Source organism: Lolium perenne, chromosome 3 (assembly GCF_019359855.2).
Source record: "Lolium perenne isolate Kyuss_39 chromosome 3, Kyuss_2.0, whole genome shotgun sequence".
Lineage (NCBI taxonomy): Eukaryota > Viridiplantae > Streptophyta > Magnoliopsida > Poales > Poaceae > Lolium > Lolium perenne.
The window spans coordinates 107,870,945-107,943,033 of NC_067246.2; the positions used below are offsets into that span (position 1 = coordinate 107,870,945).

Consider the following 72,089-nt stretch of genomic DNA (forward strand, 5'->3'; position numbering starts at 1 on the left):
ACATCGAATCGCCGTTATTTACTGTTTTGCTGCATGTTTACTTGCTGCCATATTTATTTTAGATTGTTATTACCACTCATATTCATCCATATCACTTGCATTTTACTATCTCTTCGCCGAACTAGTGCACCTATACATCTGACAAGTGTATTGGGTGTGTCGGGGACACAATAGACTTCTTGTATCTTAATTACAGGGTTGCTTGAGAGGGATATCTTTGACATCTACCTCCCTGAGTTCGATAAACCTTGGGTGATCCACTTAAGGGAAACTTGCTGCTGTTTTACAAACGTATGCACTTGGAGGCCCAACATTGTCTACAAAAATAGAAGCGTGCGTAGACATCAAGCTCTTTTCTGGTGCCGTTGCCGGGGAGGTAAGGTAAAAGGTACTCACATCCTATGGCTACTAAGTCTTTTAGTTCCTGCTGAGTGCTCGATGTTATTTCCATTAGATTCTGCAATTATATTTTTTTGTTTCTTGTTTTTATTTTCACTAGTTAGGCTTAATGGAAAACAACAACAAAATTAGAGAGCTTTATAGTATTTATCTTCAGTTGGGACATGAGGTGTTTGAAGAGAAAATTTAAAAACCTGTTAAACTTTACTTGCCTGCTGGTAGCAATGTTATTAGTATGAATTCTTTGAGCACCATTATTGCTAATGCTATGGAAAAGTCTAAGATTGGGGAAGCTAGTTTTTATGAAAATGATCTTTTTAGTCCCCCAAGCTGTAACGCCCCACTTTTGCAAACTTGTTTAATTGTCCTTATTGCAAAAATTAGGGGGAACAAAAACTTTTTCTAAAGACTAATTAGATGAATTGCCTTGATCTGTTTGTTATGATGAATTGCCTTGATCTGTTGGTAGATGAATTATCTTGATTTGCTTGTGAGTATTGTCTTGAGCTACCTCATAGAAAAACACCCCTGGTGGTTAAACAAGCAACTCACCAAATAAAACACATGTGTGGCTTAGGAAAATTGTTTTCCTTTTTACTACATCAAACCTCTCTCCTGATGACAACCTGAGTGTGCCACCTTGATTTTCCTCTTTGTGGTTCAAGATAGCTCAATCATCCTTAATTCAAAACTTGGGATCGTCTACCCCTCATCACATCCTTCTCTTATACCCACTCATCATGGTTGATTCTGAAGCCAAATCAACAATCTGTTTTGGTAGGCTTATTAGTTCCAGACTTTGGCAGTTGATATCTAAGCCACCACCGCTGTTATTGGTGATCTCAGTGCATGGATCCCATCTATGCAACACCCTCTTCAACCTCCACGTCTTGCATGTCTCAGTCAATCCTTGAAGCTCATATATTCAACTTGATCTTGTACCCTATTCAATGATTCAACACTAGATCACTTCCTTCAATTTTACCTCTTATTTTATTTCAAGTTTAATCTTCACAAAACCAAGAGTGGGAATGGTGGTACATTTTGTAGCCATCATCTACCCTTGAGAACACTTCTCCCTAAATTAGTTTTCTCTCTCAAAAATCCCATTGATTTTCCTTCTCTAGTTTTGATCACAAAACTACTTCTAGTTTTACTAAAGCTTTTCAAGATATTTCTTCAAGGAAAACAAGGAACGGAAATGGGTTTTGTTTTCTCATCCCATTTCTACCTAGTACTGATTTCTAAAAACATTATTTTCTATCTTGCCTTCTTTTTACTAAAAGGCTTGTTTATGGTACCTATACCATTTCTTGTTTTCCCTCTTGCTTAGTTTACATTTGAGAAAAACTCTACTTTACTTGAGAAGGTAAGTAGAATATTTTGAACTCCTATGTTCCAACTAGTTTCTCTCAACATTTTCAAATTCCATTTCACTTGAGTTCATTCCCAATTGTCTCTAGACAATTGAGGTGTGTCCCATACCTTTCAATTAAACTCTTTTTCAAATGGCAACTCTTGCATATCTTATGCACATCTCTGATCCACCACATTGTATCCCCTCAATCCTCCAATTTTTGATCAAATGGATGATCATTTGATACTTTCAAATCACTCCCAATTGACCTCTTATTTGAAGAGCAACTTATATTTCATCATACTCATCTCAATCCTTTATTCTTTCCATCATCACCTTGACCTCATGAATTGATGATTTGTGTCAATATATTCATCCTTGTGAGTATATGAATACTTCACTCACCATCTCTCTTAGCCTTACTCTGCCATTGTCTAAACCACCATCATCTCTTGGCCAAATTGACAATTTGATCAAATTATTTTATTCTTCAACATAGGCACCAATGTTTATCATCACCTCTCTCCCATATTTGAATACATCACCAAGCCACTTTTGGCTAATCATCCCCAACACTCAACTTGGCCGACATGCATGAAATGGCATTGCACTTTGCTTGTCCTCTTGTAATATCAAGAAGTAGCCGGCCATGCCAAGCTCTTGGCATGCATGAGCTGAAATTTATTCATCTCCATTTTCTTCTCTTACAAGCCTTGCCTCCCAACTAACCCAATCAATAAATGGGCAGCCACCCACCTTAGCCAATCACAAAGGAGGCAGCCAACTCATTCTCCCTCTATAAAAACTCCTTGGCCGGCCACCACCTCCACCTTTGGCTTCATTTTTCACTCCCCACTCACTCCTCCGCAATATCTACACCCTCATAACTCTCTCCTACCTCTCCCCCACGAAAATGCTGCTCCTCCTAAGCTCCATGGCTGGCCATGGCCATGGGAAGCCTCCAAGATGAAGCTCTCCCCCTCCCTCAAGCTCCTCCTCCCCATGAGAGCATTCCTCTCACTCTCTTCCCCCCCCCCCCCCCAACCCTAGCTGATTTCCTCTCCTCTTTTTCTTCCTCCATTGCTAAGATTGGATCTTGATGCAGGTGCATGTTGGTCCAAGCATGGAGAAGGTTGAGCTATCCTCAGATCTGAAGTTCTTGAGCAAAGTTCGTCCAAAACCTTGCAGTAATTTCTGTATCTTGCTGTTTCAGATTCTGGTACGAATTTGTAAAATCCGCCAAATCTTGTGTGCATATCCAAATCGAGTGATTCAAAGTTCCACAGATAGGTATTGAAAAGATCTACAAATTGGCGTTGGTCTCATCCTCAAATTCGTTACGGATTTTGCACGGTAAATAAAGTTCTGAAAACATGCAGAATCACTGTTTGTTAGATTTCTTCCATTTTACAAAACATTTTTGAGAAAACTCAACTGTGGGTGAAAGCCCTCTCCAGTACCTTCATTTTGGCGTTGGTTTCACTTCAATTGACCTACTGAAATTGAAATGGTTCACGGATTAAGATCTGGTCAGATCTGACTTTGTCGAATTAAACCAAGAGCTTGGAAACGAATTTTTGAATGAAACCAATTAGGTAAGAAACACCTATTCAATACCTTTCAGATGCAGCTGACCTCATATTTTTATGATTTATGTACGATTTGTGGTGAATTAAACTTGTTCTGTGTGTTCAGCAGACACGGCTGTTAGCTTTTAATTCATCAAAAATCCATTTTTGAACCTAATTGAGTGATTCCAATTCTGTAGGATTACTGAATGTTTTCTTAATCATATAAAACAAGTTGCAAACCTTTTTCTGTTCTGCAAGTCCATAGTTAAAGCAAATGGTGAAAACATGCAGCAAACTTGTAAATCCATTTGAGGGAGTTTCAAAAACAATTTGAACCCAAATCCAATTGTGTGTGAATCTCAGTTTAAATATCTTTCAAATGCCAGTGGCCTCGTATTTTTAGGATTTTTCTACGATTTATGGCTTACAGATCTTGTTTTCTATACAGTCAGATTGAAAGAAATTCCTAAAAATTGTAGGTTTAATATTTTTGGGTGATTCCAATTGGGTTAGTCTTGTATTAGTACTGGCTATCTAGGAAAAATATTATTAGTCTCTGTTCATACATATTTGTTGTTGTTAGTAATGTTTATGTGTGACATGCATTGTTGAAGCAAAACTTTTCGGTTTATTTAAAACCCTTGACCAACTCTTTTTAGTAGAGATGGGCAACCCTTGTTTTATGCTTGCAAAACAAAACCTCTGCAACCTAACATTAGCTCTTTTGTTTTGCTTAAGTTTTCAAATGATGTGGTATATGGTTTGCTTCCTATTTTTGTATGGTGTTAAGTGAGCAAATTAAACTAGGAAAACTGTTTTCCACTTTTCCAAAAATGTTTGAAAATGTTTTGTGAATGTATTTGATGTCAAACTAATGCTCTTGTCCTCTTTATGATGTTATCTACCAGGGGGTACTTAGCTTGTGCCATGGTGATACCGAGAGAGGCAATTGCTAAGTTGTGATATTCTCATACCTTTACTAGGTAAATAAAATGGGTTCTCTTTAAGTTGTTTGTGGTATCTATAAGACCTTAGTATGTTATACCTTGGTTGCATGGTTAGTTGTTGATTGTCGAATGTTGTCTTGTTGATGCAATGTGATTGATTGTGTTCCTTTTATATTTTTCCGGCGATAGTTGCGAACAATTCGGAGAAGAAGAAAAAGTGGTTCGGACGAGGATTTTTTTTTAATATTGTTGGAATTCTTATCTGATGAAGTTGAAGAAGTCCAGGGACAAATAAGACAAGGCAAGCCATCTTTTGATCTCTTGCTATTTATCCTTCTTGTTGTGCTCATTGCTCCATTATACACTTGGTTCCTTGTATCATATGTGATTTTTGGTCCTCTACTCTATGCATGCTTATTCCCAATGTATGTTGAACCCCTTGTTGATGCTTTGCATACTTGCTCCCAAGTATGTGAACCCCCTTGTTGATGTTATGCATGCTTACCCTAAGCATGTATGCCCCCTTGACCATATCCATGTTGTCATCTTCTTAGTGGTATGATGATTAACATCATGACCCCTGCTTGAATCATCTTAATTATGTTGTCCCTATACATGCTTATCCTAAGTATGTATGATCCCCTTAACACCTCAATTATCATCCTCTTAGTGGTATGATGGCTAGCATCATGTCATTGTGACTCTTAGTTCCTTCATAAAACTATAGGTTGGGAACCCCCTTGGAAAAATACCTTGTTGAAAATAATTTTTGAAAACCTTGGGTGAGTTGGACTTACCCAAGTGTGTGTTTATGAAAGGAAAGGATCTTGGCAAAGATGGTTGGAAAGAAAATCTTGTTTTCGAAAACTTTGGCGTCTAAGTATTCACCCGTGACAATTAACCCGCGCAACCACATTACCCTGGAGTGGGACGGGGCTTAGCTCGTAGTTTGTTCTTCTTAACATGGGACACCGCACAACTATATAAGGGTAAGGTTACCCCTGAATCCGGATTGTCGTTGGTGGAGACAATAGTATAACGGGAGGCCTTCGGGGCTGACCCGTCCGAAAGACACTATGGGTCTCCTGGCTTGGCGGTGGAGCCACACTCAAAGTGAGGTGAGCTGCCACGGTGCCGAGGAGGTACATACTCCATAGGGTAGGATCCCATGCTAAGACGAATAGGCGAAAGGCTATGTCCGAGTTTTTGTCATGGCATAGTTGATATGCAAGGATGATACCCACATGATAAACTCGCGGATCTTGTGGGGAAAGTGTGCAAACTCTGCAGAGTCAAATCTTTTTCGAATAGCCGCGTCCGCGGTCATGGACGGTTGGAATGGCTGTTGCTTAGCCTGATGAGTTTTTGGTTTACAAAAATTGTTTGGAAAATGAAAGAAAGGAACTTGTTTTCGGAGTACCGGAAGGGTACGGGAATGGTTTGGTTGACCATATGGAGATGGTAAAGGAAACAAAATTGGGTTACCCCCTGATGGCGTGTATTTCACACGTTCGTTGGGCAACCCCAAGAGGAAGGTATGATGCGCACAGCAGCAAGTTTTCCCTCAGAAAGAAACCAAGGTTTATCGAACCAGGAGGAGCCAAGAAGCACGTTGAAGGTTGATGGCGGCGGGATGTAGTGCAGCGCAACACCAGGGATTCCGGCGCCAACGTGGAACCTGCACAACACAACCAAAGTACTTTGCCCCAACGAAACAGTGAGGTTGTCAATCTCACCGGCTTGCTGTAACAAAGAGTTAACCGTATTGTGTGGAAGATGATTGTTTGCAGAAAACAGTAGAACAGTATTGCAGTAGATTGTATTTCAGTAAAGAGAATTGGACCGGGGTCCACAGTTCACTAGAGGTGTCTCTCCCATAAGACGAACAGCATGTTGGGTGAACAAATTACAGTTGGGCAATTGACAAATAAAGAGAGCATGACCATGCACATACATATCATGATGAGTATAGTGAGATTTAATTGGGCATTACGACAAAGTACATAGACCGTCATCCAACTGCATCTATGCCTAAAAAGTCCACCTTCAGGTTATCATCCGAACCCCCTCCAGTATTAAGTTGCAAACAACAGACAATTGCATTAAGTATGGTGCGTAATGTAACTAGTGACTACATCCTTGAACATAGCACTAATGTTTTATCCCTAGTGGCAACAGCACAACACAACCTTAGAACTTTCTGTCACTGTCCCAGGTGTCAATGCAGGCATGAACCCACTATCGAGCATAAGTACTCCCTCTTGGAGTTACAAGCATCTACTTGGCCAGAGCATCTACTAGTAACGGAGAGCATGCAAGATCATAAACAACACATAGCATAACTTTGATAATCAACATAACAAGTATTCTCTATTCATCGGATCCCAACAAACGCAACATATAGAATTACAGATAGATGATCTTGATCATGTTAGGCAGCTCACAAGATCCGACAATGATAGCACAATGGGGAGAAGACAACCATCTAGCTACTGCTATGGACCCATAGTCCAGGGGTAGACTACTCACACATCACACCGGAGGCGACCATGGCGGCGTAGAGTCCTCCGGGGAGATGATTCCCCTCTCCGCAGGTGCCGGAGGCGATCTCCTGGATCCCCCGAGATGGGATCGGCGGCGGCGGTGTCTCTGGAAGGTTTTCCGTATCGTGGTTCTCGGTACTGGGGGTTTCGTCACGGAGACTTTTTATAGGCGGAAGGGCAGGTCATGAGGCGGCACGGGGGCCCCACACTACAGGCCGGCGCGGCCAAGGGGGGGGGGGCGCCGCCCTATGGTGTGGCCCCTCCGTGGCCCCTCTTCGTCTCTCCTTCGGACTTCTGGAAGCTTCGTGAGAAAATAGGCCCCTGGGCTTTGATTTCATCCAATTCCGAGAATATTTCCTTACTAGGATTTCTGAAACCAAAAACAGCAGAAACAAAGAATCGGCACTTCGGCATCTTGTTAATAGGTTAGTTCCAGAAAATGCACGAATATGACATAAAGTGTGCATAAAACATGTAGATAACATCAATAATGTGGCATGGAACATAAGAAATTATCGATACGTCGGAGACGTATCAGCATCCCCAAGCTTAGTTCTGCTCGTCCCGAGCAGGTAAAACGATAACACAGATAATTTCTGGAGTGACATGCCATCATAATCTTGATCATACTATTTGTAAAGCATATGTAGTGAATGCAGCGATCGAAACAATGTATATGACATGAGTAAACAAGTGAATCATATAGCAAAGACTTTTCATGAATAGCACTTCAAGACAAGCATCAATAAGTCTTGCATAAGAGTTAACTCATAAAGCAATAATTCAAAGTAGAGATATTGAAGCAACACAAAAGAAGATTAAGTTTCAGCGGTTGCTTTCAACTTGTAACATGTATATCTCATGGATATTGTCAACATAGAGTAATATAATAAGTGCAATAAGCAAGTATGTAGGAATCAATGCACAGTTCACACAAGTGTTTGCTTCTTGAGGTGGAGAGAGATAGGTGAACTGACTCAACATTGAAAGTAAAAGAATGGTCCTCCATAGAGGAAAAGCATCGATTGCTATATTTGTGCTAGAGCTTTGATTTTGAAAACATGAAACAATTTTGTCAACGGTAGTAATAAAGCATATGCATCATGTAAATTATATCTTATAAGTTGCAAGCCTCATGCATAGTGTACTAATAGTGCCCGCACCTTGTCCTAATTAGCTTGGACTACCGGGTCATCACAATGCATTGTTTTTACCAAGTGTCACAAAGGGGTACCTCTATGCCACCTGTACAAAGGTCTAAGGAGAAAGCTCGCATTGGATTTCTCGCTATTGATTATTCTTCAACTTAGACATCCATACCGGGACAACATAGACAACAGATAATGGACTCCTCTTTTATGCATAAGCATATACCAACAATTAATAATTTTCTCATTTGAGATTTGAGGATTGTTGTCCAAAACTGAAACTTCCACCATGGAGCATGGCTTTAGTTAGCGGCCCAATGTTCTTCTCTAACATATGCATGCTTAACCATATGGTGGTAGATCTCTCTTACTTCAGACAAGACGGACATGCATAGCAACTCACATGAAATTCAACAATGAAAAGTTGATAGCGTCCCGGTGAACATGGTTATCGCACAACAAGCAACTTAATAAGAGATAAAGTGCAAAATTACATATTCAATACCACAATAGTTTTTAAGCTATTTGTCCCATGAGCTATATATTGCAAAGGTGAATGATGGAATTTTAAAGGTAGCACTCAAGCAATTTACTTTGGAATGGCGGAAAATACCATGTAGTATAGGTAGGTATGGTGGACACAAATGGCATAGTGGTTGGCTCAAGTATTTTGGATGCATGAGAAGTATTCCCTCTCGATACAAGGTTTAGGCTAGCAAGGCTTATTTGAAACAAACACAAGGATGAACCGGTGCAGCAAAACTCACATAAAAGACATATTGAAAACATTATAAGACTCTACACCGTCTTCCTTGTTGTTCAAACTCAATACTAGAAATTATCTAGACCTTAGAGAAACCAAATATGCAAACCAAATTTTAGCATGCTCTATGTATTTCTTCATTAATGGGTGCAAAGCATATGATGCAAGAGCTTAATCATGAGCACAACAATTGCCAAGTATCACATTACCCAAGACATTTATAGCAATTACTACATGTATCATTTTCCAATTCCAACCATATAACAATTTAACGAAGGAGAAACTTCGCCATGAATACTATGAGTAGAAACCAAGGACATACTTGTCCATATGCTACAGCGGAGCGTGTCTCTCTCCCATAAAGTGAATGCTAGGATCCATTTTATTCAAACAAAACAAAAAATAAAAACAAACCGACGCTCCAAGAAAAAGCACATAAGATGTGATGGAATAAAAATATAGTTTCAGGGGAGGAACCTGATAATGTTGTCGATGAAGAAGGGGATGCCTTGGGCATCCCCAAGCTTAGACGCTTGAGTCTTCTTGATATATGCAGGGGTGAACCACCGGGTGCATCCCCAAGCTTAGAGCTTTCACTCTCCTTGATCATGTTGCATCATACTCCTCTCTTGATCCTTGAAAACTTCCTCCACACCAAACTCGAAACAACTCATTAGAGGGTTAGTGCACAATATAAATTGACATATTCAGAGGTGACACAATCATTCTTAACACTTCTGGACATTGCATAATGCTACTGGACATTAGTGGATCAAAGAAATTCATCCAACATAGCGAAAGAGGCAATGCGAAATAAAAGGCAGAATCTGTCAAAACAGAACAGTTCGTATTGACGAATTTTAAAATGGCACCAGACTTGCTCAAATGAAAATGCTCAAATTGAATGAAAGTTGCGTACATATCTGAGGATCATGCACGTAAATTGGCTTAATTTTCTGAGCTACCTACAGGGAGGTGGACCCAGATTCGTGACAGCAAAGAAAAATCTGGAACTGCGCAGTAATCCAAATCTAGTACTTGCTTTTCTATCAACGGCTTAACTTGGCACAACAAAACACAAAACTAAGATAAGGAGAGGTTGCTACAGTAGTAAACAACTTCCAAGACACAAAATAAAAACAAAGTACTGTAGGTAAAAACATGGGTTGTCTCCCATAAGCGCTTTTCTTTAACGCCTTTCAGCTAGGCGCAGAAAGTGTGTATCAAGTATTATCAAGAGACGAAGTGTCAACATCATAATTTGTTCTCATAATAGAGTCAAAAGGTACCTTCATTCTCTTTCTAGGGAAGTGTTCCATACCTTTCTTGAGAGGAAATTGATATTTTATATTACCTTCCTTCATATCAATAACAGCACCAACAGTTCGAAGAAAAGGTCTTCCCAATATAATGGGACAAGATGCATTGCATTCAATATCCAAGACAACAAAATCAACGGGAACAAGGTTATTGTTAACGGTAATGCGAACATTATCAACTTTCCCCAAAGGTTTCTTTGTAGAATGATCAGCAAGATTAACATCCAAATAACAATTTTTCAGCGGTGGCAAGTCAAACATATTATAAATTTTCTTAGGCATAACAGAAATACTTGCACCAAGATCACATAAAGCATTACAATCAAAATCTTTAATCTTCATCTTAATGATGGGCTCCCAACCATCCTCTAACTTTTTAGGAATAGAGGCTTCACGCTCTAGTTTCTCTTCTCTAGCTTTTATAAGAGCATTTGTAATATGATGTGTAAAAGCCAAATTTATAGCACTAGCATTAGGACTTTTAGCAAGTTTTTGCAAGAACTTTATAACTTCAGAGATGTGGCAATCATCAAAATTCAAACCATTATAATCTAAAGCAATGGGATCATCATCCCCAATGTTGGAAAAAATTTCAGCAGCTTTATCACAGGCAGTTTCAGCAGTTTTAGCAGTTTTAGGCAGTTTTTCGCGCTTTGCATTAGAAGTGGAAACATTGCTAACACCAATTCTTTTATTAGTATTAGTGGGAGGTGCAGCAACATGTGTAGCATTAGCATTACTAGTGGTGGTAATAGTCCAAACTTTAGCTATATTCTTCTTTTTAGCTAGTTTTTCATTTTCTTCTCTATCCCACCTAGCACGCAGTTCAGCCATTAATCTTATATTCTCATTAATTCTAACTTGAATGGCATTTGCTGTAGTAGTAATTTTATCATCTAAATCCTCAGGTTTAGCAGCCATTTTATTAATTAAAGAAGATTGTGATGCAGACATATATGAGATTCGGGTTTCAGCACTAGCAAGTTTAGTTTGCAACCCCGAGATCTCCCTATTCAGATTTTCAAGTTGATTCCCTATATTCTTCAACAAGGTAGATTGCTCATTCATAGTTTTAGTAAACAATTTATTTTGCTCATATTGTGATTGCATAAAGCTCTTGGTGGATCTTTCAATTTCTAGCATCTTTTCTTCATTAGATGAAGCATATCTACCATAAAAATTACCATTAGCAGGGTATGGCCTAGAATCATTGTGATTGTTATTTTTAATGAAATTCACATCAACATATTCTTTTTGAGCAACTAATGACGCTAGCGGAACATTATTAGAATTAACATTAGGCCTACCATTCACAAGCATAGACATAATAGCATCAATCTTATCACTCAAGGAAGAGGTTTCTTCGACAGAATTTACCTTCTTACCTTGTGGAGCTCTTTCCGTGTGCCATTCAGAGTAGTTGATCATCATATTATCAAGAAGCTTTGTTGCTTCACCAAGAGTGATGGACATAAAGGTACCTCCAGTAGCTGAATCCAATAAATTCCGCGAAGAAAAATTTAGTCCTGCATAGAAGGTTTGGATGATCATCCAAGTAGTCAGTCCATGGGTTGGGCAATTTTTAACCAGAGATTTCATTCTTTCCCAAGCTTGAGCAACATGTTCAGTATCTAATTGTTTAAAATTCATTATGCTACTCCTCAAAGATATAATTTTAGCAGGGGGATAATATCTACCAATAAAAGCATCCTTGCATTTAGTCCATGAATCAATACTATTCTTAGGCAGAGATAGCAACCAATCTTTAGCTCTTCCTCTTAATGAGAAAGGGAACAATTTTAGTTTAATAATATCACCATCTACATCTTTATATTTTTGCATTTCACATAATTCAACAAAATTATTAAGATGGGCAGCAGCATCATCAGAACTAACACCGAGAAAATTGCTCTCGCATAACAAGATTCAAGAAAGCAGGTTTAATTTCAAAGAATTCTGCTGTAGTAGCAGGTGGAGCAATAGGTGTGCATAAGAAATCATTATTATTTGTGGTTGTGAAGTCACACAACTTAGTATTTTCAGCGTTGGCCATTTTAGCAACAAGAATAAAGCAAACTAGATAAAGTAAATGCAAGTAAACTAATTTTTTTGTGTTTTAGATATAGCAAACAAGATAGCAAGTAAAGTAAAACTAGCAACTAATTTTTTTTGTATTTTGATTTAGTGCAGCAAACAAAGTAGTAAATAAAACTAAGCAAGACAAAAACAAAGTAAAGAGATTGAGAAGTGGAGACTCCCCTTGCAGCGTGTCTTGATCTCCCGGCAACGGCGCTTTAAATTTAGCTTGATGGCGTGTATTTCACACGTTCGTTGGGCAACCCCAAGAGGAAGGTATGATGCGCACAGCAGCAAGTTTTCCCTCAGAAAGAAACCAAGGTTTATCGAACCAGGAGGAGCCAAGAAGCACGTTGAAGGTTGATGGCGGCGGGATGTAGTGCGGCGCAACACCAGGGATTCCGGCGCCAACGTGGAACCTGCACAACACAACCAAAGTACTTTGCCCCAACGAAACAGTGAGGTTGTCAATCTCACCGGCTTGCTGTAACAAAGAGTTAACCGTATTGTGTGGAAGATGATTGTTTGCAGAAAACAGTAGAACAGTATTGCAGGAGAGTGTATTTCAAGAAAGAGAATTGGACCGGGTCCACAGTTCACTAGAGGTGTCTCTCCCATAAGACGAAACAGCATGTTGGGTGAACAAATTACAGTTGGGCAATTGACAAATAAAGAGAGCATGACCATGCACATACATATCATGATGAGTATAGTGAGATTTAATTGGGCATTACGGCAAAGTACATAGACCGTCATCCAACTGCATCTATGCCTAAAAAGTCCACCTTCAGGTTATCATCCGAACCCCCTCCAGTATTAAGTTGCAAACAACAGACAATTGCATTAAGTATGGTGCGTAATGTAACTAGTGACTACATCCTTGAACATAGCACTAATGTTTTATCCCTAGTGGCAACAGCACAACACAACCTTAGAACTTTCATCCTTGTCCTGGTGTCAATGCGGGCATGAACCCACTATCGAGCATAAGTACTCCCTCTTGGAGTTACAAGCATCTACTTGGCCAGAGCATCTACTAGTAACGGAGAGCATGCAAGATCATAAACAACACATAGCATAACTTTGATAATCAACATAACAAGTATTCTCTATTCATCGGATCCCAACAAACGCAACATATAGAATTACAGATAGATGATCTTGATCATGTTAGGCAGCTCACAAGATCCGACAATGATAGCACAATGGGGAGAAGACAACCATCTAGCTACTGCTATGGACCCATAGTCCAGGGGTAGACTACTCACACATCACACCGGAGGCGACCATGGCGGCGTAGAGTCCTCCGGGAGATGATTCCCCTCTCCGGCAGGGTGCTGGAGGCGATCTCCTGGATCCCCCGAGATGGGATCGGCGGCGGCGGCGTCTCTGGAAGGTTTTCCGTATCGTGGTTCTCGGTACTGGGGGTTTCGTCACGGAGACTTTTTATAGGCGGAAGGGCAGGTCAAGAGGCGGCACGGGGGCCCCACACTACAGGCCGGCGCGGCCAAGGGGGGGCCGCGCCGCCCTATGGTGTGGCCCCTCCGTGGCCCCTCTTCGTCTCTCCTTCGGACTTCTGGAAGCTTCGTGAGAAAATAGGCCCCGGGGCTTTGATTTCGTCCAATTCCGAGAATATTTCCTTACTAGGATTTCTGAAACCAAAAACAGCAGAAAACAGCAACTGGCACTTCGGCATCTTGTTAATAGGTTAGTTCCAGAAAATGCACGAATATGACATAAAGTGTGCATAAAACATGTAGATAACATCAATAATGTGGCATGGAACATAAGAAATTATCGATACGTCGGAGACGTATCACCCCCTCCCTAGTGTTTTATGTTGTAGAACTCTTTTGAAGTATCTTCTTAAATAGAGATATAGAGATGTCTTAGATAAATTCTTGAAGTGTCCCCTTCAATCGAGAAGTTGGGATGCTATCTCCACCAAAAAACATCTCTTCTCTTCTACATGCTATATCAACAAGAGAAACTATTCTTCCTCTCTTGTCTTCTTTAGTTGGAATTGTTATCACCTTCTTGATGGTTTGCGAGTACAATTCAAATGTACTCACGGTTTTGTCCCTGGCTATTTACTTGGCCATACTTGAAGGAATTCGACAAATGAAGAAGGACTTGGACGACGTCTATGCGAGCTAGGAACGTCTTCCCAGTCAGTTGCCTGTAGGGTTTATGGTAGATGACTTGGGCTCCGCGCTGTTGAAGTGAAGATGCTACTCTGATGTTTAGTTAGGCCCCTCGAGGCTATTATGTAAGTAATGGTCATGAGACCTTATTGTAATTTTCTTATTCCGCTTTGTAATGGATGGTGTAATTTGATATCAGTTCGGTTGTGTGTTCACGGCGCACTGATCATGGGATCGTGGACTGTATACATAACAGGGTATTTCGGACAGTTAGTCCGGGTCCCCACAGAGCTGGTATCAGAGCTATCCTGACTGTAGGAGACCTTAGTTAGCATGGACGTTAGTTAGGAAACAATTACTTGGGTAAAAACTATTTACGAAACAAATTCTTTCTTTAGTCGGAAGTATAGCTTCTACTCCTCTTATTTATTCAAAGCTTCTAAATTCTTACCTCTCCGCTTTATAAAAAGGTTTGAAAATCCTTACTCTATTGTCTCATCCACTTCAAACCTACATATTGGACGATGTCCCCGACTCAGACCCGGAGACTCGAAGTCGAATATGGATCAACCTTTTATGAAGTCTCACGTATCTCCAACAACAGCTATTGAAGATTGGAGGCCGACTTAGTGTGCAGATAAAAGAATAATAAGAACATGTCTTTGGTTATCACCAAAGTCTGTCAAAGATCTGACCTTGTTCCTCCGTGGACTTGCACCTTTTTGCAGTCGTCAGGGATCAAGTCCTCAATTTCTTGACTAGTAATTTTTAGGCCAGCCACGAGAAGATCTCGATTTCAGGAGCACCTCAACAGCTACCTCTACGAAGACCTCATGTTTCCGGGATGTCGAGACAAGAAGTTCTACACAGTTTGCCCCTCTGCCTCAACATCAATGACTCAACACCCGGCCCCTTCACTACCAACTGCTACAAGGATCCAAGTCGAAGCTGATGCTGACGATATGAAGACGTTGCATATGTGACCAGCCCAAAACCAATAGGATGGATAGGACAAACTCAATCGCTTTGATTGAGGTAAACCCGCGCATTAGGAATTTCTGGGTACTTAGAGTACCATGTCTGGTTTGATGATTGCTTGTAGTTCCCTAGTGTGCTGCCTTGAGTGTTTGTATCTGTTTGCTGTGTGCATGTATGTCTTGCTATTTAGACGTTCCCGCCCTTTTTAATTGTTTGAAATTTGTAAAACAAAAATTAAAAATGGAAATCTGCCAGTGTACTGTTTTTCTAATAAAAATAGTTTGGTAGCTCCGATTGATGTGATTCCAATTGCACTAGAACCAGTATGAAATTATCTTTCAGATGCCACTGACCTTGTATTTTTAGGATTTTTGTGCGATTTTTAATAAATAAAACTCGATCACTGTTTCTGGTTAGTATTTTGAGTCTCAAAAATTGAAAAATAAATATTTTTGAATGATTCCAATTGTGTTGATCTTGTTTTGTTACTGTGCATCTAGGAAAAATACCAGTAGCCTCTGTTAGTGGTATTTTGTCTCTGGTTATGGTTGTATGGGTGTCTCATGCTATGATAGGATTAAAGTTTGCCTTGCTGATGTATTGCTAACTGCTAGTTAGTTGGGTAGATTAACGAAAGACTCTAACTCTAAACCCGTTAGCAGTTGTTTTTCAACCGTCAGGGAAACTAACTCAGACCCCTATCTACGCCGACTACTTTCAAGGTCATCTGAAGCATCTCTACTACACCAACAAAGCAAAAGCCAATACCTTCAAGATCAGCCGGAGCATCTCCACTACGCAAAGACAGAAGAATCCCTACCTTCAAGAGTGACTGCACCTCTGCAAGAAGACCTACTAACTTGGTCTAAACTTGGAGTATAATCGCGCTAACCTCGAGGATATCTTCTTGAAACCACCCCCTAACACACCGTCTAACCCGTTGAGTGAACAATAGCTTCAAAGCCAAGCTACATCACATGGTTCATCTGGTCCTTACCAAGTGAACCTCCAGAAGATACCTCAAGACTCAAGACTTTAGGCGTAGTTTACCCGCTAACTTCTTAGCTGGTAGAAGCAGCACCGACCCTCAAGCTGAAGATTGTCTTCGACGCCCTCTGTTGCGGCTTCATATGGATACCAACCAGGCATTTCTTCAACTTACTAACTCACTACGCGTCCTCTATGGTTTAGTTAACACCGTGAGTGCCTCTTGAAGTTGTGGTCTGCACGTCGCCCCCGAAGACTCTTCAACTGAACAAGGAAGATCGACGACTTCTTCAGAAGCCCCAGACAGGACCGCAAGGCAGAAGCTCTAAGTTTTTCCGAAAGCCCGATGAAAAATCTTAAGGGTGGAAGACTTCGTCTTCCACTAAAAGTTGGAGCTAACCCTCAAATTTTAAATCTTTCTAAAATAAAGTTGGAAACGTGGGATTGCACTAACCCCTCTTGAAGCCGTGGACTACACAACTTTCTCTGAAGATGTTCCACGCAAGACAAGAGATCAATGACTTCTCCAAAAAGCGCCCGACAAGACCCGTGGCCGAGGCTCTAAGTTTTCAGGAAACCCGCTGAACAATCCTAAGGGTGGAAGACTTCGTCTTCCACTAAATTTAAGCTAACTCTAAAAAGTTTTCAACCCTGCTCAAGCACCATTGGGTGCACTAACTCTCCTACAATCATGAACCCCGCTAGGTTCATTAAGAAGCTACAGGTCTAACATCTGCATGGAGTGGTCAACCCCTTCATGAAGCTCGCCATCGGCAGGAATCCATCATGTCTCCCAGAAGATCAAGCAACGACCTTCTCAACAATGGCACATCCACAGAAGAATGGAGTCTAACTTTCGTTAAGCTTTACAACCCCTCTAGTTCTGCGCTCAGTAATCTCGGGACGAGATTATTTTAAGGGTGGAAGAGTCTGTAACGCCCCACTTTTGCAAACTTGTTTAATTGTCCTTATTGCAAAAATTAGGGGGAACAAAAACTTTTTCTAAAGACTAATTAGATGAATTGCCTTGATCTGTTTGTTATGATGAATTGCCTTGATCTGTTGGTAGATGAATTATCTTGATTTGCTTGTGAGTATTGTCTTGAGCTACCTCATAGAACAACACCCCTGGTGGTTAAACAAGCAACTCACCAAATAAAACACATGTGTGGCTTAGGAAAAATTGTTTTCCTTTTTACTACATCAAACCTCTCTCCTGATGACAACCTGAGTGTGCCACCTTGATTTTCCTCTTTGTGGTACAAGATAGCTCAATCATCCTTAATTCAAAACTTAGGATCGTCTACCCCTCATCACATCCTTCTCTTATACCCACTCATCATGGTTGATTCTGAAGCCAAGTCAACAATCTGTTTTGGTAGGCTTATTCGTTCCAGACTTTGGCAGTTGATATCTAAGCCACCACCACTGTTATTGGTGATCTCAGTGCATGGATCCCATCTATGCAACACCCTCTTCAACCTCCACGTCTTGCATGTCTCAGTCAATCCTTGAAGCTCATATATTCAACTTGATCTTGTACCCTATTCAATGATTCAACACTAGATCACTTCCTTCAATTTTACCTCTTGTTTTATTTCAAGTTTAATCTTCACAAAACCAAGAGTGGGAATGGTGGTACATTTTGTAGCCATCATCTACCCATGAGAACACTTCTCCCTAAATTAGTTTTCTCTCTCAAAAATCCCATTGATTTTCCTTCTCTAGTTTTGATCACAAAACTACTTCTAGTTTTACTAAAGCTTTTCAAGATATTTCTTCAAGGAAAACAAGGAACGGAAATGGGTTTTGTTTTCTCATCCAATTTCTACCTAGTACTGATTTCTAAAAACATTATTTTCTATCTTGCCTTCTTTTTAACAAAAGGCTTGTTTATGGTACCTATACCATTTCTTGTTTTCCCTCTTGCTTAGTTTACATTTGAGAAAAACTCTACTTTACTTGAGAAGGTAAGTAGAATATTTTGAACTCCTATGTTCCAACTAGTTCCTCTCAACATTTTCAAATTCCATTTCACTTGAGTTCATTCCCAATTGTCTCTAGACAATTGAGGTGTGTCCCATACCTTTCAATTAAACTCTTTTTCAAATGGCAACTCTTGCACATCTTATGCACATCTCTGATCCACCACATTGCATCCCCTCAATCCTCCAATTTTTGATCAAATGGATGATCATTTGATACTTTCAAATCACTCCCAATTGACCTCTTATTTCAAGAGCAACTTATATTTCATCATACTCATCTCAATCCTTTATTCTTTCCATCATCACCTTGACCTCATGAATTGATGATTTGTGTCAATATATTCATCCTTGTGAGTATATGAATACTTCACTCACCATCTCTCTTAGCCTTACTCTGCCATTGTCTAAACCACCATCATCTCTTGGCCAAATTGACAATTTGATCAAATTATTTTATTCTTCAACATAGGCACCAATGTTTATTATCACCTCTCTCCCATATTTGAATACATCACCAAGCCACTTTTGGCTAATCATCCCCAACACTCAACTTGGCCGACATGCATGAAATGGCATTGCACTTTGCTTGTCCTCTTGTAATATCAAGAAGTAGCCGGCCATGCCAAGCTCTTGGCATGCATGAGCTGAAATTTATTCATCTTCATTTTCTTCTCTTACAAGCCTTGCCTCCCAACTAACCCAATAAATAAATGGGCAGCCACCCACCTTAGCCAATCACAAAGGAGGCAGCCAACTCACTCTCCCTCTATAAAAACTCCTTGGCCGGCCACCACCTCCACCTTTGGCTTCATTTTTCACTCCCCACTCACTCCTCCACAATATCTACACCCTCATAACTCTCTCCTACCTCTCCCCCACGAAAATGCTGCTCCTCCTAAGCTCCATGGCCGGCCATGGCCATGGGAAGCCTCCAAGATGAAGCTCTCCCCCTCCCTCAAGCTCCTCCTCCCCATGAGAGCATTCCTCTCACTCTCTTCCCCCCCAACCCTAGCTGGTTTCCTCTCCTCTTTTTCTTCCTCCATTGCTAAGATTGGATCTTGATGCAGGTGCATGTTGGTCAAAGCATGGAGAAGGTTGAGCTATCCTCAGATCTGAAGTTCTTGAGCAAAGTTCGTCCAAAACCTTGCAGTAATTTCTGTATCTTGCTGTTTCAGATTCTGGTACGAACTTGTAAAATCCGCCAAATCTTGTGTGCAGATTCAAATTGAGTGATTCAAAGTTCCACAGATAGGTATTGAAAAGATCTACAACTTGGCGTTGGTCTCATCCTCAAAGTAGTTAAGGATTTTGCACGGTAAATAAAGTTCTGAAAACATGAAGAATCACTGTTTGTTAGATTTCTTCCGTTTTACAAAACCTTTTTGAGCAAACTCAACTGTGGGTGAAAGCCCTCTCCAGTACCTTCATTTTGGCGTTGGTTTAACTTCAATTGACCTCCTGAAATTGAAATGGTTCACAGATTAAGATCTGATCAGATCTGACTTTGTCGAATTAAACCAGGAGCTTGGAAACGAATTTTTGAATGAAACAAATTGGGTAAGAAACACCTATTCAATACCTTTCAGATGCAGCTGACCTCATATTTTTATGATTAAAGTACGATTTGTGGTGAATTAAACTTGTTCTATGTGTTCAGCAGACACGGCTGTTAGCTTTTAATTCATCAAAAATCCATTTTTGAACCTAATTGAGTGATTCCAATTCTGTAGGATTACTGAATGTTTTCTTAATCATATAAAACAAGTTTCAAACCTTTTTCTGTTTTGCAACTCCATAGTTAAAGCAAATGGTGAAAACATGCAGCAAACTTGTAAATCCATTTGAGGGAGTTTCAAAAACAATTTGAACCCAAATCCATATGTGTGTGAATCTCAGTTTAAATATCTTTCAAATGCCAGTGGCCTCATATTTTTAGGATTTTTCTACGATTTATGGCTTACAGATCTTGTTTTCTGTACAGTCAGATTGAAAGAAATTCCTAAAAATTGTAGGTTTAATATTTTTGGGTGATTCCAATTGGGTTAGTCTTGTATTAGTACTGGCTATCTAGGAAAAATATTATTAGTCTCTGTTCATACATATTTGTTGCTGTTAGTAATGTTTATGTGTGACATGCATTGTTGAAGCAAAACTTTTCGGTTTATTTAAAACTCTTGACCAACTCTTTTTAGTAGAGATGGGCAACCCTTGTTTTATGCTTGCAAAACAAAACCTCTGCAACCTAACATTAGCTCTTTTGTTTTGCTTAAGTTTTCAAATGATGTGGTATATGGTTTGCTTCCTATTTTTGTATGGTGTTAAGTGAGCAAATTAAACTAGGAAAACTGTTTTCCACTTTTCCAAAAATGTTTGAAAATGTTTTGTGAATGTATTTGATGTCAAACTAATGCTCTTGTCCTCTTTATGATGTTATCTACCAGGGGGTACTTAGCTTGTGCCATGGTGATACCGAGAGAGGCAATTGCTAAGTTGTGATATTCTCATACCTTTACTAGGTAAATAAAATGGGTTCTCTTTAAGTTGTTTGTGGTATCTATAAGACCTTAGTATGTTATACCTTGGCTGCATGGTTAGTTGTTGATTGTCGAATGTTGTCTTGTTGATGCAATGTGATTGATTGTGTTCCTTTTATATTTTTCCGGCGATAGTTGCGAACAATTCGAAGAAGAAGAAAAAGTGGTTCGGACGAGGATTTTTTTTAATATTGTTGGAATTCTTATCTGATGAAGTTGAAGAAGTCCAGGGACAAATAAGCCAAGGCAAGCCATCTTTTGATCTCTTGCTATTTATCCTTCTTATTGTGCTCATTGCTCCATTATACACTTGGTTCCTTGTATCATATGTGATTTTTGGTCCTCTACTCTATGCATGCTTATTCCCAAAGTATGTTGAACCCCTTGTTGATGCTTTGCATACTTGCTCCCAAGTATGTGAACCCCCTTGTTGATGTTATGCATGCTTACCCTAAGCATGTATGCCCCCTTGACCATATCCATGTTGTCATCTTCTTAGTGGTATGATGATTAACATCATGACCCCTGCTTGAATCATCTTAATTATGTTGTCCCTATACATGCTTATCCTAAGTATGTATGATCCCCTTAACACCTCAATTATCATCCCCTTAGTGGTATGATGGCTAGCATCATGTCATTGTGACTCTTAGTTCCTTCATAAAACTATAGGTTGGGAACCCCCTTGGAAAAATACCTTGTTGAAAATAATTTTTGAAAACCTTGGGTGAGTTGGACTTACCCAAGTGTGTGTTTATGAAAGGAAAGGATCTTGGCAAAGATGGTTGGAAAGAAAATCTTGTTTTTGAAAACTTTGGCGTCTAAGTATTCACCCGTGACAATTAACCCGCGCAACCACATTACCCTGGAGTGGGACGGGGCTTAGCTCGTAGTTTGTTCTTCTTAACATGGGACACCGCACAACTATATAAGGGTAAGGTTACCCCTGAATCCGGATTGTCGTTGGTGGAGACAATAGTATAACGGGAGGCCTTCGGGGCTGACCCGTCCGGAAGACACTATGGGTCTCCTGGCTTAGCGGTGGAGCCACGCTCAAAGTGAGGTGAGCTGCCACGGTGCCGGTGAGGTACATACTCCATAGGGTAGGATCCCGTGCTAAGACGAATAGGCGAAAGGCTATGTCCGAGTTTTTGTCATGGCATAGTTGGTATGCAGGGATGATACCCACATGATAAACTCGCGGATCTTGTGGGGAAAGTGTGCAAACTCTGCAGAGTCAAATCTATTCGAATAGCCGCGTCCGCGGTCATGGACGGTTGGAATGGCTGTTGCTTAGCCTGATGAGTTTTTGGTTTACAAAAATTGTTTGGAAAATGAAAGAAAGGAACTTGTTTTCGGAGTACCGGAAGGGTACGGGAATGGTTTGGTTGATCATATGGAGATGGTCGGAAAGGAAAAAAAATTGGGTTACCCCCTCCCTAGTGTTTTATGTTGTAGAACTCTTTTGAAGTATCTTCTTAAATAGAGATATAGAGATGTCTTAGATAAATTCTTGAAGTGTCTCCTTCAATCGAGAAGTTGGGATGCTATCTCCACCAAAAACATCTCTTCTCTTCTACATGCTATATCAACAAGAGAAACTATTCTTCCTCTCTTGTCTTCTTTAGTTAGAATTGTTATCACCTTCTTGATGGTTTGCGAGTACAATTCAAATGTACTCACGGCTTTGTCCCTGGCTATTTACTTGGCCAGACTTGAAGGAATTCGACAACTGAAGAAGGACTTGGACGACGTCTATGCGAGCTAGGAACGTCTTCCCAGTCAGTTGCCTGTAGGGTTTATGGCAGATGACTTGGGCTCCTAGCTGTTGAAGTGAAGATGCTACTCTGATGTTTAGTTAGGCCCCTCGAGGCTATTATGTAAGTAATGGTCATGAGACCTTATTGTAATTTTCTTATTCCGCTTTGTAATGGATGGTGTAATTTGATATCAGTTCGGTTATGTGTTCACGGCGCACTGATCATGGGATCGTGGACTGTATACATAACAGGGTATTTCGGACAGTTAGTCCGGGTCCCCACACAAGCACTAAAGAGGAAATTTACTTTGATGATACTATGCCTCCAATATATGATGATTACAATGATAATTATGTTATTTTCAGTCCACCTACTATTGAGGAGAAAAGTAATTATGATTACAATATGCCTCCTATATTTGATGATTATGGTGATGAGAATAATAATGATAGTTATTTTGTTGAATTTGCTCCCACTACAGTTAATAAGAATGACTATGCTTATGTGGGGTGTAATAATTTTATGCACATGGCTCATGATAACAATGTTTTATGTGATACTTATATTGTTAAGTTTATTCATGACGCTACTGAAAGTTATTACGAGAGAGGAAAATATGGTTATAGAAGTTTTCATGTTACTAAAATACCTCTCTATATGCTGAAATTTTTGAAGTTGCACTTGTTTTGCTTTCCTATGCTTGTTACTATCTACCTCTTTGATTTATTTTATTACAAGATTCCTATGCATAGGAAGTGGGCTAGACTTAAATTTGTTTTATATTTTATTCTTGATGCTCTCTTTTACTTCAATTCATATTTGTTATGTGAACATCTTCTCAAACTACTGCGCCTAGCTGAAAGGCATTAAAGAAAGCGCTTATGAGAGACAACCCATTGTTTTATTTCTGTAGTTTTTTGTTGAGTATTGGAAGTTATTACCTCTGTAATAACCTCTCATTATCATTTTTATTTCGTTTATGTGCCAAGAATAGCCTTTAATAGAAAGAAAGTAAGGTTTAGGGAAGTTGTTGTCTAGAAACAGATTATGTGTTGTCACCATAAAACTTCGTATAAATAGCCAGAGCAAAATTTTGAGCTGCCATTTTTTACGCATATGCTCCGGGTTATTATACAACTTTCGTTAGTTGACCACTTTTCGAGATGAGCAGCATAAGATTTTAAAAAAATCGATCTTTACCTGCTGTTCTGTTTTGACAGATTTCTACACAATTTACATTTGCTTCTTAAATCTCTTTCTTTATGGGTTTTTTTGATCAAAGAGTTTTTTGAAGAGTTGCTATAGTAGCTAATGTTTTAATATATGTTTGATATATGTTATAACTGAACCCAAGTGGATTTGTTATTTTAATTGTACTAATGTTGCTAATAGAGAATTGTGTTCAGTTTTGTATGAAGGAAGTATTCAAGTGTAGGGAGAATAGAATGATGTGATGAGATGAAGGATGGACAAAAGCTCAAGATTGGGGATGCCCCTGCCATCCCAAGAAATATCCAAGAGGTACAAGCGTCAAAACTTGGGGATGCCCTCTTCATCAACAAAGCATCAGGTCATCTTTCTATACGCTATATTTTTATTGCTTCATATACTATGTGTTGTCCTTGGAGCTTCTTTATTTTTTGTTTTTAGTTTTCTTTTGTTTTGCTTGCTTTAGCATATGGTTGGATTCTAGCATTCTTGTGTGGGAGAGAGACCATTTTCATTGCAAAAAACATTCCAGCTTTTCGCTCTATTTGTTCTGCGAGTGTTCTAGTTTTATAATACTGCGTTTAGCTCTTGTTCTTTCACTTAAGTTTTGTTCAGAGCTCGTTAGTATTCTTTATTTATGTATGATTAGCTCTCTGGTCCATATTGTATTTCATGTTTCATGCTTATAGTGGTGCAAAAGAAAGCTTATCTAGACCGTGGCATAGACTTTAGCGTGTTATGTTGGATGTTATTCTTATTACATGCTTAGTATTTATTGTTATAACATGACTTGTCTCAAATAGCTGAGAGTACGTAACGTGTCATTGAAAGAATTATGCGTTGTTTCCATCATAAAAACATAATATTGTGATATTCTCCTTTGATGCTTTATTGGATTGACTTGGCGCATGCTATACCATGTTATGACTATGACCAGTAAACTAAAGAATCTATGATCATTTAGTTTTTAACTTGTAATATCACTTTATACTTTAATTGATAATGTTTTGTCGCAATGCATGTAACCGGGCCTATACTGGGCCAAACAATTTAACCTCGTACAAGTCCGTCGAAAGATGACGTGACATGTCCGACCGGACGGGCTGCGCCGCAGAGCCCAACCCGGGACCAAACCCAACAGTAACACCACACGTATCCCATCCAAGCCCTTCTCGAAGCTTCTACGCCTCCCTAATTTCCTATCAACATCCTCCGACCCGAGGCAAAGCCGCCTTTCCCGTCACAAGCACCAAACTGAAACTGAACCGGAGACCGAGGCCACCACCCACGGGCTGGTGACAAGAGCGAGCGAGCCGACCTTTTCCGGCGAGGAACCGAGAAGGCCGGCAAGATTCGAGGGGGCGGGGGAGCCAAGCGGAGACCGCCGGAGTCGTCGTCCACGCGGCCCAGCCGCCGCCGCAAGGACTCGCCCGCCGAGGCGCCCAAGGAGATGGGGGTCGACTACTACAAGGTCCTCGGCGTCGACCGCGGCGCCAGCGACGACGACCTCAAGAAGGCATACCGGAAGCTCGCCATGCGCTGGCACCCGGACAAGAACCCCACCAACAAGAAGGACGCGGAGGCAAAGTTCAAGCAGATCTCCGAGGCATACGAGGTTGCCCCTTCTTTCTCGATCTCATCCCGCTACCCAAGATTACTTCTTTTTTTCTTCTTCCGCTTGGATCGCCTGCCGATTAGCGAAATCATCCAGATTGTCTATTCTATCCGTACACAAAACGTGAATCGAAGATAACAACCCTACATAACAAATCATCCAGATGTATCGGCGTTGCCATTATGTTGTGTCCTGATAGGAAGCGATTCCGTTTAAGGACCAGTTTTTTACATGATACTTGTATATGCCCTTTTGTTGAACTTGTGCGTTTTACTGCATCAAGGCAAATGACTTGCCATGTTTAGAAAAATCGAAGCTTTAAACTGGAAAATGTGTAGAACTGCATCGCAAATCCTTTGGTTATATCGTTGGATGTTACTGTGTTGTTTAGGGGCATAACTGATGTGTATGGGGGTGATTTGCATCCTTGTTTGGAGTTCGCAATTTAGAAGTAATGTTAAGCAGGAAGCAGAAACAACTGCCGGAAGCTGGAAACAATTTCTCTGTTTGATGCAAACTCTAATCCACTTCTTTGTAACGATTTTAGTTGCAAGGATTCACACACTTGAAAATCTTAATCTATAGTTGGTATTATCTGGTAGAGAAAATTTGAAACGTTGTTTTTAGTCCAGACCTTGCAGTTGAGCAAGATCAACTTCCTGTGTTTGTTAAATACTCTTTATCCAGTAATTTATTATAAATGTACACTGATGCTAATGCGTTACCTCATGAACTTTCAGGTCCTTAGCGATTCCCAGAAACGCACAGTATATGACCAGCTTGGTGAAGAAGGGTTGAAGGGACAGCCTCCCCCAGGCGCGGGAGGTCCTAGTGCATCTCCGTTCTACCCTGGCGGTGGCCATTCCACCTCATTCCACTTCAATCCGAGGAGTGCAGATGATATATTTGCCGAGTTCTTCGGATTCTCTGGGCCATTTTCAAGCATGGGTGGTATGGGTGGCATGGGGGGCATGTCGGGTGGCACTGGCGGCATGAGAGGGGACCCTAGATCCTATGGGTCAATGTTTGGCAATGAGTTCCTCTCCTCGCAATTTGGTGCGCAGAGTTCTGCAAGTAATATGCCGCGCCCATCACACAAGCCTGCATCCATTGAGAATCGGCTTCCAGTTACCCTTGCTGATTTGTACAAGGGTGTAGCCAAAAAGATGAAAATATCAAGAGAGGTCATAGATGCCACCGGGTAAGCTTCCTCTATATTCCAGTAACTTTTCAGCTTGGCACGTTAGCTATGAGAAATTGCAGCTATGGGGATTTAAATGAATTCTCCTTTTGTGAATTAGCTGCATTACAATCTTTTATTTGGAGCAAAAATTGTTTTTTCTTTTATGGCCTGTGCGTGCCCATTATTGCTGCAAGGACATAACTTGTTTTCGACAGAACTATTAGAAATAGCTATGCTAATTCATAGTCGTCAACTAACTAGGCAAGATGTCCTTATTTTAGGTATATATAGTGATGCATTTTAATTGCTTAGCACTTGGCTTCATACTTCCGTGACAGGGTTGGGAACTTGAGATTGTCCAGAGCCAGAGATTATATGGTATTTTTTTAGTTTTTTGTAACGCAGAGATGGTACCTGGCTATTATTAACCACGGGAAGTCCAGTGTGTTAATCATCTTGTTTCCTTGCCAAGCATCTCTTTATATTGTAAATAATGTAACAAGAGCTACACACGTGCTCTTGTTATAATCTGACTTGGATTCGATTATCTGATTGTCAGAATCCGACTCGGATTCGAGTATCTGATTGTCAGAATACGACTCGGATTCGAGTATCCGTTTGTCAGAATCCGACTCGGATTCTAGTATCTGATTGTCAGAATTCACCTCGGATTCGAGTATCTGATTCGGAGAGAATTTTGGACACACCAAATAACACCCGGTTTATGGCACGTTGCCATCTCATATTTCCTTTCTTAGGGTATCTTTTCATCTTTCCCTAATGATTACCTTCCAATTTTGTCCAGTTGTTCTGCTTTGCTAACATGGGAATGTAGGAAACATTCTAAAAATAGATATACTATTTTTAGACGGAGGAAGTACAACCTCTAGATCATATCTGCATATATGTCCCGTTCTGCTTTGGTAAAAATGTGAATGTAGAAACAGTAAAAAAAAGGGCTATACAACCTCTAAACTCATGTTTGCATATCTATTTCAGTCTGACTTAAAGAACAAGTTGGTGTTGGTGCAGGATTGGTCATCTTGTTAACCGTTTTAGAGGCTAGCTTCCAATCTCACCTAGGCAATCCCTAGCATCAGCTGGCGGCCTAGCTTTGAGGCTGCTTTTAGAAGTCAATTCACAAAATTATTTTGTGCATGGTGCTGATATTTCCTTCTGTTTTAGGGACGGTGTATGTATATGTTTGCATTTTATGACATAGTCCCTCCATGCTTTGATTCATCTGCATTTGCTGTGGTACCTGATATTATGCTGTGACAAAAATAGATTGTCATTTATTCTGAGCCTTTTTTCTTTCGAAGACCATGCTCTCTTTGCAAACTTCTTATACTGGATGCCTGCTTTCTAATTTTACTTATCTTTTCAGGAGAGTCTCACAAGTAGAAGAAATTCTGACTATAGATGTAAAGCCCGGTTGGAAGAAGGGGACAAAGATCACCTTTCCTGAGAAGGGAAATGAAGCTCCAAACATGATACCTGCTGATATTGTTTTCATCATTGAAGAGAAGCCCCATGATGTTTTCACTAGGGAAGGAAATGATCTCGTCGTGACAGAGAAGATATCTTTGGTTGAAGCACTGACTGGATATACTGTGCGTGTTGCTACTCTTGATGGGCGTATTCTGTCTGTACCCGTTAGCTCAGTGATCCATCCTAGCTATGAAGAGGTGATCCCTGGAGAGGGCATGCCAATACCTAAGGAGCCGAATAAGAAGGGAAACCTGCGGGTTAAGTTCAGTATCAAGTTCCCTTCCAGGCTAACGTCTGATCAAAAGGCTGGGATCAAAAGGCTTTTGGGTTCTTAGACTTAAATGGCATTCTATAGACTAGCAAAAGTGGTTGTGAATATTGCCACCGTGTGGCTAGGTAGATTCTGTTTGCCTGAAGAGGCAAATGAGTGGAATTGGTTAAATGAGGGTATCCCATAACATGCCTGTAAAAATTATATTGATATGTTGTTGTTTTTATCTCCATAATTTGCTTGAGTCTTTTTACATATGCAGCCAGGATGGTTGCTGGTAACAAGCCCCATGTAGGTTTGAGGTTAAAGAGATTTTACACCGTCTCTGTGCATGAGAGTTTTTGCTTTTGTTCAAAATCAGTTATATTGGAACTATTATCCTGTACGAATAGCACAGGAACTAGATCAATTTTGTGCTAGAATGTTAGGGAATAGGCAATGTCTACATCGTCAGTGACTCAGTGTCATGGTTGTTAGTATTGGAGCCCTTGTTACGATGGCACAGACAAAAGTTTCCAGAAGCTTAGAGTAACATTGCCCTATCTTCAGCTAATCATTAACTTGTTAGGATGGTTCGGACGGATGTTTCCAGAATTAGAGTAGCTTTGGCTATTCATTTTCCGCCCTATTAGACTTCATCGTTGCCACATTATGTGCACAAATGCCCTACCGACCAAGGGTTCACAGCACAAAGGAGACTGGTTGATTTTTTTCCTGAGTCCAACGTGCACAACAGAAGAACCAAAAGGAAGAATATAGATGCTCGTTATCACATACATAACAAAAGGCCTTTACAAGTACGAGCGTTTATTCCTGCACATTTGAGCTCTCTCGGTGACAATATGAAGGATACCATCTGCAATGTTGCTGCTCAACCTCAGACCGGGAACAGTTGCGCAGATAAAAACAAAAACAAAATAACGAAGAGGAGACTCGACGGTTCTCCTCCATGTCTCCAATGCACAGTGCAAGTCGAGCACCAGAACCATCCGGCCATATTCACAGCAACCACATCAAGCGCTCTTCGCCTGCAAGATTGAAGCAAGATAATGAGATGACGCCACAACACTGGCCGTGAATAATAGAAAATGTAAGATTAGAAATCCAAGTTTATTTCCTCTATAATTATGGTTAGCATTGACCATAACAATCCTAGTATTGAATGGTTCTTGTCTTGCGATTACTTCTATTTTTCAAATGTCTAGCTTTTTGACTTCTGAGGAATTTCGCTACTAAGGAGCAATTTGTAATATGCATATTGCTTGTGAAAAATTGTTGTTGTTAGCAAGTACTATGGAGTAGGTAATCTTGCTTGGGTAGCCGAAAACAAAAAAATCATTGCTATCTTCCTTGGGTTAACCAACAAAATATCAAGTTACTTGTTACGCAATGTCAGCAGAGCAGCCATATTCCAGTTGGAAACTACTCATAACAGTTCTGATTTACATGTACTCAGATTAGGAGACATTGTAATAATTGAGTGAAAGCTTACCCTTTTCTCCTCCTCGATCTTAGCCTTGATGTATGAGTAGGTGGCAACACCAGCTATTGCAACGACCGTCCCGATACCAGTCTGTGTGGTAATTTTGTTGCCTGTTGAACATAAGATTTAACCAGTGTTAAGGTAGGCAGAGACAGTGTCCAAGAATTGACAACAGAACAAATAATATTCACTCATAAACAACAGAAAGATTTTACTTACCAAAGATGATGATCGAGAAACCAATGACGAACACCCTTTTCAACACATTGCCGACAGCATGCGTCAGAGGGGCTACCCGCTCCAATGTGTTTGTAGCAAGCTGACATGGCATAATGCATTAGCCATGTTATAGATTATAATAGATGGAAGGCAGGTTCTCCATCAAAAAATCGACGCACCCATTTGGCAACATCATCATTAACCTACTGCTTAATGTTGATATGAACATTGCATAAGAAGGAAATGCGTGTACTGTTAATCTACAGCTACTAGTGCTATTAAAGTATGGCATAATGACATGAGAAAGCTTAAATGCTACACCTATTATGCCAAAAAGAGCACGTGTACAGTTTGCATGGTATCAAAATGGTTACCTGGTTGTAGAGATGGTAGAACAGTCCGACCAGGAAAAGGTCTGAAACAAATTTTGTCATTCCTACTTTTGCAATTGCATCATTTAATCCATACTGCATAAGTTGGGGTCCTTCAATCTGCAAGGTAGATCATGGGAATAAGAATCATAAGCATAATGCACAAATATTTTCCTTTTTTACTTGGGCAAAATTTATCACACGTACAATAACTGCTGGTGGTATGCAGACGATAAGAGCAATTATTGAGATGTAAGCATACACGTTGGTGCTATCCATGTCGGTCTGCAAAAACAAGTAAAATTAGTAAAAACAGAAAGTTCAGAAGCACGAGTTGAGCCAGAAAAGGTCAAATGAGCAGTAAAAGATATGATGTGGCACAAACCATGGCTTTCTTGGAATAAATGCTTCGGTAAGTGAAGGAGATGTTAGAGATCATGGCATTGATGAAACCCTTCCAGTTAAATGAAAGTTCGGTGAGGGATGCCATTGAAACACCTGGTAATGCAATGCAAGTAGTGAGATCAAAGAAGCTAGAAATAGTAAGTAGCACGTGTTATCAAGTGAAAAATGACAGCAATAACTGGAAAAAAGAACTGTATCATTAGAGAACCTCATATGGTCAAGGAAATATTATTAGCTTTTTTAGACGAAGATATTATTAGTTTTTAATCACTGTATCCCACATTTCCATATTTTTGTTGATACTATCTACATTTTAACTAGCGAACTGATAATAATTGAGAAATTACCAAGCACAACGGGGGCAAGAGATAGCCAGAGAGACAAGGGAACTGTCTGCCCAAGGACAAACTGGGTAGCAGCTGCATTGAAGAAGGGCTCCAAAGCTGCATTGCAATTATGCGACACAGAAAAGAATCAGCCTATATAACAGAAAAAAGAGCAACAGAACTCCACAATGAAATGTGCACATGAAAGAGTCACCTTTAATAGTGTGGGCAAATGAGACTGCAACTGTAGCAAAGGACACGTTGCTTGTGACATGACCAAGAGCATGGCACAAAGCCACAGGGAAGAGCAGCTTCAGGAGCGTAGAATTGATAGGCTACAAAAGACAGCAGTTTTCTGTGTCAATTTGTTGCCAGTTTCCTCATAAAAAACAGGTCCGTGGATAAAACGCAGTGATGGAAGAGGAATGTCATTCTTTTCTAAACACAAACTTTTCTAATGTATGAAAATATGAAGGGTGTTAATCAAGTTCAGTTTGAGCCATACAAACAACAGAAGATCTGCTTTATGGTTTAAATAAAGGATATGTACCATATACGTAACACCTGCAAGCACCCGTACTTCATTATACCCTCCATAAACCAGAAAGTGTGAGATTTTTTGCATTTTATCTAGATAGTAGTATTAAACATGGCAGTGACAGATGTTCCATCAGTTGAACACTATTTAAACTGAAAATTGCAGGAAGCCTATCAATCAAACAGTATAGTTTACGAAACCTTGTTCCTACAGCCTAAGTTTCATAATACATATCAACCTGAAGACCATTTTGACTGTCGTGTGAATTCTCAAATAGTAAAACACAACAGTGGAGCAGGTGGTACAAATTACCGCACGCTTTGGGAGACCGACGGCCCAGCTGATGAGGCAGTACACGACACCCACGAGCAGATGGATCACTGACACGAAGCTGTAAGCAAAGATTCTTCATATAAGTTGCAGCTCAAGCACAAAAAGTGAAAGTGAAGATTCTTCACTGTTTGAGAGCAATGCGAAGCATCCAAAAACACACTTACTATGGGTAGGGGAAGTAGTTGTAGATCTTCTTGTTGAGGATGTTGAAGATGACGTTGAGGAAGTACCTGCGGAACCACAGAATGCAGCATTTAGCTGAAGAAATCACTGCAAGAGCACTTCGTCTCGACATGCAGGGCCAAACGGTGAAAAGGCAGATAAAACGTACCACATGAAGAAGAAGAATCCGGTGGTGATTGCAGGGTACTTCTCCAGGAGCCCTACTGACTTCGTGTCCCTGTTGCAATCGCAGTCAGAAAGGAGAATTTATCTACGAAAAGCACGCCACTGCTCTCCAGTCTTACTGTACTCCCTATCAGGCTATCAAAGCAGTTTACAGATGATTTCATCGGTGGAGCACCACTGATTAGTGATCAGTGTGGCTGCAGGTGGGACCAGATATTTTTGAAGTGCCGAGGCTGCAATCAGCGCGTGCCTAGTGGCGCTACGTGTGAAGCAGCGCGAATGCAGGTGGATTTTTTTATGCGAGCCGCGCGTGGGGGTGGGCGAGGAAACCAAGAAGACGGCCGGCCAGAGGGTTCTAGAAGCTTCCAGCAGAATGAGCAGCAGCACTCACCCGGCGGGGGCGGGGTCGGAGGAGGAGGCGGCGGGCGGGCGGAGCGGCAGCCTCTTGGAGGGCTGGGACGGGAGCAGGCCGGCGGGGAGGATGAGGTTGGGGCGGAGCTGGCGGCCCCAGACGAGCTGGCCGCCGTCGTGCACGGCGCCGGCGCGCGCGGCGGCCGGCAGCGGCGAGGCGACGGCCGGGCCGCGGCGGAGGCGGAGCAGGCCCGCGACGCCGGCGGACGCGCCGCCGGCGGAGAGCGTCCCGAGCGCCGGCATTGCCTGGGAAGCTTGGAAGCTGGATGCAGAGTGGAGGAGGAGGATCGGGGTGGGTGGTTTTGGATAAGTTTATGGGTGGAAGGGGCGGGATTTGGGTGGCGGAGACGCGCGCGCGCGGGGAGGATACAGGCAGGATAGGCCGTGGTGGTGAAGAGAGGACGAGAGGTCGGGCGGACGTCGCCGTCCAGCAGCGAGGCGAGAAGGAAATTTGTTTGGACTGAAATGGTAAGCTGGCGATATTTTTGTGTGGGGGAGTTGGATGCGGATGCTGGTGGAGGGTTGCTTGGGAAGTAGCGGCCAGCGTCGACTCGAAACAATGTTTTGGGAGTGAAATGCATCCGTGGTCCTCCAACTTGTTGGGCATGTCCAAAACCATCTTTAAACTCAGAAAATGCACCAATATGATCTCTAAACTCACTCTATATGTGCACGTACGGTCCAAAGCTCCATTATTCCCCGTATTTTGATAGATGTCTTTGTATTGGCCCATGTGCAGCTCCCATGAACACCGTCTGCAGCAAGCCGTGTGCCTCCGTCTCTACTCCAGGAAAAAAGCAAGACACATGTGTTGTAGTTGCAGCGTCGCGATTTCCGCCACCACAAAGCTGGCCTCTCTAGGAGGGCGAGGAGCGTGCCCTTGCGTCCCATAGTCGGTCCTCACGTCCAAGCAGTGCCGCCCCGCTCATCCTTTTGCGACCGCGTTCTCTCATGGGCATTTTGTTAAACACCATGCGTCAACCAGCTCATTCGCTCGTTCCCGTCGCCGGAGCCGAACCAATGAACCCGATGATGTCCGCAGCCTCCCCTTCTCTCTCCATACCCTTGCCACGCCGCTGCGAGGTATCAGTAATTGGAGTGGCGAGCGCCGTCCCGTTGCAGCGGTGGCGGCCCTGCTCGGCGACACAACAACGCAATGCACATCCGTGCGGTTACAGTGTGGGCTCCGTAACTTGAGATTTTGGTGCACGAAGGGACAGCAACATTCATGAACCACTGCAGGTGGAATTCGGCGCCACGAAAGGCCATGCCGGCATGTCCGATGCACTACGACCAACCATGGGATGTTTTTTTTACGGATTTCTAACAGTTGGAGACGACGCTGTGGGCAAGCTCTACAACTGAGTACAGTTCACGTGCGGCACCTCGTCGATCAGCCAGGCAGGGTATTCAATAAAGAGAGTGTTAGTAGTACCAAAATCTCGTGCCCACGTCATCAAAATACGTAGTTTGGACCGTATGTGGACCTGTAGAACTTGATTAGGGACTGTTTTAATGCATTCTCCAAGTTTAAGGACTGGTTTAGACATAGCCAACAAGTTTAGGGACTACAGATGCATTTTACTCATGTTTTGGAGAAGACCCCAAAGCATTCTTTCTTTTTCCTGTTGGAAAATGGTGGAGTAGGATCATGGAATTTACTTTTCACTGAGTTTTCAACGAAATGCACGCACTGAAGTTCAGTGATTTTGGTGCACACCAAAATAATTACCTTTTGGTCAAAGTATTTCAGTCATTTCAGCACTTCACATTGATCCAAAAAAGCATTCAAGATTTTTTTTCTTCATTTTTTTAATATTTTGATGGATTTAAGAGAAAATTTCACTCCTTTCAATAAATTTCAGTGATTTTAGTTGGAGCCAACAAAATTCCGAAACTGAAATTAGAAACCATGAGCGGGATTTTCAAAAACTACCGAAATTTTTGAAGACAAATTGTGGGTTCGTGCGTCGGTGACTCGGTGTGCTTAAACTCTTTCGGGATACAGCATCACAACTAGCGTGTGTATTATCTACTAGGAGGAGAGAATGCACATTGTTGAAGCTTAGTTGGTTAGAAGGTTGGTGTGTTACTTTTTTTTTAAAAAAAAGGAAGCATGCTGGCCTGTGCATCAGAACAATGCACACATGCTTACTTATATCGCATAGTTTTCAAAAGGTTTGTGTTATGAATCCTATAATATAAGTCATTGTGAATTTTTTACCCACCCAAAGTCAGCTGACTACATCGGACGACCGGATTCAAAAGAGTTAACACTTGCTTTGATGTTATGTATGTTTCGATCAAAATGAAAAAAAAAAATTAGGATAAACAATAGAATTGTGACACACCAAGTTTATTTTATCAAGTGGCGTACACAAATAGTTATCGTAAGTAAAAGAAAATTACTCAAACAAATAAATCAAATAATATGTGTAAACCTCTAAGAAAGTTAGATCGACGTAATGCACCGTTAGAGACAACAATCCTTTTTTTGCGAAAAAACGGGACCATTTCTTATGCATTTTTGTAAATCAAGCGGGAGGTTGTAATTTCATAAATGAAGGAGAGTTTAAGTTACAAGAATGAGTCTAGCGACAACATGAGAGGTTACATCCATAGATTACTCGCGGTACATAAGGCTTTGAAGATGTTTGACGCCCGCAAAAACCCATGCTCATCTCCCTTCTTATTTTTAACATTCTCAACCATATTGTCCACTGCCATGTCATTGTTGTTGAAAATCCATGATTTTTGGTCCTTCTATCATCACCAATTAACGAGAGTATCATCGATGTCCACTAAGCCTAGACCGAGGGCACAAAGTTTTATATGGCTGGCTACTTGTGCAGGTCAAGGCACACTTTGATCGCAACCCCACACACGAAATGGAGTAAAGGCATACGTCTACATCTACTAAGTTGAATTAGGTTTTCTTATATATATAATAAATGCATGTTTCGTTCGCAGGATTTAAATATAAAGGAATAGGAAAATCACAAGGATTGACATGGCACGTTATATGAAATCACACGTACCGAAAACGTAAACAGATGGATTTTTATTAGTAATTGTTTGGTTGCATTACATGAATAACATAGGAATTCAAGCGTTTCAATGCGGGGAGACTTAATGGAATTTTATCTATTGAATTGAGTCCAAAGTAATTTGCACAAGAAGCCTTATGGTTTTGAATTTTACAAACCAAACAGACTTTATAGAAAAAATACCTTAGAAAGAATCCTCAAATTTTTTTACGGATTTCCTTTGAACCAAATATTCCTTAAGTTTGTGTTGATTGTCGTGATTCGACTTACTGGCTCCCACTACTTCACGAATTTCGGCATGGAGAAATCAAACGAATCCGGATTGCGACTTACTCGTAAGAAAACTCCATAAGATTTAACAAAAAAAACTTCTTGCTATTTAGTCATTTTATTTTCGGTTTCTTCACACAATTAAATGCAGAGCTTTTTGGTCACTCTTTTCTTCTAAGTATGGTTATGTTAAGACGGTATCTCTTCCACAGTAACTAACTGAGAGAGGCGACTAGAGAGGCGACCAGCTCTCCGGCGTTGGTTCTAGCCGTTTCTCCGCCCTGAGGGCCACGTGCCCGTCGGCGGTGGAGGAGTGGCCGGATCCGGCGTCCGGACTTGTATAGCAGTAGACTAGTCTTAGTCTGTAGTGCTACGGTTTGGCCCCCCAGTTTCTCTACTCCGGCGGCGGCGGTGGGGTTCAGTAGTTTGCCACCGGATCTGGGATTGACGAGGTTGTCTTTGCCTTCGTCAATCGTTGATCTGGCTGGGCTATGTGTGTGTCTTGGCAGGGTCGTCGAGGGTGCGGCGGTGGCTCTGTTATGGACTTTTGTTCCCCTTTCTCCGTCCCCCTCCGACGGCGTCTTCTCCATCTCCGGTGTTGGGAGCAAGGGGATTTGTATAGGAGGTGCGCCGGTACTAGTTGCCGGCGGGATCCAGAAGCTGCTGGCGTCGACGGGGGCTTCGCGGATGCGGCTGAGCGGCGTTGCGGTTTTCCATCGACTATGTCGATTGGCTCCGGCGGCGGCGCGACTCGGACAAGCTCGGGCTCTCCCCGGCCGATGTTCCCCAAGGAAAGCAACTTCGCCGTGCTTGGCGGGTGCGGATAGAGGTCCACAAAGCAGCGTCGTCTGCGAGGGTGCTTCTCCGAGTCAAGGTTCGTTGGCGTCATCTCCTTCCTCTCCGGTGGAATAGTCGGCGGCGGGTGCGGGAGATGCTCGATGGCGGTCTGCGCAGAGATCTCAAGGACCCATGTGTATTTTTCTGTTTTGGTAAGGTCTTTCGTGCAAAGTGTCGGAACAGCTGTTGTTCTGGAGAGTTCGTGTGGTTTCCACGATGTAATCGTTTGCTTATATGAATGTATGCGTGGTTACTTCTCAAAAAAAAAGCATGGTTATGTTTTTTTTGCGGATAAAAGAGGAGCTTTATTACTCAGAGGGGGTTACACGGCGGTCTCGCTCCAGGATCTGAAGAATAGCATCAGGTCCCATGAAACAAATTAATGATGTGATTTTTTCTTTTTTTGCGAGAAAGCCCAAGTGATATTAATCCAAAAATCTTACAGAACAACCCTCAAGAGATAAGAAATTACAAACAAGTCCTGAAAGACAACAAAGACAACGGAGTCAAAGAAGACGTGCCGCTAGCGCGCCGCCACCGCTGCTCCTCTGCACCCTTGGATCGGACGGAGTCCCATGGCGGTCGGGAAGTCAACGAACCTCGTCCTCCTGTTGAGTATTATTTGAAAAGGTCAATCTCGGGCGCTTGATGCCACACACACCAATTATTATTTTCTGAGCTTCCACGAAGTCCAAATTCACAGAACAAGCATCAGGATAGAGAAAAGTGTGCAAACAAAATGGACAAATAGCTGACTTTGCAATCCCCTCAGGTGACTTTGAGTCGCTCCATTCTAGGGCCATCATATGTGGTGTCTGCATGTGAGTAACTGAAAATCACCACAAAGCAGTCCGAATTAAGAGGACCGGAATCCAAACGTAATTGCCCCTCCGCAGCTAACGAAGAGTGTGGTTACCCCTCACTCCTTTTTTTTCTCTCTCTTATAGATGTTAACCTTGGTGCCTATTATCTGGGCTTACATGGTGCGTATGTGTGTAAGCAAAAAAAAAAGCACTCTAATTTTTTGAGGGAAAAAATATACTGTATTTGAACTCCTCTTGTGACTAACCCCACGTCATTGCTTTGTTTATGCCTTTTTCGGTTAATCCCCTATCCAAGTAGAGTAGAGTGAAATGAATGAATTTAGAAGGACTATGACTTACGGTGGATTTAATCCATTTCAATCCCAACTAAAATGAACAAGCCCTTTAGCGAAATAGCTCTTCTCAACGGTGAAATACGTAAGAAAAAATCCATATTATGCATATGTACAGAGTCAAACGGATGCAATAGAAATTTTATGATCACTACTACCTCTAGGGGAAGCCCCTATTCCCCACTCTCTGCGGGTTGTATCCGGGGCAGCCTGAAATAGCTGCTTCATGTACCGCACAAATGCGGCCTAATACAGGTAAGGCTTCTCTTTTTAATTTTTTTCTCTATGTTTAAATTTTAAAATGTTCAAATCTAAAAACTAATAATCTTTTTTCAAAAATAATGATAAATATTCAAATTGGAAAATATTTAAAAATTGAAAAATATCCAAATCTAAAAAGTTCAAACTTGAAAAATCTCAAAATTGAAAAAATCCGGTTTTCGAAAATATAAATGAAAAACTGACAAACAAAAACAGAAAAGCGGCAGAAAACCACAAAACCACAAGAAACCAGAAGAAAAAAACCTCACCGCCTCACTAACGGGCCAGACCTAAAACCTCCTGCCCTGTGCGGCGTGTAAGATAGCACCAGCACAAGGCGATGAATAGGTTTTTCCACCTCCAGGGCTATAAAGCAGGCCCGAAGATAGATCAGGCCAGCAATCAAAGCAAAACATGGAGCAACGGGCCCGGCGCAATTTGTAGCTGCCGCGAAGATATTGTCCATCCCATTTCTTTATTTTGGGCGGAAAGAGAGGCAGCCTCTTCTTGGTTTTTCCTTATAAGAGAAGGCGGGCCCATTCTAGTTTTTTTCTTTTTTGGGAGAGAACGCAGCCTTAGTGCATGCATTACATTCCTAGCCCACACACACGTATGCCTAGACAATGCTCTCAACCTTCTGCTTATGTTTTTCGGCGAAGTCTTAGTTTGCAGTACAAAAACTAAAATAAACATATGGATATGCACGACCTATTTAGGACGTCCAAAAAGATTTTGATTTAGTGGATGAGAAAATAAGTTCGAAACTTGCACCCTCACTTAGACATGAATAACGCTTCTAATCTCGCACTCTATCATTTTCACCACCAATTTGATTGTTACTCACGTCATCTCGATGATTAAAATATAATACTTTCTCCAGACCACATTAATTAGCGCAATTATTTATATTATGTTTAGTACTTCTAATCTAGATACATCTAAATTTAGATAAATCTAAGACGTTTTTCATGGATTGTGGGGAGTACAAGCGTCGTTCTCCCGCTTGGTGGCGTCGTTTTTGGAGCAGATGGTAGCTGGAGAGGCTTTATGGTGGAGCAGCATGGTTCTTACCGCGTCGATGACGGTTGGTCTTGGGGGCAGGGAGTCGTGTGAAGTCTCGGTGAAGGACACGTGCTGAGGTGCGCGCGTAAAGACGAGGCGCCGTCTGATGCCGTGGCTGCATCATTGGCGGGATCGACAAAGTTTATGCAGATTTTAACCATGAAGATTGCTTGGCGGTTCAATGATGGTGACAACATCTATAACATGTACGTGAGGTTCTTGCTAAGAGTCTACTAAACCAGATAAGCGCTCTCACTTCGTCTAGAAGGCGTCTCAGGGTAAGCGATTTGTTCCTGGTTTCTAGCTGATCGAGGAATTTCGTTGTTTTCCTGGCAGAACGCCCTACAAACACGATCTTTACCAATTGTTGGACACCTAGGTGTTGTGTGGAGACTTCAGTATTTTTAATGTATGTTCTTTGTCCGTCTTTGGTTGAATAAACTACTAAAATTTTATATGCATCTATTTGATGTAGTGGCAGGAAGTCTAATCCTCCATTTCAAAATAAAGTGTAGTACGTAGCTGCCTCAATTTGTTTGAGTGAAACAACATGACTCTGCTGTGTGCTTTATAAATTATCGATAAATGTTACATCGTTTATGAAAGTACTAAGCACAACAAAAGTAGCAGGGGCCATTGTTCTAGTTACAATGATATTTATCTATAGAGCAATCTTATTTGCTTCCCTTGAATATGATTGAAGTTTACAATACCAATATTACACTGGTGGAAAAAAGGGCTTTGGTCGCGGTTGGCAACTGCCATTAGTCGCGGTGGCGCAACCGCGACCAAAGCTGCGCGACTAAAGGCCCCCCCCTTTAGTCGCGGTTCCTTACGAACCGCGACTAAAGGCCCGTCCACGTGGGCCGCAGGCGAGCGCCAGGGCGCACCACCGTTAGTCGCGGTTCTTCAGGCCAGCCGCGACTAAAGGCCTCCGCAGGTTTAGGTTTTAGCCCCCCTCCCCCTAAATCTGGTTTCTTTTTAATTTGTATTATTTTATTTCTTTTGGGTTTTAATTCTGAAGGAGTTTCACATATTTAGGCCAACCGCGACTAAAGGCCTCCGCAGGGTTTAGGGTTTTAGCCCCCCTCCCCCTAAATCTGGTTTCTTTTTAATTTGTATTATTTTATTTCTTTTGGGTTTTAATTTTGAAGGAGTTTCACATATTCTACGCATCGTATACATACATGCATATGAATGTACAATTTCAAACAAATTTGAAATTAGAACCAAAAAGAATTCAAGAGGAATATACAATATATATTCAATATCGGATGACCATATACAATATATATTCAATATCGGATGACCATATACAATTTTGAACAAGTTAGTTACAAATTCTGGTGCATATAAAGTTCTACGTCATCGTAATAGTGTTCTCCTTTAGGATCGATGACTTCCCTCGCCAACCATCCAGCTAGTTCCTCTTGAAGTGGCTCGGAAGCGAGCTTACGGACTAAGCGTCTTCCTGAGGTTATTCCTCAGGATGTTGTTCTCACACGTCCGGTCCCGCTCATTGCGGTATCTCCGGATCCTCTCACAAACATAGTATCCACATAGGTTGGTCCCCGGTGGCTGAGTATCCCCAGTCGTCCGCACCGCCATTTTACAATGTAGCTCTTTTTTGAATTCACCGACCTTGGTATCTACGAACCGTCTCCAAACCCTACGAGGCAAAGAAAATTAAATAAACAAGAGAGTTATTAATTAGTTACTTGATATTAGGAAATGATGAACGAAATAGGCCGATCGATATAGAGCGCAAATGAATGAAAATAATTACTTTTGCATCATTTTTCTCATGTCGCCCAAAGCGCCGGATCCATATTCAGAGAGTCGTGGACGAGAACCGAGGAGGTCTGAACTTTAATTACCATAAGAATCCAAAGTGGAACCTGCGGACACGATACATGCACGATCATGCATAACTCATCGATTAGCCACATACCATGCATGGAGTAAACAAAAGAGAATGTGCTCAAGACAGAAACACTCACCCAAAATGGTAAGGAAATAGAATATCACTTTTCTGTTGTTTTCTAATAAACCGCCACAGTCATCCTCCACGTCGGCGGGGTGGTGTTCTAACACATGTGAATTAACGATGTGTGGGTCAATGAACCCAACATCATGGATGTTCCTTATTCGCATTTCCCGCTTCTTCATTCTCGCATAATAGCGTACACAACAAGATAGTTAGGACAAGGCAGGTGCAATGAACGAGATGGGGTAGAAATTAATAAATCACTTACGTAACGTAGCAACCGATGATAGATTTGTCGAGGTCGCGCAGATTGAACAGCTGGAACAATTCACTCAGAGGAATTTGTACCCAAGAATGTTTGAAGTGATGCTCATATCTAACTTCCGCATAGATATAGTCTTTGGCGTTTTTATGTTTTATGTAACCCTTGTACCAATTTAGCGAGACCTAGCATTTGTCGAGGTAGATCCCCTTCCCGCGCAGTGCTCGACGAGAGGGCCATTCTTCACATATGTAAATACTACGTCCTTCATTGGCGCCTCATCAAGGCCTAGCAAAGGCACGAAGAGTGATACCTAACTCGGCCGCTTGTTCTCCGGCACTCGTTACAGTCAATCCATGTGCTGCCGCAGCTGCTATGATATCGGGGCATCCGGATCGGCGGCTTGCACTATGAGCGGGGCGATCGATTGTTTACTTTGTTCCCCGAGCTGGGCAACTTCTTTCCCCCTTTCTAATTTTGACTCGGCCTCGTCCTTCACGGCTTTCTTCTCCGCCAACTCTTTCCTGTTCTTGAACGCGAGTGCTTGCCTACGAAGTTCACGTAAATAGTCGTCGAGCAGATTCTTCGCGGCTTGGGACGGTGTGTTCAAAAATGACTTAGCCCACCGTTTTCCTTGTCGAATATACCGGCTTGGGCTCGCCCTCTATTTTCCTCTTGACGCCGCCTTCCATTTCTCTAAATCAGCAGCCGCGCCCGCCTCGACTTCCTCGGCACTACTTTCCCAAGGCCTCGTGGGGAGAGGCTTCAGTGATACCTCCGGTACCTTTGTTTTCTTAGGTACGTAAGGGTCCGGTTAATAACCCAGGACTGCTTCGCTTCTTCGCCGGAGGTGGATTGGGGCGGTACCGGTGTCCGATCACCCGCCGACGAGGACCGGGGGCGGCGGCGTGGGCCGACGTGAATGAGGTGTATTAGGTGAAGCACCACCGCCACCGTCACCGCCACCGCCACCGTCACCGCCACCGCCACCGCCACCGTCACCGCCACCGCCACCACCACCACCGTACGGGGTGGACTTGTTGGCGCCTCGCCCGGAAACTTGATAAATTTCTTCTGCCATAGAATGAATCGGCGCTTGACATCTCCAAGTCTTTTCACCCCTTCAGGTGTAGCAATGTCAATGTCCAGGTTCTCAAACCCTTGGACTATCTCCTCCACCGTCACACGAGCATAGCCATCTTGAATGGGGTTGTTGTGGTGGAGTGCTCCAGGTGGTAAAGCACCGCCGATGGCTACCTTTCATGGACATGTTCCCGATAGGATAATACAGATGACATGCTTTCATCTCCTTTATATCGTCCACGGGTAGCGAGGAGGCTCCGGTGCAGTAATTTCGACCACCAGAGGCTCCGGCAGTAATTTCTATCGTCGGTGCACCAGCCGGTGAGGCCTCCGTGGAAGCCACGCTGCTTCTTCTCTCGCTGGCTTCCGAGATCCATTGGATGATCTTCAGCATGCTGCGCCCGAGCTGCATCTCTTTCGGCGACTAGTACACTCACGGTTTTCTTCATCACATCCATTTCCGTTACCAACTTCGCCACAACATCTCGCATCCCGATCCATCTTTCTCTTACGGCTTCAGAACCGTACGGGTCATCGTTCCGGGGAACCCTATTTTCCACGGAATGGGCCCCATGCCTCGTATACGTCCTCCGTGTTCAGGATTCCCGAGGGCTTTTGTCGGGCGTCGTTCTCTCTGTTGAACCTGATCCTCCCTCTTGAGCCTCCTCATTGCCTCAATAAGCTTTTGGGTGGGTGTAATTATTTTGCCCCGATAAACACACTCCTCGTCTCCGGGTTCGGCGATCCCCCATGCCCGTACCACCAGCTTTTGGCCCTTGGGTCCCATCCTCCGCACTGGACGGATTCCTCGCGCCCTCAGCTCGTTCTCCATCTTCTCCCACTTAGGCTGCCAAAAGCGATACCCTCCTGGCCCCATTTTATGATTGTACTCCTTCTTGGCCGCATTTTCCTTATTTTTTTTCGATAGTTCAAGGAACTGCTCCGATTTCTTTTGCTTCACAAATTCTGGCCAATCATGTTGCAGTTTCTCATATTGTCCTTTGAAATCCGGAGTCTTGCCCTGGTTGACAAAGTCATGGGCTAGATTTTGCTTGTATTTCCGGAATGCGTTGGCCATCCTAGAAAGAGCGAACTGTTTGACTAGCTTGCGCCTCTTCTTGTTTTCCGCAATCTTGTTACCCTCCTCATCGTATTTGCGGTATTCGGAGGTAGAACGAAATGTTCCATAAGCTTGTTGAAGCAATCTTTTTTCTCTCTTATCGACAAAAGTGAAACCAACACGTGCCTTCTTTGGCTCATTCCACTCCTGGCGGGTGATCGAGACGTTGTCTCTAACAACGGCTCCGCATTGGCCGACAAACTTGGTGGCGTTCTTGTTGGGCTCCAGCGTCTGCCGGTTTCTTCGTCGACAACATCGATGGTGCATGTTTCTCCTGCTTTCATCGTCTTGGTTGCGCCACGCTTTGACGACGTACTCGATTTTTCGACGATCCGGCCGAGGGCTAAAATAAGAAAGAGAGTCGCGCGTGTTAGTACACACACATTTATTCAAATCAGTTAGTTGTATCACCAGACGCTCAATATGTATATATATATATATATACCTCGGCGCCGGAGGTGGTTGCTACTTCCAATTGAAGATCGTCGTTTATCGACGTTTCTTCGGCATCATCTGCTTGCTGACGGCGCCCTTCATCTTCACACTCAAGGTTCAGATAAGAAGAGATATCATCTTCTTCTTCTCCGGTCGGCACATATGGAATATCGCCTTTTATGATGCCGAACATATGGTCTTCAGCGTCCGGATCATAGTTGTCCGTAATCGGGTCAGCTCTATCGTCCGCCATATGTCGATCTGAAAACATGTAGTCAAAACAAATTAATTGTGTATATGCCAGCATTATCACATCTCTTCTACATATAAAGAGAGAGGGCGACGAGGGAGGCGAGAGGGGGACGCGTGTATTAGATGTGTATATGCGGACGATCGACCTCGCCTCGCATGCAAGGGACCGCGTGACCGAGAGAACGGTGGTGGTGGCGAAAGGGGGACGCAATGACCGCGTGACCGAGAGACCGGTGGCGGTGGCGAAAGGGGGACGCAAAGGACCGCGTGGACCGAGAGACCGGTGTGGCGGTGACCGAGAGGGCGGTGGCGGTGCCGAGGACACATAACCCCGCCGCCCTCTCGATCCCAAATAAAATTTTGTTAAGTTAAATTTTTGATATTTAAGTCTAAATTTTGTGGGGGGGGGGGTGGTGGTGGTGGGGGCGGTGGTGGTGGCGGTGCCGATCCTTCTCTCTCTCGTAAAAAAACAAAAACCCCGCGCGTATACGGAGGGGGCGGCGAAGGCGTCTCGTCGCCCCCTCCGTATACACGCGGGGTCGGTGTCGAAAGGGCGGTGGCGAAATGGCGGTGGCGGTGGCGGTCCCTCCTTTCTCTCTCTTTCTCTCTAGCGCGAGAGGGTCGCGCGCCCCCTCCGTATACACACGGGCGAGCGCGCAAGTTTTTTAAGTCAAATTTTACTTTTTTTAAGTCAAATTTTCGTTTTTTTAGACAAACTTTTTAAGTCAATTTTTAGTTTTTTAAAATCAAATTTTAGTTATTTTTATATTTGTTTTTGTTTTGTTATTAGTTAAGATCTGTTTACTAAAAAAACAAAAAACAAAAAACAAAAAAAGGCCGGCTGCTCATATCTTCTCTCTCTTTCTCTCCTCCTCTCTTTCTCTCTCAGAATCGGCCGGCCAGCGGGCGCGCGACGGCGCGGCAGCGAGGCGACGAGGCGGCAAAGCGAGGCGACGGCGGCGGGCGAGGCTAGGACGGCGACGGCGGCGGTGCGAGGCTAGGGCGCGCGGCGGGGGTCTTCGCGCGCTCGGCGCGCGCGCGGCAGCGATCGAGGGCGCGCCGGCCGTTACCTTGGCGGCGGCGGAGACTCCGTTCGGCAAGGGCGCGGCAGCGAGGGCCGCGGCGAGGTCGTCGAGGCGCGGCGAGGCGGCGACGGCGTCGAGGCGGGGGCGGCGACAGCCGTCTCTGGCCGGGCAAAGCACCGCGGAGAAGACGATGGGCGCGCGGAGAAGAAGAAGTGGCGCGGCGCCGCCCGCGCGGGCATTTATAGCTCAACCTTTAGTCGCGGTTGGGGAGCCCAACCGCGACTAAAGGTATTTTAGTCGCGGTTGGTGACCCCAACCGCGACTAAAGGATTTTTTTCGCCCAATTTGCGGTTCTCATGGAGAGGACCTTTAGTCGCGGTTGGCCGTGCCAACCGCGACTAAAGGCCTTTTTTCAAAATTATTTCATTTCAGAAATGTTTAGAATACATATAATATATCAAAAAATTCATAAAAATAAAACTAATTCAATTCAAAATTTTAAAAATACAAATAATACATCAATAAATTCAGAAAAATAAAACTAATTCAATTCAAAATATTAAAAATACAAATTATATATCAAAAAATTAAGAAAAATAAAACTAATTCATTTCAAAATATTAAAAATACATATAATATATCAAAAAATTCATAAAAATAAAACTAATTCAATTCAAAATTTTATAAATACATATACTATATCAAAAAATTCATAAAAATAAAAAAATTTCAATTCAAATTATTAAAAATTCCTATAATATATAAAAAAATTCAGAAAAATAAAACTAATTCAATTCAAAATCTTAAAATACAAATAATATATCAAAAAATTCAGAAAAATAAAACTAATTCAATTCAAAATTTTAAAACCCCTCTTCCCGCCTCTTTTCCGCCGACCCCCTCTTCCCTCCTCGTCTTCCCGCCATTTCTTCCCCGTCTTCCCGCCTCTTTCTTCCCGCCAATTGTTTCCCGCCAATTTCTTTCGCCTCTTTCTTCCCGCCAATTTTTTCCCGCCAATTTCTTCCCGCCACTTTCTCCCCGCCTCTTTCTTCCCGCGTCCCCGTCTTCCCGCTCCCATTTTTCCCGCCATTTGTCAAGACATATAGGTAGCCCGCCTTGGCCAGCATCACATCTCTACAATCTCTCATCACTCTCTCATGGCTTCCACCGCACCCACTCTAACCTACCGGCAGGTGGAGGAGCTTTGCGCCTCGAACTACCCTTGCCCTCGTGGCTACCGCGTCCCTCGCCGCCGGAGCCTAAGCGCCGGCGGCGTGCCGGTCCCTCCCGTCCTCGTGGTACCGCGCGCCGGCGGCCATTACGAACCACTACTACCTCGACCTCACGCCGGAGCAGCGGATGAATCCTCGTTGGCATCCCGATAACCAGCATACTTGGGACGCCTTCTTCATCAATCGGCGTGAGAGGGCGCTCGCTGTATGAGGAGGACGGTCTCGCCTCGGAAACTTCCACGAGGCCGGCCGTCGGCTATGGTGGTACGGCCGGACTCTGCAGAGCGTCATGGACTACATCACGGCCGGCGATATCCCCGCCCGCGCTACCCTCGCTTGAGCCACGAGCGCCGCCCGACGACAGCGACGACAGCAGCGACGACGATGCCGGCAACTTAGAAGGCGACGACTACCAGTACAACGGCGGCGGCTATGAAGACTACGAGTATGCATATTATACGCCTAGGCAGGAGTATGACTAAATCACTCCAAATTTCATGTATGCAGGAGTATGACTTAGTCACTCCAAATTTCTGTATGAAGGAGTATGACTTAGTCACTCCAAATTTCATGTATGCATGCAGGAGTATGACTTAGTCACTCCAAATTTCATGTATCATCGGTGCTATCTCGAGTCAATTGAATCATTCGAAAATGGACACCAAACACATCACGGGTAATATAATTCACATGATTCATTCAACAAAGTTTGGTACAATAAATTATTACACATCATTTCTTCCCTTGTGTCCCCGCTTGCTTACGATTGTGCCGTATCCATGGAGCATCCTCATCATTTAACTTAATGCTTGGGTCGGTGTTCACTTTGAAGGGCGGAATTTCAGCAAACATATTATAATCTTCTGACATGTCTGTCTTGTCCTCCACTCCCACGATGTTTCTTTTCCCCGAAAGAACAATGTGGCGCTTTGGATCATCGCATGATGTACCGATCGTTTTCTTATCTTTCCGTTTCCTCGATTTGCTACTCATGTCCTTCACATAGAAAACCTGAGCGACATCTTTCGCTAGGACGAATGGTTCGTCAAGATAACCAAGATTGTTGAAATCCACCATTGTCATTCCGTATTGCTGGTCCACCTTTACCCCACCTCCTGTTAGCTTGAACCATTTGCACCGGAACAAAGGGACCCTAAAGGAGGGTCCATAGTCAAGTTCCCATATCTCCTCTATGTAACCATAATATGTGACCTTTTGCCCATTCTCGGTTGCTGCATCAAAGCGGACACCACTGTTTTGGTTGGTGCTCTTTTTATCTTGGGCGATCGTGTAAAATGTATTCCCATTTATCTCGTACCCTTGGAAAGTCGTTATAGTCGAAGATGGTGTCTTGGCCAACATGTACAGCTGATCTACAACCTTATTGTCACTCATTAAATGTTTTCTCAACCAACCGCCGAAAGTCTCCATGTGGGCCTTCCTAATCCAGGATTCGGGCTTCCTGTGGTTGTCCGAGCGTAAAATATTCTTGTGTTTCTCAAAGTACGGAGCAACCAAGCTGGAATTGGTCGAATCGTGTGGTGTGCTTCAATGAGAATGGCCGTCCATACATATCATTGATTTCCTTCCGATCGTGCCTTTTCCACTTAGTCTCCTCGTGCCGCGATTGAGGAAGACCAATCGGCTTAAGGTCAGGAACAAAGTCAACACAAAACTCAATTACCTCCTCATTTCCATAGCCCTTGGCGATGCTTCCTTCTCGGCCTAGCACGGTTACGAACATATTTCTTTAATACTCCCATGAACCTCTCGAAGGGGAACATATTGTGTAGAAATACAGACCGAGAATGGAAATCTCATCGACTAGGTGAACCAGGAGGTGCGTCATAATATTGAAGAAGGATGGCGGGAACACCAACTCGAAATCGACAAGACATTGGATCACATCGTTCAGAATCGTGGTAGAACTTACTGGATTGATTACCTTCTCGAGAGATTGCATTGAGGAATGCACATAGCTTCACAATGGGCAATCGAACATTTTCCGGCAGAGCCCCTCAAAGCAATCGGAAGCAATTGCGTCATAATCACGTGGCAGTCGTGAGACTTCAGGTTTTGGAACTTTTTCTCCGCCATGTTTATTATTCCCTTTATATTGGACGAGAATCCTGACGGGACCTTCATACTGCTCAGGCATTCAAAAAAGATGACCTTCTCTTCTTTGGTCGTAGCGTAGCCGGCACGACCTTGAAACCGTTCCTGATGCCGGTCATCGTGGTCTTTCAAACTTTGCTGGTCCCGCCGTGCTTCCTTTGTATCATTTGACTTCCCATACACGCCCAAGAAGCTTAGGATGTTCACGCAAATATTCTTCGTAACGTGCATCACGTCGATTGCAGAGCGGACTTCTAGGACTTTCCAATATTCTAGCTCCTTAATATAGATTTCTTCTTCCACATGGCTACGTGCCCGTCACCTCCCTTCGAATCGATTGTCCGCCAGACCCTTTCCAAAGATGACTTTCAAACCCTTGACCATATCAAATACCTCAGCACCAGTGTGTTCCGCAGGCTTCGGCCGGTGATCTGCCTTGCCGTTGTAATGCTTGCCTTTCTTTCTTACTGGATGACCTTTCGGAAGAAATCGACGATGCCCAAGGTACACGTTCTTCTTACAATTTGGCAAATGTACACTTTCAGTCTCATGTAAGCCTGGCGTGCATGCATTGTATCCCTTATTTGACAGTCCCGAAAGGTTACTAAGAGCAGGCCAATCGTTGATGGTTACGAAAAGCAACGCTCGTAGGTCAAATTCCTCTTCTTTGTGCTCATCCCACACACGGACACCAGGTCTGCCCCACAGCTGTAAAAGTTCATCAACTAATGGCCTTAGGTACACATCGATGTCGTTGCCGGGTTGCTTCGGACCTTGGATGAGCACTGGCATCATAATGAACTTCCGCTTCATGCACAACCAAGGAGGAAGGTTGTAGATGCATAGAGTCACGGCCAGTGTACTATGGCTGGAGCTCTGCTCGCCAAAAGGATTCATGCCATCCGTACTTAGACCAAATCTTATGTTCCTTGCGTCACCTGCAAAATCTTTGAACTCTCTCGTCGATCTTTCTCCATTGCGTTCCATCTCGCGGGGTGTCTCAACTCCCGTCCGACTTACGGTCCTCTTTGTGCCATCGCAACAACTTGGCATGCTCTTTGTTCCCGAACAGACGTTTCAACCGTGGTATTATAGGAGCATACCACATCACCTTGGCGGGAACCCTCTTCCCGGGTTTACGGCCCTCAACATCGTCACCAGGGTCATCGCCTCTGATCTTATAACGCAATGCAAAGGTATACCGGGCATTCATTCAAATTCTCGTATTCACCGCGGTAGAGGATGCGATCGTTGATGCATGCATGTATCTTCTAACCTCTAAACCTAGAGGGCGGACAACCTTCTTTGCTTCGTACGTAGTGGCGGGCAACTCGTTATTCTTTGGAAACATATTCTTCAACATTTTCAGCAAGTTTTCAAATGCCGAGTCAGCTACACCTGCCCGTGCCTTCCATCTCAGCAAATCAGCAGTGTGCAGCCCAGCTTTTTCAGACCATCATCGCATCCGAGTACAGCGCCTTCCCGTGATCCTCTAACATGCGATCCAAATTCTCCCTCTCTTTTTCAGTTTCGCAGCGTCTCCGTGCATCAGCAATGGTCCGACCAAGATCATCAACGGGATCATCACGTGCCTCTTCTTCACCTTCCCCTTCACCTTCCCCTTCACCTTCAGCATCCTCCATGAAAGTATCACCGAAATGAGCAAGATAGCTTTCATCGATGAAATCATCCCCTTCTTCATCTTCTTCCATTATAACCCCTCTTTCTCCATGCTTGGTCCAACAATTATAGCTTGGCATGAAACCGTGCCGAAGGTGTGCATGTGAACATCTCTTGAGGAAGAGTAACCCTTCTGATTCTTACATTTAACACATGGACAGATAACAAAACCCTCCCCGCTTGTTCGCATTAGCCACTACGAGGAAATCTTTCAAACCCGCACCGAACTCGCCGGAGAGTCGGTTACCGTACATCCATTGTCGATTCATCCGCATTATTATAATATAAAATATATAATTAACCATCATGCATTTGTTAAACTAACTAGCTACAAACAATATAAATTAAACAATGAACTACACACACATGCACATTTTATCAACGACACATCAAAGGTTCAAGTTGCTAACCGCGATCGAGGAGGAAAAAATAAATGAGAAAGCTCAAGTGTGGCTCCAACACTTCATATCATGTTTGTTTCATGCTCTTGGGGCATTTCATCAAACACCTTATGTGCATAAGAGGAACCAAAAGCAAACCTAACACCCACTTGTGAGCTTGTGAAGAGAATGGCACCAAATGGCTAAGTGTTGGCTGCTGGATGGGTATATATAGGGGAGGGGCTTTAGTCCCGGTTGGCCTGGCCAACCGCGACTAAAGGCCTTCGGGCACCTTTAGTGGGGGGTGGGCTGGGCGACCGCGACTAAAGACCCCCCACGTGCACCGGCTGGCCACCGAGCGCCCTGGGCCCAGGCCTTTGGTCGCGGTTCTCCTCCCGAACCGCGACTAAAGGTACCATTTGTCGCGGATCCTGCAGCATCGCGACTTATGGGGCTCACCCGAAGCCTGTTTTTCCACCAGTGTTAGAGACCAAAGAATCTAGACACGTAGCTGCCTTAATTAGTTAGACTCTAGACTAGACACGTTGATGGAGTACTCCCTCCATCTATAAATAGATGCCTCATGTTTACCTAAATCTAGATGTATTTAGATACTAAATAGCATCTAGATAGACATATGCAAATTTTATATGGCCTATTATAGACAGGTAGTATTATTCCTGCTCGGCTTGTAAATTCATTTACCCCCTACTTTCCATCACTACGGGAGAGCTGGAGGCTGCCGATGGCCGCCAGCCGTCAGCACAGCACGGAAGGCCGTTGGCACAGGCTGTGCCGGCAGTGACCTTCGGCGTAGCATCGTCGGCATAGTTCTGGTCGGGGACTGCTCAATCACCGTCGGCACAGATTGCTTTCACCGTCGGCATAATATTTCAAAATTTTCAAATTTATTTTTGAAAAAAATATTCAAATTATGTTTTTTGAAAAAAAAATATTTTTATTTTTTTTCAACTTTCTTCTTATTCTTTTTTACTTGTTAATCTCTCACAGTGACCTTCATAATTATTCTTTTTTTCAAATTATGTGCACGGAAGGCCATTGGCACAGGCTGTGTCGATAGTGACCTTCGGCGTAGAATCGTCGGCATAGTTCTGATCGGGGACTGCTCAATCACCATCGGCACAGATTGCTTTCACCGTCGGCATAATATTTCAAAATTTTCAAATTTATTTTTGAAAAAATATTCAAATTATGTTTTAACTTTCTTCTTATTCTTTTTTACTTGTTAATATCTCACAATCACACTTAGTACACCTAATCTTAGGTCAAATTGCACTTGTAATTAAACTTCCCAGTTGGTCACCATCCACACACTACTCCCGTCCCAACACGCTTAACTTCTTGGTTTTCTTCGAATGAGCTTCCATGATAGAAATGACACCTTGTTGTTAATAATAACATATCACGGAGGCTGGAGGCTGCCGACGGCCGCCGGCCGTCAGCACAGCACGGAAGGCCGTTGGCACAGGCTGTGCCGACAGTGACCTTCGGCGTAGCATCGTCGGCATAGTTTTGGTCGGGGACTGCTCAATCACCGTCGGCACAGATTGCTTTCACCGTCGGCATAATATTTCAAAATTTTCAAATTTATTTTTGAAAAAATATTCAAATTATGTTTTTTGAAAAAAAAATATTTTAAATTTTTTCAACTTTCTTGTTATTCTTTTTTACTTGTTAATCTCTCACAGTGACCTTCATAATTATTCTTTTTTTCACATTATGTGCACGGAAGGCCGTTGGCACAGGCTGTGTCGACAGTGACCTTCGGCGTAGTTTCGTCGGCATAGTTCTGATCGGGGACTGCTCAATCACCATCGGCACAAATTGCTTTCACCGTCGGCATAATATTTCAAAAATTTTAAATTTATTTTTGAAAAAAATATTCATATTATGTTTTATGAAAAAAATATTTTAAATTTTTTTCAACTTTCTTCTTATTCTTTTTTACTTGTTAATATCTCACAATCACACTTAGTACACCTAATCTTAGGTCAAATTGCACTTGTAGTAAAACTTCCCAGTTGGTCACCCATTCACACACTACTCCCGCCCCAGCACGCTTAACTTCTTGGTTTTCTTCGAATGAGCTTTCATGATAGAAATGACACCTTGTTGTTAATAATACCATATCAATCATATTAACCCTTTGACCGTGATGCCACATCTCTATATTTTTGAATGCTAAATAATTACGTAAGTAAACAACAATAAATAAATATATATAATATAGAATTTGAAAAACAATTAAATGATTTTATTTTTTGTCTTTTTCACTTAATATGGAATAATTAATATTAGTAAATGCGAATTTGGCAAATAATATGTATAAATTGATCAGAAAAATTAGAGGAATACAAATATGACATCCATATCATATTTTGAACCTACAAAGTTAATTTACCCAAAAATCATGAGCATTAGATCAAATACCTCTAGTTTAAATCTGATTGACTTTATCGGAAATGAGGTGGGAAACGGCCTCGGCATGGCATAGTTTGCCAAAATAAGGTCATATTTGGCATGTGTGTGGGCCCTAGGATGAGAAGCAATACTTCGGACGCGGATTTCTAATCCGACCCATGGGCAACCATCTTTTCGTTTTTAGCGTGCCCAAACAGTTTTTATTTGTGAAGCAGCTACATGGGACGCATTTTAGTATGACATGAAACCCCCGTGCGATGATAGTAGACCACCTACGCACCACCTATCACATGACATGTGCACGCGTTAGATTTTCGGGAACCAATGCGGTTTCCGGCGGTGTCTCGCTGAATCTGCTGGAAACTGACCGGATTTGAACTAGGGGTCAACTATCCGTCGCTCCAGAAATTCTGGAAAAAATGTTTTTAGTTCTACAACACATCATTATATGTACTAATTTTTGTCCGTTTAGTTTGTTCGCGAATGGGTGCACCCGCACGCCCGGTACAGCGATACCGCATGTCCCGGGGGCCCTGTTTGGTCAGATGGCAATTTGAACGAAGTCAAAAAATCCCACGGAGCCGCGCGGCATCATTTTATATGTCATAGTAAGTATTCCGTTTGTCAAAATTGGGATATGACTATTATTTTGAAAAAACCTTCACGAAAAGGGTAATCACGTCGAGAGTTCTATGGATTTTAGGGGAAATGAGGTGGGAAACGACATCGGCATGACATAGTTTGCCGAAACGAGGTCATATTTAGCACGTGTGTGGGCCCTAGGATGGGAAGCAAGATCCTGGGAGCGTATTTCTAATACGACCCACGGGTGACCATCTTTTCATTTTTAGCGTGCCCAAACGGTTTTTATTTGTGAAGCATCTACATGGGCGCATTTTAGTATGAGGTGAAACCTCCATACGATGATAGTAAACCACCTACACACCACCTATCACATGATATGTGCATGCGTTAGCTTTTGGGGAACCCATGCGGCTTCCGGCGGTATCCTGCTGAATCCGCTGGAAACTTACCGGATTTGAACTAGGGGTCAACTATCCGGCGCTCCAGAAATTTTGGAAAAAATATTTTTAGTTCTACGATGCATCATTATATGTGCCAATTTTTGTCTGTTTAGTTTGTTCGCGAATGGGTGCACCTGCAAGCTCGGTACGGCTATACCGCATGTCCCGGGGGCCCTGTTTTGGCCAAATGGCAATTTGAACGAAGTAAAAAAATCCCACGGAGCCATGTGGTGTCATTTTATATGTCATAGTAACTATTCCGTTTGTCAAAACTGGAATATGGCAATTATTTAGAAAAACCCTTCACGAAAAGGGCTATCACATCCGGAGTTCTATGGATTTCAGGGGAAATAAGGTGAGAAACGACCTCGGCATGACATAGTTTGCCGAAATGAGGTAATATTTGGCAGATGTGTGGGCCCTAGGATGGTTAGCAATACCCCGGACGTGGATTTCTAATCCGACCCACGAGCGACTATTTTTTTATTTCTGGCGTGTGTGAAAGCCATGAAACCTCGAACATTATAGCTCATTTCTAAGAAGATTTGTTTATGTATTTGAAATATTCCATTTTGATATTTTTCTATGATAGATCTTGTATTTCTGCAAAATTTGATATATTATACTTATTTTTCTCAATTAGAATGATTTAGTTATGCTTTTTTGAAGACTGTCGTGGAAAAATAGAAAAAAGCTATACCGACGGTATAACCGTAGGCATAGGTCTGTAGTGAAAAAAAGGAAAAAAAATGTTGTGCCGACGGCCAGACTGGTCCTGTGCCGACGGCCAGAACTGTGCCGACGGTGGCCGTCGGCACCTCCAGCCTGTACCGAGGGCCAATTTAACACCGACGGTCATCCTTGTCGCCGCGCTCCGGAGGTTCCTGTGCCGACGACCATGACGTTTGGCAGTCGACACATCGCTTGGCCGTCGGCGTACGACAATTCTCCCGTAGTGCATTGCATATTGTATTTCATACCATCGGTATACATTATCGTGTAAAGACGTGCATTGAACGTTTGTTGCTAGTAGATCACCAATCCTATATCTTCGGATGGCTGGGTCGCCACGTGGCCATTCAAATCCCACATTTTATGTCGGTGATCGTCGAGCTGATTATGATTACTTTTTTCCGATGTAGGATGTTTTATTACTTTAAAAAGCAATTACATCTAGCCTCTGCATAAATAGGATGCACATAGCCGTTTTAAATGTCTCAAGTCAAAGGATAGAAAAAACTAGGTGAAATACGTATCGAAGCGATGAATCATATGACGTCTAAGGTGTATGTGGGGCTTCAATCCGTAGACTATACTGCCACCCATGTAGGGAAAAAGTATTCCTCGCCGTAGCCTCCAACCGTGTACAGACCTCAGTAAATAGGTCTCGGTTCTCTACTCGCTGAAGAGGTAACCACAAACGGAGAATACCTGTACATCTGTAGATGACCTGCAGCAAAGAATAATTTTTATGATTAAAAATCTTATCATTTCTATTTACCCAACACCCTAGATGACTATCGTTAAAAATTTTGTCATTTCTCTGTAGATGACTATGGTTACTCTTAGTGGCACCTTTTCTTTGCACGTCCCGTTTAGGAAATTTAGATCAAGGGACCGATGATTGATCTGATAGGAACAATCTGTCAACGACATAGTAAGTGTGCTCTCTGCCAAAAAAGAACACATGACAGTGTTATGTTAGTGCGCCATTTCAGATTTTCCAGACGGTAGTTCAGTAACGCATATCAGCCGTGTACATGTCGAGGCGTGTTTGAAAATTTTAAATTCCGAAACAACTCTTTCATTTTGTACTCTGGGCTGAAAAGAAGATCACGGTGTCCTCGAGCGAGATCCCAATCTGAAGGCATGCGTACGTGGATGCATCTTCGGAGCGGGAGATGATGAAAATTGGTGGGGGCGTAGCCTGTTTCCCGGTGTCTTCCTCGTTTTCTCACTCTGTCTCCGAGGTCGTCTCTTTCTCTGCAGCTTTCTGGATCCTGAGCAAACTCTTTACAGTGAGTTTGACGCCGGGTTGACTGACTGGTGAGCAGTCCCAGCTCCGACAACTTTCCTCCGCCGTACTCAACTGAGCCGGCCGTACTGCGGGTGTGGAAAATAGAGTGCTGCCCCAGCGAAACATCCAAAAGACCAAAACTGAGGCTATACATAAATACAGATCGGCGTGGCAAGCTTGACGCACAACTCACGAACCGACCTACTCTAACATAACTTAACATCGTGAGATTCATATGCATCTATAGTTTATCATGACGTAAGAGAAGGGAAAGGAACTCGGATCTTGCGGTGAAATGTTTTTCACTAGGATCTATTCCGACTTGGCGTGTCAGATGTGTGCGCAGTTGTCCAGCAAAGCCACGGCTTCCGGTGACACTTGCAATCAAACTATATATGGAAAATCTCGACCGCGATAATCCTTTCAGTTCATGTTAATTGACTCAACCATGTTTATATAGATATGTACTTGGCCAGTCATGTTGACCTGATGGCCCAATTGCTTATGCTACATATGACCAAGTAAAGAGTAGAGAAGTTGAAACAGTACCTTCGTTTCCGATAGAGACCAAGGCAATTTAGGGCTTCCTTGCCTCCCATCGGCCGCCGTCGATATATCTCGCCGCGCGGTGGATCCCGGTTCTTATAAACGGGAGGGCTCTGTTTTTTGATGTTTTACTTAATCTACTTAGGGATTGTGTCGTACTTAGAAAACCGTGGCGGTGATGATTCCTAGAAGATGGAATAAGTCCCCCCCCCCCCCCATCCCGTATGACTTGTAGAAGTTTGTCTCCGACGAATCTCACCGGATTCCTTCTTATCATCGACGATGGTTGCTTATCTCGTAAATTTGTTCTTTGGGCCTTAGCACGATGACTTATCGTTAGTCTACTTCAACAAGCTTTAGTACGTCAAGTTTTTACCGGCTCCAGTAAGGGAGAGTCTAGGACGGCGGCACTCCTTCGGCTTGTTTGAGTGCCATTTGTCGTCGCTAGGTGGTCAACAAGTTCTTTCTCTAGTAGATGGAAAGCATAAAGTGAGGTTCTTCTCCCTTGTGAATCTAATGATTCCCATGCTCGCCTGCATGTTGAAATTTGATGCCAACATAACAAAGGACCAGCTCCCCGTGATAATCAGGCTTAGTTTAGCTGTCCGTACTTCTCGATCTACAAATGCACTTACAGGAACGGTGTGCCCCCTTTCGAAAAAAAAAGAACGGCGTGCCGGCGTGCCGCGGCAGAAGCCAAGATTCGACTTTCACACACACTCGATCCTTCGTCAGAGTGCCGCTGCAGGGGCGCAGGCGCCGCTGTCCTTGACCGCTTCGCCCCGGCGTTTCACACGTACGTGGACGCAAGGACGACGGGATCACGTTCCGTTCCGTTATGTTAAGCGAGGGGCACTAGCCATCTGGACGGAGGAATCCCGGCCATAGGAATCATGGAACAAATACGACGAGAGCATATCGGATTCCTTCTCTAGGTGAATGAATCTCGAGTGGAAACCCCGTGTTCGTGTCTCTCTTCCACGCAATTTGTCCAATCGGATTCCTTCTCTAGATGAAGGAACATTGTTTGTGCGCAGTGGCTCGGTACCTGGTGCCGATACCGCCGCCGCGTCGGCGTCCGATCGGGACGGTGGCCGCGCTCGGCCGGCAGAGCATGTACGCGTACACAATGTACTCAACTATGGCAACGTTGATGCGTAAGAACGACCGATCGACGACGACCCCGATCTCCTCTCCGACGAAAACAATAAAACGGAGGCTAGCTTGGCCGCTTTGCCAAGAATCGGAGTCAAGGTTAGGGTCACACTAATTATTCTCTCGCCCACTAGGTAGGTCTCGATCGCCAAAGTCTCAACAAATTATGCTCCAATAGACCCATGAACCATCGCAATTACAATGTTCCATTTGTGGAGCACCGAGCACGCGTGATGGATGCCGGCAAAGCTGCACTACACACATGCTTCTTCTTGTAAAACACGCATTACTTAAAAGCTTTAAGGCTGTTGAATACCCAGCGCATTGAGGCTACTTCCGCGCTCACTCTTTTTTGGCCGTACGATTTTGCCTATGGACCATCCGGATTGCCAATTTGGGAAGGGAGAAGGAAGTTACCACTACCGATGTTATATTTCTGCCGTCACTGACGTCTTGGCCCCGCTTGGTGTTAGCCGTAGCATCCTTTGTTGGGTTCACTGCCTCCGGTAAAAGAAATAGCAGTCTGAAGACATGTTTACATTTCTCTTCCTCCTCCAGACCTAGGTCTCCGTCCTCTTCCTTGAACCCAAGCCGTCATCGATGCCCTCAGCCCGATTGGCGACCATGCCATGCAGGGCTATCCTCCCTTCGCAGCCTCCACTGCTCGCTGCTGATGTAGTTCAGGAAGCCAACCTCCGGGACGCCCCGAGATCCTATCCATGGCGGCGTCGATTCCGCCGGCTCTAGCAGTATGATGTTTGGGGACCAGCTCCCTTCCCGTCGAAAGGGGGTCATCGCTACTATGTTCTCTTTATAGATGATTTTTCTCGTCACACTTGGATATATCTTATGTCTTCTCGTAGTGAGGTCTTGTCTATCTATAAGAAATTTGCTGCCATGGTTCGTACCCAGTTCTCCACTCCTATTCGTGTGTTTCGTGCAGATTCTGCTGGCGAGTATATCTCTCATTCACGGACGTAGACGAAGTCGGCGAAGGGCGACCATAGCCGCGTGAAGAGGCCGCGAAAGTCGGTGTAGAGCGGCAAACCGACGGAGACGGTGTCGATGGACAAGCACCAAGGACCGAAGAAAGGCCCGAGTGCAAGACGGGAGCAGCGGAAGAATCAGCCGCAATACACGATAGAGCGGACTTTTTTTTAACTCGGATCGGGCCAGCTCCTGATCCAAAAGGAATCGAGCGGAACGCTCGAACAAGCAGCGTCTAGAGGCGCGTGCGGCCAAGGGCAGCAACCGGAGGGGAGCCAAGGCGGGCGGCGGCCGGAGAGGACAACCGGAAACGGCGGTCAGAGAAGACAACCGGAAAACGGCGGCCGGAGACAGGGGCCGTGGAGAGAGTGTCCGGCGGCGGACCCTGGAGAGAGCGGCGGGCCGTGGAGAGGCGGCTGGCGGCGGACTTGGAGAGGACGGCCGGCGGCGGCTGGCGGCGGACTTGAAGAGGCGGCTGGCGGCGGACTTGGAGAGGACGGCCGCCGGCGGGGCAGGGACGGCAAAAGCCGGCGGCGGACTTGGATAGGATGGCCAACGGCGGGGAGAGGCCGGGACCAAAGGCCACAATATATAGTACAGGTACATGTGCAAATATGCAGGAAGCCCCCTAACATATCACAAATATATACATCTAACATGCAGAAGGGGTCGGCTTCCAAGAAGACGCTTCCCCTAACACTCGCGCCTCCTTCTGCAGCACCGGCAGCCTTAGTGGCGAGACCGAGGATGCCGCTGGAGCCCGAGATGAGGTTGCTTGCCGCCATGGACACCTACGCACAGGTGTTGTTCGACAAAATGCCTCCCAGACATGTTTGTTGGTTGTTCGTTTTGGTATCTTCCTATGCTGTCATGCCGGGCGGTTGCCTGCTATGATGAGTACTGTAGTATTTCCTAGTTTCCTTGCCTAATCTTTCTCGGCTGGATCAGGGTTGCTCTTCTTCCTTTTTTCTTATTCTTGAAATTCGAAGAGTTCTATTCTAGGTCCTAAGTTGGAATCAGGTGTCTCTAGTATGAAAATGGTGCAAAGCAAACCAACCGATCCCTTGAGTCCATCATGAGCTGTGTGACATGTATAGACATATGCAGTATCTAACCAGCAGAATATAATCACTTGACTCTAGACCTTATAAAACTATCTGTGTTATATATATGCCATCCTGCTACCGCCATGTGTTGGTTTCAATAGATTTCCAATGGCTTTAATTGTCTTAATTTCATGGATACTTTTTTTTTGGAGAAACGAGAAACAAACACCCTGTTCTCGAAAATATATACTGACATGGGAAGGTTATTTGGCAGTCCACAGGGGAAAATTATTTACCCCTCAACATTATGCAAAATTGTGCTTTGTTGTTGAAATCAGTGGTGTCGCTAACTTGGTATCATGGTCATGCATAAATCTTGTGAACAAAGGTCCAGTTTGTGACTCAAGAATTCCATCAGAAATTTCTGCGCGTTTTTATTATGTTCTTCTAGAGTTTAGATTTTCTTGTGTAAAGTTTCGAATGTTGATCCCACATAATGTATGCTCCTCGGCCATGATTATGCACTCAAAACAATACATTCATGTTCTGTGAACTCTCTTCTTTTTACACTCCTTTTTCTTGAAATAGTGAGATCAAGTGAGAGGACAAACTGGACAAGGATATCAAACAATATGCAGAGGACATGGAGAAACACCTACTAAGTGGAGAAAGGCCTCAATTCCGCTGTCAGGGCATGCAAGGAGGTATCAGGTACTGCCATTTGACCCAAACAAGGTTGCGAGGCCATGCCGAGGCGACCTAAAGTCGCACGTGCCTCTGTAATTGAAGAGATAGCCATGTGTTGATTCTGTTAGATTGCACATATTGTATTTACAGTAGGATTGTATTGTAATTGTAATCTAACCCTAGGCCTTTGGCCTATTATATAAACACCGGAACCCCACGTCATTATACGTGTGAGGCTTCCCCCAAAACCCTTCTACATGGTATCAGACTAATCTCGGTCCTACCCTAGCCGCCGCCCCCTCCCAACCCTAGCCGCCGCCGCCTCTTAGGCCGCCGCCGCCCTAGGTCGGGCCGCCGCCACCCCTAGCCCCACCCCACCTTCCGCTGCCATGGAGCTCACCGCCCTCACCGACGGGACCTCCTCTGCCCCCGCGGCCGCTTTGGCCGCCGCGATCGTCCCCGCCGGCGCCCCGCGTCATGCCGGGCCCGTGCTGCTCTCCTTCTCCGCCGGGAACTACTCCAAGTGGTGCATCTACATGCGCGCTTCCCTGGGCCGCTTGATACGTTCATTTTGCATCACTATTTTATATCATAATTTGCTGTTATTCATTGATATATTTCATATTTGGAGATGATACTTATGTTATTTCATCTATTTTGCATGTTTCATGATTATTGGAGGACCGCGCACCGGAGTCAGGATTCTGCTGGAAAAAGCGCCGTCAGAGTGCAATATTTCGGAAGATCAACAATTGACGGAAATTATATGAAAAATCCTATTTTTCCAGAAGACGAAGGGAGCCAGAAGGGGGAGCCGAGGAGGGCCGCCATGGGCCCACCTCATAGGCCGGCGCGGGCCAAGGCCTGGCCGCGCCGCCTTGTGCGGAGGGGGCCCACAGCCCCCTCTGGCCTCCTCTCCTTCGCGTACTTCTTCGTCCCGAAAACCTAAACTCCAGAGGATAGTCGCGAATAGTCACAGCCGCCTCTGCGGGGCGGAAAACACCAGAGAGAAAAGAGCTCTCCGGCAGGCTGAAATCTGCCGGGGAAATTCCCTCCCGGAGGGGGAAATCGACGCCATCGTCATCGTCATCGAGCTGGATATCATCTCCATCATCATCACCATCATCTCCATCATCATCACCGCCGTCTCCACCGCTGCACCTCGTCACCGCTGTAACAATTAGGGTTGGATCTTGATTGTTTGGTAGGGGAAACTCTCCCGGTACTGATTTCTACTTGTTATTGATGCTATTGAGTGAAACCATTGAACCAAGGTTTATGTTCAGATTGTTATTCATCATCATATAACCTCTGATCATGTTGTCTCGTGAGTAGTTCGTTTAGTTCTTGAGGATATGGGTGAAGTCTAAATGTTAGTAGTGAATTATGTTGGTTAGTATTCAATGTTATGATATTTAAGTTGTGGTGTTATTCTTCTAGTGGTGTCATGTGAACGTCGACTACATGATACTTCACCATTTATGGGCCTAGGGGAATACATCTTGTATTCGTTTGCTAATTGCTGGGTTGCCGGAGTGACAGAAACCTAAACCCCCGTTGGTATATCGATGCAGGAGGGATATCAGGATCTCAGAGTTTAAGGCTGTGGTTAGATTTATCTTAATTACTTTCTTGTATTTGCGGATGCTTGCAAGGGGTATAATCACAAGTATGTATTAGTCCTAGAAAGGGCGGTGCATTAGCATAGGTTCACCCACACAACACTTATCAAAACAATGAAGATTAATCAGCTATATGAAGTGAAAGCACTAGACTAAATTCCCGTGTGTCCTCAAGAACGTTTGGTCATTATAAGTAAACAAACCGGCTTGTCCTTTGTGCTAAAAAGGATTAGGCCACTCGCTGCAATTATTACTCTTGCATTTTACTTACTTGTACTTTATTCATCTGCTATACTAAAACCCCCTGAATACTTGTCTGTGAGCATTTACAGTGAATCCTTCATCGAAATTGCTTGTCAACACCTTCTGCTCCTCGTTGGGTTCGACACTCTTATTTATCGAAAGTACTACGATACACCCCCTATACTTGTGGGTCATCAAGACTATTTTCTGGCGCCGTTGCCGGGGAGTGAAGCGCTATTGGTAAGTGGAATTGGTAAGGAAAACCTTTACTGTACGTGCTGATTTTATTTCTGCATGCTGCTATAATTCATTATGGAGGGGTCTTCTCTTGAATTCCTCTTTGGAAAATCTAATACTACTGCAAAGGTAGTGGATGAGGCGTCAGGTGAGAAAGAGGTTCCATACAAAATACCTATGAAAATTATTGAACGTGTTGTGGATAACCGCTATGAAGGGGATGGAACTGTCCATCCTGCTGATCATTTACTGTTTTTACATGAATTATGCGGGTTATTCAAATGTGCAGGTATTGCTATGGATGAAGTTAGGAAGAAACTATTCTCTATATCGCTGTCTAGTAAAGCGGCGCACTGGTATAAATTGCTGAAGAATAGGGATTCTCTTAATTGGGAGGACATTGTGCCTTTATTTTATTTCAAATTCTATCCTCCAAGTGAAATTCACAAAGATCGGAACCGCATATATAATTTCTGGCCTCATGATGGAGAGAGTATTGCCCAAGCTTGGGGGAGATTGAAGTCTTTAATGCTCAAATGGCCCATTCATGAGCTTCCTGGTAATATTATTATTGATAATTTCTATGCAAGATTGTCTTTTCAAGATAAGACTTTGCTGGATACTTCTTGTTCTGGATCATTTACACGCAACAAAGAAGAGTTTAAAAGGGACCTTCTTGATCGGATCCAGGAGAATACTGAAGGATGGGAGAACGACAAAGATAAAGAGTCAGGTATAAACTATGATTATAAATGCATTGAAGTTTTATGGATACTGATAAATTTCGTAATATGAGTGCTACTTATGGTCTTCATTCTCAAGTCGTTGCAAACTTTTATAAAGCTTTTGCCTCTCACTTTGAATTGCCTAGGAATAATTTTGATAAGTATCATGAACCATATAAAGATAAAATTGATTCATCTATAAATAAATGTGCTATAATTGAAACTGTTGATCATATTCTTCCTGAAGCTTATATTGAAAAAACTCCTTTCCCTGCTAAAATGAAGGAGTACTCTGTTATATCTAGTGCGGTTAATAAAAGTGCAAAGAAACCTATAGAACCTGAAGAACAAATAAAGGTTGAACCTGCTGTTGCAATAATTAAAGATCTTGTGACTGAAAGTGTAGAAGATGGTCATATTATTTTCTGTGAAGATGCTTCTAATATTGTTTCGCATCCTAATAAGTCTAGGAAAGCCAGTGTTCCTATGCTCTCTGTTAGAATTGGTGATCATTGTTATTATGGTTTATGTGACATTGGTGCAAGTATTAGTGCCATTCCTTATGAGCTTTATACGGAGATCATGCATGAAATTGGTTCTTGTGAACTTGAAGATATTGATGTGGTTATTCGGCTAGCTAATAGAGAAACTATCTCTCCTATTGGTATTGTTCGAGATGTGGAAGTTCTATGTGGTAAGATTAAATATCCTGCTGACTTTTTGGTACTTGGTTCTGCTGCTAGTAAGTATTGTCCTATTATTTTTGGTAGACCTTTCCTAAATACTTGTGGAGCTGTTATAGATTGCAAGAAGGAAAAAATTATGACTAAATTTGCTGGTGAATCTTATGAGTTTAATTTCTCTAAATTTGCCAAAACTCCTTATAAAGCTGATTTGCCTAATAATGATTTTAGAGTTGAACAGTGTGCGTCTATTGCTCTTGCTCCTAATAATCCTTTGCAGCAACATTTGGAGGATAGTGAGAGTGAAGTCTTTAGGGAAGAAAGGAATGAGCTTGATGAAATTTTCCTTCGTCAACCTATTCTTAAACATGACTTGCCGGTTGAAGATTTAGGTACAACACCACCACCAAAGGAAGATCCTGTTTTTGATTTAAAACCGTTGCCTGATAATCTTAAGTATGCTCATATTGATGATAAGAAAATATATCCTGTTATTATTAGTTCTAAGCTTTCAGATATTGAGAAGAAAGGTTATTGGAAATATTGAAGAAACACCGAGGAGCAATTGGCTACACTCTTGATGACTTGAAGGGGATTTCTCCCTCTATTTGCCAACATGCTATCAATATGGAAGATGATGTGAAGCCTGTTGTTGAACATCAGCGCCGTCTAATTCCGAAAATGAAGGACGTGGTAAGGAATGAGGTATTAAAACTTCTTGAAGCTGGTATTATATATCCTATTGCTGATAGTAGATGGGTTAGTCCTATGCATTCTGTTCCTAAGAAAGGAGAAATGACCGTTGTGCCTAATGATAATGATGAGCTCATCCCTCAAAGAGTAGTTGTAGGGTATAGAATGTGCATTGATTATCGAAAAGTTAATAAAGTTACTAAGAAAGATCATTACCCTTTACCCTTTATTGATCAAATGTTAGAGAGGTTGTCTAAAAATACTCATTTTTGCTTTCTTGATGGTTATTCTGGGTTTTCACAAATTGCTGTTAAAACTAAAGATCAAGAGAAAACCACTTTCACTTGTCCCTATGGAACTTATGCTTATAGGCGTATGCCTTTTGGTTTATGTAATGCTCCTGCTACTTTTCAAAGATGCATGTCTGCTATTTTTCATGGCTTTTGTGAGAATATTGTAGAGGTATTCATGGATGATTTTTCTGTCTATGGGAATTCTTTTGATAATTGCTTGCGAAACCTTGATAAAGTATTGCAGAGATGTGAAGAAACTAACCTTGTTCTTAATTGGGAGAAATGCCACTTTATGGTTAATGAAGGAATTGTATTGGGACATAAAATTTCTGAGAGAGGTATTGAAGTTGATAGAGCTAAAGTTGAAGCAATTGAGAAGATGCCCTATCCTAGGGATGTTAAAGGTATTCGTAGTGTTCTTGGTCATGCTGGGTTTTATAGGAGATTTATTAAAGACTTTTCTAAGATTTCAAAGCCTCTTACTAATCTTCTTCAAAAAGATGTACCTTTTGTTTTTGATGATGATTGTAAGGAAGCTTTTGAAACTCTAAAGAAAGCCTTAACAACTGCTCCTGTAGTTGAACCTCCTGATTGGAATTTACCTTTTGAAATTATGTGTGATGCTAGTGATTTTGCTGTAGGTGCTGTTCTTGGACAGCGAGTAGATAAGAAATTGAATGTTATTCATTATGCTAGCAAAACTCTTGATGCTGCTCAAAGAAATTATGCTACAACTGAAAAAGAATTATTAGCTGTAGTCTTTGCTTGTGATAAGTTTAGATCCTATATTGTTGATTCGAAAGTTACAATTCATACTGATCATGCTGCAATTAGATACCTTATGGCAAAGAAAGATGCTAAGCCAAGGCTTATTAGATGGGTACTTCTTTTGCAAGAATTTGATTTACATATTATAGATAGGAAAGGTGCTGATAATCCTGTTGCTGATAATTTGTCTAGATTGGAAAATATTGCTTATGATCCTGTTCCTGTTAATGATAGTTTTCCAAATGAACAATTGGCTGTAGTAAAGGTGAGCTCGCGAGATAGTCCTTGGTACGCTGATTATGCTAACTTTATTGTTTCCAAGTACTTGCCTCCAACCTTTTCAGCTCAGCAAAGGAGGAAATTCTTTTATGATTTGAGGCATTATTTTTGGGATGACCCACACTTATATAAAGAAGGAGTGGATGGTATTCTGCGAATATGTGTTCCCGAATATGAACAACAAGAGATATTGAGTAAGTGTCATGGTAGTGTTTATGGAGGATATCACGCCGGAGATAGAACCGCGCAAAAGGTTCTACAATCAGGTTTTTATTGGCCAACTCTCTTCAAAGATGCAAGAAAGTTTATTTTATCTTGCAATGAATGTCAAAGGGTTGGTAATATCTCCAGACGTAATGAAATGCCTATGAATTATACTCTTGTTATTGATCCATTCGATTGTTGGGGATTTGACTTCATGGGGCCTTTCCCTTCTTCAGAAGGTAACACTCATATACTTGTCGCTGTTGATTATGTTACTAAATGGGTGGAAGCCATACCTACAAAAAGTGATGATGGTGAGACCTCTTTAAGAATGCTTTTAGATATTATTTTTCCTAGATTTGGAGTTCCTAGAGATATTATGACTGATGGAGGTTCTCATTTTATTCATGGTGGTTTTAGAAAAACTCTTGATAAATATGGTATTAATCATAGGATTGCTTCCGCTTATCATCCTCAAACTAGTGGGCAAGTAGAATTATCAAATAGAGAGATTAAATCTATCTTGCAAAAGACTGTTAATAAATCTAGAAAGAACTGGGCTATTAAATTGAAGGAAGCACTATGGGCTTATAGAACTGCTTATAAAAATCCTATGGGTATGTCACCGTATAAAATGGTTTATGGGAAAGCTTGTCATTTACCTTTAGAACTGGAGCACAAAGCTTATTGGGCTGTAAGAGAACTAAATAAAGATCCTAAACTTGCCGGTAAGAAGAGATTGCTACAATTGAGTTCTCTAGATGAATGGAGAAGTGAAGCTTATGAAAATGCTAAACTCTTTAAAGAGAAAATTAAGAAATGGCATGATAGAAGAATTATCAAAAGAGAATTTAATGTTGGGGATAAAGTCCTATTGTATCGGTCTCGTCTCAGATTTTTTGCAGGGAAATTACTCTCAAAGTGGGAAGGACCATATATCATTGTGGAGGTGTATCTTTCAGGAGCAATTAAAATTAGTTCCCTGCAAGGTGATGCCACACAAGTAGTGAATGGACAAAGACTCAAGCACTATATCTCTGGAGATTCTTATAATGAAGATGTTTATGTTATTCAAGTGGTGACTCCGGAAGCTTTCATCAAAGGTCAAATTGACAGTTCTGCAGAGTTCGACTTTGAATAGGTAATAGTACTGGTAATAAAAAGTCCGTGTTTAACTTTCCGAACTATGTTTTTGTTATTTTCGGAAAATATGAAAAATTACGAGATCGAAACGGAGTGCAGGAGACGCACGAGGGCGTGCCCCCATAGGCCGGCGCGGGCCCCAGCCTGGCCGCGCCGCCCTATGAGTACGGCGCCTCGCTGTCCCTCTCCGACTCTTGTTCGACCTGGTACTTTACTTCTGTCGCGAAAATTTCTGCTATATAATCCCCCGGACCCCTGGAGGTCCGTATATCGTTTTCTCTTCGCGTTTTGTTTCGAGCTGTTTTCTGCCAGGATCTGTTTTGATCTAGAAGCACCATGGTCTCCAACAACAAGGACAAGGAGCCTTTGGAGGAAGATATTCAAGACCTCGAGCTGAAAGGAGAATTCAAGGAGGAAGTGAAGGAGACGTCATCAATGAAAAGGAAGCGGCAAGCTGTGGGGAGTAAGCCAATCTTGGTGGGATCGGTTAACACTGGACGTTCTTTTTCTCATAACCTGCAGGGACCTCTACCGCCTGCTCTTAGCCTCAACTCTTTCCCTTGTGTGGAGGAAGCACTACGGGTTACCGATGAGTTTTGTGATCAATACCGTGCACTGAGAAGGGAAGTGGAGATACTTCTTGAGGAGAACCACCGACTTTGCAGAATGCTGGAATATTACTCAATTCCTATCACGAGGCTGCCAACGCCACTTTCAGATAACAATGAATCTCTTCGAGTCTTAGTGCAGAACTGCCAAACTGAGAAGCTGAAGCTGAAGGAGATCTTTAAGGATCGCAGGAATGGACCATCACCATCACCACCAAAGGAGTAATTCATCATCGGTATTGGCATCCCCTTGGTTTGTTCCAAGCTTGGGGGAGTGCCGCGGTATCACACCATCACTATCTTTTACCTTTTTATTATCAAGTAGTGTCATATCATGAGCAGGGAAGTTATCATATAAGATGTGTTGCGGTATGGAAGTATCTCTCTTTAGTTGGTTATCTATGTATCCCTTGGTGTGAGTTATCGTTATGGAATATTAATGAGAAGTTTTATCATTTACATATTGCACATCCTATTTTAATTTGCAATCTCTATTATATGATTGATCTTGTTGTTAAGTATTGGTATCACTTTGGGAGCATTGATTAAATCTATTTGGTTTTGGCAAACTTAGCTTGGGTCAATAGCAACAACACCTTGAATTTGAGTAGAAAAGAGGAAATACATGTAGATATGTTATTATCTTTCTTGTTAGTTCCTAGCTTAGTATTCTGAAGTTAAATTTGTTTGTGCTTACAAGGAAGATGCATGATTGTTTCTATCACATGTATATTTGTTTGTTTCCCTCAACTCTTATGCTTGCTAATTAACCTTGCTAGCCAAAGACCTGTACCGAGAGGGAATACTTCTCGTGCATACAAACCCTTAAACCAAACCTATGCCATCAGTGTCCACCATAACTACCTATTATGTGGTATTTCCCTGCCATTCCAAGTAAATACTTCATGTGCTACCTTTAAACTATTCAAAAATTATTACCTCTTATTTGTGTCAATGTTTTATAGCTCATGAGGAGGTATGTGGTGTTTTATCTTTCAGTCTTGTTAGGCAGCTTCCATTAATGGACTAGTGGTTTCATCCGCTTATCCTATAATTTCGCAAAAAGAGCTGGCAACGGGGTTCCCAGCCCCAATTAATCAACTTTCATTAATAATTCTCTTTACATGTTTTGCCTGATTCATCAGTAAGCAACTTAATTTTGCAATAGACACTCCTCCATGGTATGTGAAATGTTGGAAGGCACCCGAGGATTCGGTTAGCCATGGCTTGAGAAAGCAAAGGTTGGGAGGAGTGTCATCCTTAAATAAACTAAAGTACATGTGTAAACAAAAGAGAAGGGGGATGATCTACCTTGCTGGTAGAGATAACGTCCTTCATGGGAGCCGCTCTTTGGAGGTCTGTTTGGCAAGGGGGTTAGAATACCCGCTACCATTCGTTGACAACAACAAACACCTCTCAAAACTTTACTTTAATGCTCTCTATATGATTTCAAAACTTAAAAGCTCTAGCACATGATTTAATCCCTGCTTCCCTCTGCGAAGGGCTTATCTTTTACTTTATGTTGAGTCAGTAAACCTATTTCCCTCCATCTTAAGCAAGCAATGGACTTGTTGTGATCCAACCATCTATATTGTGATCTACTTAATCATGCCTTTTATTCTTCCTTGTTTAAGTACAAGTTTTATCTGAATGAACATAGCTTTGAAAGTTATCAATGATTATGAGGAGATTACTATGATTGAGTATGCAAGTTTATTATAAGCTTTAATATGAGAGCGCTGCTCAATAGATAAGTATAATCTGTTAACTGTTCTCTGACCAAGAACAAAGTTTGCCATCACCAATTATGATTTCCTATGCACCTTTATTTGTGATTACCTTCTACTTGTTTCAAGTTGAATTATATGAGGAAGTTGTTCACTAGAATGTCTTGTGTGAATGAATGTGATGCTTCTTGTCCGTATTTTATTTATCGAATCTTCACTCCATAAACATGTGGTCCTGTTTACCGAGTTCAGTTTCGCTTGGGGACAAGCGAAGTCTAAGCTTGGGGGGAGTTGATACGTCCATTTTGCATCACTATTTTATATCATAATTTACTGTTATTCATTGATATATTTCCTATTTGGAGATGATACTTATGTTATTTCATCTATTTTGCATGTTTCATGATTATTGGAGGATCGCGCACCGGAGTCAGAATTCTGCTGGAAAAAGCACCTTCAGAATGCAATGATTCGGAAGATCAGCAATTGACGGAAATTATATGAAAAATCCTATTTTTCCAGAAGACGAAGGGAGCCCGAAGGGGGAGCCGAGGAGGGCCGCCATGGGCCCCCCTCATAGGCCGGCACGGGCCCTGCCCTGGCCACGCCGCCTTGTGGGGAGGGGGCCCACAACCCCCTCTGGCCTCCTCTCCTTCGCGTACTTCTTCGTCCCGAAAACCTAAGCTCAGGGGGATAGTCGCGAAGAGTCACAGCCGCCTCTGCGGGGCGGAAAACACCAGAGAGAAAAGAGCTCTCCGGCGGGCAGGAATCCGCCGGGGAAATTCCCTCCCGGAGGGGGAAATCGACGCCATCACCACCGTCATCGAGCTGGACATCATCTCCATCATCATCACCATCATCTTCATCATCACCACCGCCATCTCCACCGCTGCACCTCGTCACCGCTGTAACAATTAGGGTTGGATCTTGATTGTTTGATAGGGGAAACTTTCCCGGTATTGATTTCTACTTGTTATTGATGCTATTGAGTGAAACCATTGAACCAAGGTTTATGTTCAGATTGTTATTCATCATCATATCGACTCTGATCATGTTCCATATGATGTCTTGTGAGTAGTTCGTTTAGTTCTTGAGTACATGGGTGAAGTCTAAATGTTAGTAGTGAATTATGTTGGGTAATATTCAATGTTATGATATTTAAGTTGTGGTGTTATTCTTCTAGTGGTGTCATGTGAACGTCGACTACATGATACTTCACCTTTATGGGCCTAGGGGAATACATCTTGTATTCGTTTGCTAATTGCGGGGTTGCCGGAGTGACAAAGAACCTCGAACCCCGTTGGTATATCGATGCAGGAGGGATAGCAGGATCTCAGAGTTTAAGGCTGTGGTTAGATTTATCTTAATTACTTTCTTGTAGTTGCGGATGCTTGCAAGGGGTATAATCACAAGTATGTATTAGTCCTAGGAAGGGCGATGCATTAGCATAGGTTCACCCACACAACACTTACCAAAACAATGAAGATTAATCAGCTATATGAAGCGAAAGCACTAGACTAAATTCCCGTGTGTCCTCAAGAACGTTTGGTCATTATAAGTAAACAAACCGGCTTGTCCTTTGTGCTAAAAAGGATTGGGCCACTCGCTGCAATTATTTCTCTCGCATTTTCCTTACTCGTACTTTATTTATCTGCTATATCAAAACCCCCTGAATACTTGTCTGTGAGCATTTACAGTGAATCCTTCATCGAAACTGCTTGTCAACACCTTCTGCTCCTCGTTGTGTTCGACACTCTTATTTATCGAAAGTACTACGATACACCCCCTATACTTGTGGGTCATCAGTAACCTCTCTCGTTCCTCCTACCTTCGCACTCCTCACTTCGTCACCGTCGGGGATGGCACCACCATCCCCATTACCTCTTCTGGTTTCATCTCCTTTCGCACACCTTCTGGTCACGTCTTTCGACTCAACAATGTACTCCTAGTACCGCACATTATTCGCAATTTGCTTTCGGTTCTCAAGTTTACCCGCGATAATATGTGTTCCATTGAGTTTGACGCCTTTGGTTTCTCT

General features: G+C 42.8%; 2 protein-coding genes and 2 long non-coding RNA genes across 5 annotated transcripts; 3 read left to right on the top strand and 1 right to left on the bottom strand.

Moving 5' to 3' along the window:
• The first annotated feature begins 2,604 nt into the window (after nucleotides 1-2,604).
• Nucleotides 2,605-4,571, top strand: LOC139829948 (uncharacterized). Of its 2 annotated transcripts, XR_011754073.1 has the most exons (4): nucleotides 2,605-2,888; nucleotides 2,970-3,109; nucleotides 4,236-4,310; nucleotides 4,464-4,571. It is a non-coding gene; the product is annotated as an uncharacterized lncRNA (long non-coding RNA). The 2 variants fall into 2 exon arrangements; XR_007876232.2 differs by lacking the exon at nucleotides 2,970-3,109 and having other exon boundaries at nucleotides 2,605-2,924.
• Nucleotides 4,572-18,973: 14,402 nt separating this feature from the next.
• On the top strand, nucleotides 18,974-22,811 carry LOC127342115 (uncharacterized). The gene is made up of 5 exons (XR_007876233.2): nucleotides 18,974-19,350; nucleotides 19,439-19,535; nucleotides 19,701-19,777; nucleotides 20,662-20,736; nucleotides 20,890-22,811. It is a non-coding gene; the product is annotated as an uncharacterized lncRNA (long non-coding RNA).
• A 2,107-nt stretch (nucleotides 22,812-24,918) lies between these two features.
• Nucleotides 24,919-28,518, top strand: LOC127342117 (uncharacterized). The gene is made up of 3 exons (XM_051368058.2): nucleotides 24,919-25,338; nucleotides 26,079-26,539; nucleotides 27,909-28,518. Exons 1-3 carry the CDS (start codon nucleotides 25,174-25,176, stop codon nucleotides 28,345-28,347), a joined length of 1,065 nt encoding a protein of 354 aa, XP_051224018.1. The 5' UTR covers nucleotides 24,919-25,173; the 3' UTR covers nucleotides 28,348-28,518.
• A 445-nt stretch (nucleotides 28,519-28,963) lies between these two features.
• On the bottom strand, nucleotides 28,964-33,013 carry LOC127342116 (triose phosphate/phosphate translocator TPT, chloroplastic). Its single transcript, XM_051368056.2, has 12 exons — nucleotides 32,698-33,013; nucleotides 32,290-32,358; nucleotides 32,123-32,188; nucleotides 31,938-32,016; nucleotides 31,302-31,422; nucleotides 31,109-31,204; nucleotides 30,742-30,854; nucleotides 30,564-30,641; nucleotides 30,360-30,476; nucleotides 29,986-30,085; nucleotides 29,776-29,876; nucleotides 28,964-29,311 (listed from the first exon to the last, which is right to left on the bottom strand). The coding sequence occupies exons 1-12, from the start codon at nucleotides 32,958-32,960 to the stop codon at nucleotides 29,297-29,299; spliced, it is 1,218 nt and encodes a 405-aa protein (XP_051224016.1). The 5' UTR covers nucleotides 32,961-33,013; the 3' UTR covers nucleotides 28,964-29,296.
• Nucleotides 33,014-72,089: the final 39,076 nt, after the last annotated feature.

Bases quoted from the DNA above. Each gene is read 5' to 3' on its own strand.
- LOC127342116 (XM_051368056.2), bottom strand. From the start codon at position 32,960: ATGCCGGCGCTCGGGACGCTCTCCGCCGGCGGCGCGTCCGCCGGCGTC. The intron at 32,359-32,697 runs GTGAGTGCTGCT...CGATTGCAACAG, and splicing joins TCCGACCCCGCCCCCGCCGG to GGACACGAAGTCAGTAGGGC. The intron at 30,855-31,108 runs GTAATTTCTCAA...TTGCATTACCAG, and splicing joins TCTTGCCCCCGTTGTGCTTG to GTGTTTCAATGGCATCCCTC.
- LOC127342117 (XM_051368058.2), top strand. From the start codon at position 25,174: ATGGGGGTCGACTACTACAAGGTCCTCGGCGTCGACCGCGGCGCCAGC. The intron at 25,339-26,078 runs GTTGCCCCTTCT...ATGAACTTTCAG, and splicing joins AGATCTCCGAGGCATACGAG to GTCCTTAGCGATTCCCAGAA. The intron at 26,540-27,908 runs GTAAGCTTCCTC...TTATCTTTTCAG, and splicing joins GAGGTCATAGATGCCACCGG to GAGAGTCTCACAAGTAGAAG.